Source organism: Urtica dioica, chromosome 8 (genome assembly GCF_054948205.1).
Source record: "Urtica dioica subsp. dioica isolate 48M chromosome 8, U.dioica_male_clone48M_v1_H2, whole genome shotgun sequence".
NCBI classification, from domain to species: domain Eukaryota; kingdom Viridiplantae; phylum Streptophyta; class Magnoliopsida; order Rosales; family Urticaceae; genus Urtica; species Urtica dioica.
The window spans coordinates 33,133,788-33,205,086 of NC_142763.1; the positions used below are offsets into that span (position 1 = coordinate 33,133,788).

The 71,299-nt window shown below is 43.2% G+C and overlaps 3 protein-coding genes across 3 annotated transcripts; 2 read left to right on the top strand and 1 right to left on the bottom strand.

Moving 5' to 3' along the window:
• Positions 1-2,929: 2,929 nt before the first annotated feature.
• On the top strand, positions 2,930-3,680 carry LOC149389340 (uncharacterized). The gene is made up of 2 exons (XM_089624427.1): positions 2,930-3,538; positions 3,646-3,680. The coding sequence occupies exons 1-2, from the start codon at positions 2,974-2,976 to the stop codon at positions 3,678-3,680; spliced, it is 600 nt and encodes a 199-aa protein (XP_089480553.1). The 5' UTR covers positions 2,930-2,973.
• Positions 3,681-22,467: 18,787 nt separating this feature from the next.
• LOC149389341 (Thioesterase/thiol ester dehydrase-isomerase superfamily protein) lies at positions 22,468-25,194 on the top strand. The gene is made up of 5 exons (XM_089624332.1): positions 22,468-23,000; positions 23,448-23,625; positions 23,725-24,200; positions 24,311-24,439; positions 24,789-25,194. Exons 1-5 carry the CDS (start codon positions 22,656-22,658, stop codon positions 24,933-24,935), a joined length of 1,275 nt encoding a protein of 424 aa, XP_089480458.1. The 5' UTR covers positions 22,468-22,655; the 3' UTR covers positions 24,936-25,194.
• A 3,373-nt stretch (positions 25,195-28,567) lies between these two features.
• Positions 28,568-33,447, bottom strand: LOC149389342 (uncharacterized). Its single transcript, XM_089621937.1, has 4 exons — positions 31,029-33,447; positions 30,715-30,914; positions 30,158-30,402; positions 28,568-29,596 (listed from the first exon to the last, which is right to left on the bottom strand). The coding sequence occupies exons 1-4, from the start codon at positions 33,206-33,208 to the stop codon at positions 28,844-28,846; spliced, it is 3,378 nt and encodes a 1,125-aa protein (XP_089478063.1). The 5' UTR covers positions 33,209-33,447; the 3' UTR covers positions 28,568-28,843.
• Between the last annotated feature and the right edge of the window lie 37,852 nt (positions 33,448-71,299).

The following is a 71,299-nucleotide window of genomic DNA, read 5'->3' on the forward strand; positions in this document are numbered from 1 at the left end:
TATAATTTACGAATGCTAGAGGTCACTTTCCAATACATTGTTCTTTATATTTTCTGAATGTTTTTTCTTTCAAGAAAGCACACATACAATCTTAATGTGGGATTAAATTGCAAGAAAAATAAAGGATTTGGAAGAAAGTGGCAAAAAAAAGTTTGAGCAAGTTATACACATGATGTTTTCGATGATGATAAACCTTTAAAAGAGGTTCCGACAAGTTTGAAAGCCATTTGTTCCCAAGCCTTTTTGTGGGAGCCACAAACCATGTGCGTGCCTCTATTCATGTGTCTTCTCTCTCTACCTCAAACACAACTCAACTCCAAAAAAAAAAAAAAAAAAAAACTCACTCTCAGTCCGAAACATCACGAGGAAGAAGAACAACCATAAACCCATTTTATTTTTATATCATTAGTCTATCTAATTGAAATCTCCCAGACTCTCTGTCTCTCTCAATCGTTCTTCTCCATTTTTCTTTCTTTTTCCATTATTTCATATCTGGATTTTTTTATTAAAGAAAATCGAATCTCGCCGGAAATCGACGATTTTCGACGGCGTCCTCACGTTCTTCAACTGCGCTATGTTCTTTAGAGTTTGGTCGTCGTTTTACAGAACGAAATGCCGTTCCCTCGAATTTTGAACGGATTTTAACGACAAAACGAAAAATTGTCTTCGTCGGCCGCTGAGCTGCTGGCCGCGACAACGCCGCCGATTTTCGCCGACTTTTGTCGGCGTTTAGAACTGTGGAATATACTACTAGCAATTCTTTCAAAATTTCCAAAAATTTTGGGCGGTTAGATTTACCACTCTAATTTTAATTTTGGTTAAAAAAAATAACACACTTAGATGTTTTTTGTTTCTCAAACCCAAACAACTTTTTCCTTATTTACTCTCTCGTCTCTCATTCACGTGTCTCTCTTGCTCGATGTTGCTGGACCACCATCGCCCTCCTCTCTAACATACCTCCGATGCAGCGTCTCTTCCATTCTCCATCGTAAGATCTCTCTCTCTCTCTCTCTCTCTCTCTCTCTCTCTCTATATATATATATATATATATATATATATATATATCTCTGTTAGGCTAATGTTGGGTTTTGTCTTCAAGCTATAAGAATATTTCCATTTTTAGTTTGATATCAATGGAAATAATCTCTCCATTAATATGGTCCATATACAAACGGTTTTCGACCAAATATAACGCACAATTAAGAGCCGAAATTAAGCAAATTGATTACGTTCATTATAACGTAATATTTCTCATTGATGGTTATGAGAATGTATTATAAACGATTTTGAGGTCCCTAGGCTCACCCATTCAATTCAGAAACTAACACCATCTAAGAGAGAGAGTAAGAGCCTAGAAGAACCGCAAAATTCTCGCCGGAATCGGAGTCCCGAGCTCGCCGGAAAAACACAACAATGGCCGGAGGTAAACGCTTGATCCATTTCGCTTCCGCTTTAGGGTTCATGTTTCTAATCATATATGTTCGGATTAGAGACTATTAAATCTTACATTTGGTATCAGAGTATCCATACCTTTGCCTTGTTGTTAATGGTATTGTGGTTATTTCTTTTTTTCCGGGGTTTTCATGTTACACGTTGTTTTGAAAAACTAATACGTCCAATCTTTTTAAAATGGTTTTTCTATCAATTATGGGCTTTAAAATCTTGAAAACCATGGAGAAATGATGGAGAAACAATCGGATTTTTTAAACGGGTTCGCGGGTCAGATTTTGTTTTGATGGGTGAAGAAGACGACAGCAAACGACAAGTCGTTTCTGTTTTATATATTTTTTTTTTGTCGTTTTTCATACATGCTGTCGTTTAATTGCTGCTGTATACCTGGGCTGATAAAATCTTTAATGGGCCTGATATTAATTTTCTTTTTGGGCTTTTATGCATTTTTTTTAAAACCTGCATTCAGCCTATTACCTTTTGGGACCTACATTTTTTGTTATGTGTAACTGTGTATATATGGAATCGTGCATGTGCAATACATGCTATTACACTGAATTACATTCAGCCTATTACGCCAAATTTGTCATAACGTGTAATCGTGTACATGTGCAATGTTTCTACCTTCTACTTGCTATTACAAGATTCCCTTTGTATGTATCTATTTATTTTTATTTATTAAGAATAAGCTTTATTGTCATATTATATAGAAAATAAAATAAATTGATACATGTTATTAATTTATTTGCATTATTTAGAATATGTATGCATATATTTAGTTTTAAAATTATATTGTGTTAGAATAATTAAGAAGTTATATGACGGTTTATTATTATTGTTTTGTAATATGCATATAACATTTAGCAATGACTAGCACAATATTATTTATTTTAGTCTTTATTTTATTGTTTGTGATTTATATGGTCTTAATTAATTAAAGAATAGCCACAACATCTTTAATTAATTTAGATTGTATATTTAGAATTAATATCACATAAAACAATAATTGTGGTTAATCATATGCTATATTATGGAATCTACCCACAGGAATTTTGTAATATTTGTATGATTAATTAGGATAAAATATCAAATTATATTTCCTAATTAACCCACAGGTATTAGGAAAAGGAACATAGTTTGATAGTTTTATCATAATTATGTGAATCTAACTGAATTAGAACTTTAGCCCACATGCAAGTTTTATGTCTTTAGATTCATTAAAACATGTTTTGCATTGGTAAATCATGATATAGTTATTTTCTTCAAAACATATTTTAATAAGCATGTTTAATTTCTGTAAATTGCAGCTAGTCAAACTGTAGGTTACTCTGATGTTAAATGTGATTTCCTGAACTCAAAGGGGACAATTTTAAGGTCTGGAAAGAGAGAGTTCTCCTTCAACTAGGATGGATGGATATTGACTATGCCATAAGGAAGCCTGAACCTCCCTCAATTACTGAGGAGAGTACCCCAGATCAGGTTGATCTTTATGAAAAGTTGGAGCGATCTAATCGCCTCTGCGTTATGTTCATAAAGACCAAAGTATCTGCTGGGATTAGGGGTTCAATTGAGCAATATGACAAAGTTCGTCTCTTAATGAAAGCAATAGACGATCAATTTGTCACTTCAGATAAGGCTTTGACAAGTACTCTTATCATGCAGTTCTCATCCATGAAGCTCACTGGAGTAGGAGGTATGCGTGATTATATCATGCGCATGAGGGATATTGCGGCTCAGTTAAAGACATTGGAAGTTGAAATGTCTGAAACCTTTCTGGTTCACTTCATTCTGTGCACTCTGCCCCAGCAATATGGCCCATTTAAGATTTCTTATAACACACATAAAGATAAATGGTCAATTAATGAACTTATGACCATGTGTGTTCAAGAAGAACATAGGCTGGCTATGGAAGAGGGTGAGAAAGTGAATCTAACTTTCACTGAAAGGAAGAAGAAAGATCGTGCCAAAGACAAAGGCAAGATCCCTGTCAAACCAGACATAAAGAAAGAGTCAAAGTGTTTCTTTTGCAAGAAGAAAGGACACGTGAAGAAAGAATGCTCTAAGTTCAAAAATTGGCTTGACAAGAAAGGTATTCAACTTTCGTTTGTATGTTATGAATCAAATCTAACTGATGTTGGTCATAATACTTGGTGGATTGACTCTGGTTCATCAATCCATGTTTCAAATACCTTGCAGGGTATGCAAAACCTACGGAAGCCAGTGGGAAGTGAGCACTACGTCCTTTCAGGAGGCAGGATGAGCTCGCATGTAGAGGTTGTCGGTTCTTGCGATTTGGTGTTAAGTAGTGGCTTTATTTTGCGTTTAGGAAAGACCGTTTATGTTCCTAATTTTTCAAGGAATTTAATTTCAGTTTCAAGACTTGTACCTTTTGGTTTTGACTTTAACTTTTCGGATAATGGCTTTACATTATTAAATAAATCCGAAATTGTTGGTTATGGTACACTGTCTGGTGGTCTTTATTCAATTACATTGCAAAATGATGTTGCTAATAACTCTTTAAACGTTACTGCTGGGTTGAAGCGTTGTATTATGAATGAAAATTCTTCTCTATTGTGGCACCGGAGATTGGGACATATCTCCATTTTGAGAATTAAAAGGTTAGTGAATGAGGGAGTACTTAGTGCTCTTGATTTTATCGACTTTGAGACCTGTGTGGATTGCATTAAGGGAAAGCAAACCAACAAGTCTAAAAAGGGTGCAAAGAGAAGTGCTGAATTGTTAGAAATCATACATACAGACATTTGTTGTCCTGACATGGATGCAAGTAGTCCAAAATACTTTATCACTTTCATAGATGATTTCTCACGATATATGTATCTCTATTTACTTCGTTCTAAGGATGAAGTTTTAGACGCCTTTAAAGTTTTCAAGGCTGAAGTAGAGAAACAATGTGGTAAACAAATTAAGATTGTGAGATCAGATAGAGGTGGTGAGTATTATGGTAGATATACAGAGAATGGACAAGCACCTGGGCCATTTGCGAAGTTTCTTCAAGAACATGGGATTGTTGCCCAGTACACTATGCCTGGTACTCCGGACCAGAATGGTGTTTCAGAAAGAAGAAACCAAACTTTAATGGACATGGTGAGAAGTACGAGGAATAAAATAAAACTTCCTCAATTCATGTGGACTGAAGCACTAAAAAACGGCTGTGTATATATTAAACCGAGTTCCAACCAAGGCTGTTTTAAAAACGCCATTTGAGTTATTCAAAGGTTGGAAACCCAGTTTGCGACATATACGCGTTTGGGGATGCCCATCTGAAGTGAGAATTTATAATCCACAAGAAAAGAAACTAGACCCTAAGACTATAAGTGGGTATTTCATTGGATATGCCGAGAAGTCTAAAGGTTATAGATTCTACTGTCCATCTCACAATACTAGGATTGTGGAATCAAGAAACGCAAAATTTCTTGAGAATGACTTGATTAGTGGGAGTGACCAATTGCATGACTCAGTATCTGCAATGGATCACAATGAAGCTCAACCTTCTAATTCAAGTGATAGATTGATTATCGTACATACTCCTCAAGGTCAATCGTGTGTACGACAACCAGCTATTGAAGTTCCACAAGCTAATAATGATGATCCTTTAGATCAAGTTGCTGATCAAGATCATGTTGAACAACCTATTGAACAACAAGATCATCAAGAGAATGGTGAAGCAATATTAAGAAGATCTACTAGAGTTAGAAGATCAGCAATCCCTAGTGATTATGAAGTATATCTACAAGAGACGGACTGCAACATTGGAGCCGAGAATGATCCTGAAACGTTTTCACAAGCTGTAAGTTCTAAAGAATCTAACTTATGGCACAAAGCTATGATTGAGGAGATGAACTCTATGGCAATTAATCAAGTATGGGATCTCGTCGAGTTGCCTGATGATTTAAAAACCATTGGATGCAAATGGGTCTTTAAAACAAAGAAAGACTCACAAGGCAACATCGAGAGACATAAGGCAAGACTTGTAGCGAAAGGGTTCACTCAAAGAGAAGGAATCGATTACATGGAGACCTTTTCTCCTGTATTAAAGAAAGATTCTCTTCGCACGATTATGGAATTAGTAGCTCACTTTGATTTTGAGCTACATCAAATGGATGTGAAAACAGCCTTCCTTAACGGAGACCTAGAGGAAGAGGTTTACCTGAAACAACCTGAAGGATTCTCCTCTAGTGATCGTGAGCATTTAGTCTGCAAGCTTAATAAATCCATTTACGGTTTGAAACAAGCCTCCCGCCAATGGCATTTAAAGTTTCATGATCTCATCACTTCATTTGGCTTTGAAGAGAACGTCATGGATCAATGTATATACCAAAAGGTTAGTGGGAGTAAGATATGTTTTCTTGTTTCATATGTGGATGATATTCTGCTAGCGACTAATGATAATGGAATGCTGTATGAGGTGAAACAATTTCTTTCAAAGAACTTTGATATGAAAGATATGGGTGATGCATCTTATGTTATTGGCATTAAGATCCATAGAGAAAGATCACGAGGCATTTTGGGTTTGTCTCAAGAGACCTATATCAACAAAGTTCTTGAGAGATTTTAGGATGAAAGATTGTTCACCAAGTGTAGCACCCATTGTGAAGGGTGATAAATTCAGTTTGGACCAATATCCGAAAAATGACCTTGAGAGGGAACAAATGGAGAATATTCCATACGCTTCCGCTGCAGGAAGCCTTATGTATGCTCAGGTTTGTACCAGACCTGACATTGCATATGTTGTTGGAGTATTGGGTAGATATCAGAGTAACCCAGGTCTTGACCATTGGAAAACTGCAAAGAAGGTTATGAGATACCTTCAAGGAACAAAGGATTACATGCTTATGTTCAGACGGACCGATGAATTGGAAGTGGTTGGCTACTCTGACGCTGACTACGCTGGCTGCATTGATTCAAGAAAATCCACTTCTGGATATATTTTTATGCTAGCTGGCGGAGCCGTGTCTTGGAGAAGCACAAAGCAGACATTGACTGCTACTTCCACTATGGAAGCTGAGTTCGTATCGTGTTTTGAAGCTACATCGCATGGTGTTTGGTTGAAGAGTTTCATATCTGGGCTTAGAGTTGTAGACTCTATTTCTAGGCCACTAAAGCTGTACTGTGACAATTCTGCTGCTGTCTTCATGGCTAAGAATAACAAAATTGGAAGTCGAAGCAAGCATATCGACATCAAATATCTAGCCATAAGAGAACGTGTTAAAGATGATAAAGTGGTCATCCAACACATTAGCACCGAGTTGATGATTGCCGATCCTTTGACTAAAGGCATGCCGCCAAAGAAATTTAAGGATCATGTGGAAAGCATGGGACTTGGTTCCATGATGTAATTTTTCATTGTACGCTACATTTCTTCTTAAGAAACTCATATTAAGTTTGATTTTTCTCATATAGTTGTGCACATTCATTATATTTATTGAGAAATATCGTTTAAGTGGACCTGGAATAAACATATGGTTTATTCACTAAAGAATTAAAAAGGCTATTGAATTGAGAAACTTAATGTATCGTAATACATGGAAGATAATAATCGCTCATAGAGAACCTATCGCCATGATTCATATATTGTGTTTCTTTAATGTGAGTTCTTCGTTATATGGACCAAGTGGGAGAATATAAGAATATTTCCATTTTTAGTTTGATATCAATGGAAATAATCTCTCCATTAATATGGTCCATATACAAACGGTTTTCGACCAAATATAACGCACAATTAAGAGCCGAAATTAAACAAATTGATTACATTCATTATAACGTAATATTTCTCATTGATGGTTATGAGAATGTATTATAAACGATTTTGAGGTCCCTAGGCTCACCCATTCAATTCAGAAACTAACACCATCTAAGAGAGAGAGTAAGAGCCTAGAAGAACCACAAAATTCTCGCCGAAATCGGAGTCCCGAGCTCGCCGGAAAAACACAACAATGGCCGGAGGTAAACGCTTGATCCATTTCGCTTCCGCTTTAGGGTTCATGTTTCTAATCATATATGTTCGGGTTAGAGACTATTAAATCTTACATCTTGAGCAATGTTGATAAAAGAATTTGAAACGAAACTACATAGATTTTGATGTTACACAATATGAGTAACATTTTTTTTTCTTCATTTACTCGTGTATATAGCTTCATGGGAGTATTGTGAATGACCTCCCTGTCACTAGTTGGACTAGGAAGACTAAAAAAAGGGGAAAGGAGAGAGGCTAGTCCCAACTTCAAAACGTGGACGAGGAGTAAGGTCTTTAGTCACATTGATTTACAAATCAATCTTAAGTTTTGCAAACCATACATGTACTATTGTTATTAGGTGCTTTTTGTATATTAATCTATTATAAACGTGTTTTGCTTTATATTTATTTAAATATATATTTTTATTAAAAAATTGTATCCACATAAATTTTCTACAGAAATAAGATGTAGTCTATATTATTAAAATATAATTTCATAAATATAAACTACTATTTCTAATTGTAGTCTTAATTTACATGATACTATCACACTTCTGAAAACCAATGTAGTGTTACAGTGTGACTACAATATATATGTATTCATATAGTATATATTAATTAAACAACAAAAAACTACTTTGTAGCACTGTAGTTTTTATACATTAGATTTGTATATACTACATGTAAATATTGTAGTAATATAGTTTAACTATGATTTTATAAGTTAAAAAAAACTACCAAAAAAAAAAAACTTAAGTTAAATATTAAGTGAAAAAACCCCAGTGCGATAGATGTCAGAAAGAAAACCGCAGTCGTAGTTTAAAAACTACAGCCAAATGCTATTGTTGATAAATGCTTTTAACGCATTTCACCGCTTCACCGGAAATTTCCTCTGCCCCTATCGTACTCCAGCTTGGTAGTTTGGTGTGTGAATAGGAATTTGTGATTGAAAAAGGAGAGCTCTAGCCACATTTAACAAGTGCTGATGCTTTCTCTCCACAACAGAATTCTGTCGTGGAGTTTCAACACAATAAAATTGGTGAATAATGTCATGCTTTGATAAATAATCTGCAAAAATTAACGCATGTGTATTGTCAGACCTAAACTTTTTGTTAGTAATGGAAAATTGGTTAGAAACATGCATATGCACATAAGCGAGGTATTATAGAATGAACATCTGATTTCTGTTTCATGAGAAAAATTCAACAGAATCTAGAACTATCATCAACAAGAGTCAATAAGAACCTATGTCCTAGATGAGAAGGAACTCTATATGGTCCCCGAATGTCATAGTGGACAAGATCAAAATATGAAACATAATAATTGTTTGCTGAAATGAAAGGTAAATGATGTTGCTTAGCAAGAGGGCAATTACAGCAAGATACTTTATCTCAAGGTTTCAAATGCCGTTTTCGATGTCGTTTCGAGTCTCATGATTTATGGAAAATCGACATGCCGACGGAAAACCGAACAGAAAAAATATGGAAAAAGGCAACTTATTTTCCGTTTTTAAATGCCGTTTTCCATGGATAACCGACGTGCCGATGAAAAACCGAACGGAAATAATGTTGCATAATATATTTTAAAAAAATATACATATATAAATACATATATCTACAATTTTTAAATTTGTAAAAAATATATATAATTGTTAATGTACGAATCATATTTATAATAACATTTGATAAAATAGAAAATATATATCTCTACGTATAATTTACGAATGCTAGTGGTCACTTTCCAATACATTGTTCTCTATATTTTCTTTATGTTTTTTCTTTCAAGAAAGCACACACAAAGCTTAATGTGGGATTAGATTGCAAGAAAAATAAAGGATTGAGAGGAAAGTTGCAAAGAAAATTTTGAGCAAGTTATACACATTGACATGATGTTTTCGATGATGATAAACTTCTGACAAGTTTCAAAGCCATTTGTTCCCAAGCTTTTGTGTGGGAGCCACAACCCATGTGCATGACTCTATTTATGTGCCTTCTCCTCTACCTCAAAGGTTCAAACACAATTCACCTAAAAAAAAAAACAAAAACTCACTCTGAAACATCACGAGAAAGAAGAACAATCACAAACACATTTTATTTTTATATCATTAGTCTCTCTAATTGAAATCTCCTAGACTCTCTGTCTCTCTCTCTCCATCGTTCTTCTCTTCCATTTTTCTTTCTTTTTCCATTTTTTCAGATCTGGATTTTTTTATTAAAGAAAATCGAAGCTCGCCGAAAATCGACGATTTTCGTCGGCGTCCTCACGTTCTTCAACTGCAGCGTGTTCTTCATAGCTCGAGCATCGTTTTACAGAACGACATGCCGTTCCCTCGAATTTTGAACGACTTTTAACGACAAAACGAAAAATATTGTCTTCGTCGGCTGCTGAGCTCCCGGCAGTGCCGTGCTTTATCTATATCGTTGATGCCATATATGTGCTGAGACTTTATTCATATGAACAACTAAGTTGATGAAGTTATTCTTGGACAAGATGTAGAGGTCATCGCTGCTCCTACCCTTGTCAATCGTCTTCAAAAGTTTATTATCCTGCATCATGAATGAATCATTTGAGAAATACACAGTTACATTAGAATCTTTAGTCAATGCTTTTATAGATGTCATATTAAACTTGAAACAAGGCGCATAAAGAACATTATGTAGAACAAGATCATTGCTTAGTCTAATATTTCCTATAAATCCAACATGAATAATAGTTCAATTAGGAAGAGTAACGGTGGAATTTTGTAAGGATCTTAGTTATGAGAAAATGTATTTCTTTGCGCAAATGTGTTTGGAAGCACCAAAATCCAGAATCCAAAAATTACAAACAAAATTCGAAGTTTGAGTTGAGTTTACCAAACCATATAAACATGTTTGGAATGAAGTCATGTTGACTTCATCATATGTGCCAAAATTCATCACGTTGGAGGATGAAAGTTGGCTTGACAAGTGATTGATGAGCTGGTATATCTGTTCAGTAGAGAGCTTTGGAGAAGACACACTTGATGTAGAATTCTCGAATCCAATTAGTGCATGATCCCTCCACAGTATTGACTTGATTCTTGGACTTGAATTTGTATCCCGAAGGATATCCATGGATTTTGTAGCACTTATCCACTTTGTGCCATAACATCTTGCAGTGAGTGCACATAGGTCTTTCTTTGCTTTTGAACTTCTTTTGATCTTTGCGAGACGTCATAGCAAGGGAATTGGACTGATCGTTGCAAACTAGAGAGTCCATTCCAGTTAATCTTTGAGTTTCTTCCTGTGAAAAAAAGGGCATAGACCTTATTGATCGGAGGAATAGTCTCAATGAGCATAACGTACTCTCTAACCCCTGAGAAACTGCATAACGTACTCTGACTCGGCCAACTCACTTAATTTTACCTTTCCTCCACAAGTGCAGGTGCAAATACATTCAGGTTGAAAATGCACAAATATTAGTGAATTGACTTAAATATTGTGAAGTACAGGCCAATAGAATTATGATCTTGTGAAAGATTGATGAATTCACGCCTCAACTAGAAGATTTTCGGACCGTTGCTTTGTTAAAAGCGATTTTTCAGATCATTCCTTACGAATCTCTGTCAATGAAGCTTCAGTTTCTGTCATTGACGTAGAGAATCAGAAAGCTTGAAATCGAGAAAGAGAGAAGAAGATGATCAAGGAATCTTAGAAAGCGCGGAATCACTCTGATACATTATTGAAGTTGAGAACTCGATGAAGAAGAAGTGAAATTGAAGATAGTTTCAGAGAAAAGAATGAAAAATGGATTGTATTGAACTTAAGATATTCAAATCCTTTTAAACATTGCTGAGATGTCAAATCAGCTACAAGACAAAAAACGAGTTGTCAAAATGACAATTCGTAACTTAGCCTTTAAACAACGTGAAAAAAAAAAACGACACCCTAAGTAACAACACTTGGGCTACAAGCTATTGCATAAAACTGTATAAAAAAAACAACTCTAAACCTACCGAATCTAAGCTCCAAGAGAAGAAGGTAACTCGCTCTAATCCTTCTAAGATTGACCGGACTTTAATATCTATAAGGTGTATTGACGAATGACTATGAGGCTCAGTGTAGTAGCCTGATAAGAGCACAATGCTATATCGGAAAAACTCTCAACATCAAATAGGGGCCTTATATGTCCAACTACCTAACAAAATAGGAGGCTCATGTTGTCAATGGTGCCCACAAGAAGAGTTGCAGTCTCTATTTATGTACATTTGATGTAATATAGTCTCACGAAGACTCTTGCTTGTAACCGGTGAATTATTAATAAAAGTTGAAACGTTCATTCATTCTTCCTTGTCTGTTTGAAGCTTTATGATAAACTATAGTCTTTAGTCATTAAACAAACCTAACAACATATGAAGAGACAAATGTAGATTTGCATGAACAAACTCTTCATGGTTTGCTTAAAACTCCATATTCACAATCTAAGGATCAAAGGACTATTGATCCCAGTACGATTGTTATGAGAATCTATGATGTCTGGTTATGGGACATTGAGAGTTGGAGACTCTATAGTTCTTCTAGGTATCTTCTGAAGCTCAAGCTTTACGAGTAGGATTAGTTAAACTAGAAGCTAAGTCAAAACAAGAACTAGACAAGTTTTACGAAAATTATCTAAAAGGTATTTTTGTCCTTTTGGACATATGATGAAATGAATGTCAATAAATAAGTTTTTTGACATTTTTATATGATGACAACAAATTGTTGCACAGGGCCATGATAAGTGAATTGGGCCTTGAGAATTAATTTAATTTCATAGAATTTTACTTGAAAATTCTTAATGGGCTTTTCTTATGTTGTCATGAACAAATGAAGAAAAATCTAGAAGACACTTCTAGAAGATGTTGCACGCCCAAACCCAAGAGAAAGAGAGAGTTTATTTTGTGCATTGATGTATAAAGATACTTGCAAAAAAAAATAGAGGAAACAAATTTCCTCTAGAAGGAAATCCATTTGGGCGGCCAAGGCTAAGGGAGAAGCAAAAGAGGAAACAAATCCAATGCCTTCTAGAAGGGCTTGGATGTGTGGAATAGGGAAGGAAGAGCAAATATTTTGCTCATGAATATGTGATATTCTATAGAAGAGGAAACTAACTTATTGAAGGTAATCTTTCCCCTATAAATAGAGGCATCATTCTCATTGTTTTCTCATCCCACATAAGTTAGAGATTGAGAGCTTCTCTCTCTAGACATTGTGGCCGCCCGTCTCCCTCTCTCTCTCTCTCTAGCTCTTTTCGTTTTTGTCTTGGCACCTAGGTCCACATTTGACCTAGTATTTATTTTAGCTCTTCGACTCTAAGACTTGTTCTTGAGTCGTCATGTTTAAAAGTGCCCACACACTTATTCTTTCTTACCTCGAGTGATTTATGTGATAGAAACTTTCGTGGTTACTCGAGTTCCTGAAGAACGAAGAAAGACGAGCTTAGTGGGGAGACGAGCGATTCAACCTTTCCAAAAGCTTCTCAACGATCAAGCTTCGATAAAGGTTAGTAAACGTGTAATGCTCTTAGATAGTTTTAATTTAAATATAAACATGTGTTTCCTCTTTGTCTAGGTTAGTAAAAACGTCTTACTTGTTTAAAAAGAAATTTTTTATTTTCCGCCGCTTGTTTGAAGCGTTAAATCTTTTCTTAACCCTAGATCCATTCCAACAGCTCACAACCTATACAAGGAAGAAAATAGAGTTACTGAAACTCGTTATCTAACTGCCTAACATGACAAGGCAAGGTGACGCCACACCACCATCACGTCGGCGCCCTACTCATTCTTATGAAGAACGACTCTCCAAAAACAAGATGAAACTCATAGCGACCTCTTTTTTGGAATTCATTCACACATTAAGCGCAATTCATGGGTTATAATGTGGCCAAAGACTATCTATCATAATAGTGCTTTAATCAAATAATAGATAGATTTTTAAAGGGATTTGGATAAGAATATTAGTTGTTTGGAAGATTTTTACCAAATATCAATAAAAATTATAATCATGACAAAATTACTAGGGATTATTTCTGAACTGTGACATCTTCGGCACTTTTGGACAAAAATCCAATGTCAAAATTAATCCAAAAGTATGAATTCCTTATAGTTTTTTTGTACAAAACTACCTTCAATGAAATATCATTTTTTTTCTTTTATATTTCGCATGTCTAGTTTATTTACACGATCATCAATAATCTACATGATTTATTGACATTGTCGACAGTACGATTTTTTTTTTTTTGGAAACCTGGAAAATCTGACGAAAAAAAAATTATTCAAACAAACCAACCGAAAATCAACAACTACAATCCGAAATCAATCTCTTTTCGAGCCTCTTTTCATTTACCAGCGATGATTTAGATTTATTTGTCATGGCGAAATCAATCTACATGTAAAATTTGTTGAACTTAGAAGAAATGGGATACGGGGGTTTCTTGCAAAAAATGATGACCCAGTCAAAGAAAGACTAAGTATATTTGCACATTGCACTTGCGTTGATTTTTTCGGTTGATATTATAATTGTCGAGAAAGTATTTTTAACTTGGATGTTGTAAAAAATCGTTCACTTAATCGAATGAGAGATTAAGTGATGAAAGAAAACTTAATTGTGTACAAACTTGGATACTGTAAAGAATCATTCACTTAATCGAATGAATGATCCCATGATGAAAGAAAAATTAATTATGCACATCTAAAATGACATTAATTTTTAAAACTGATAATCATATAACTATACAACAATTTCAAAGCATTTTAAAACATGAAACCTTGATTGTCAAAGGACGCTTGGACCTCCGGTCTAGGCCCTTTTATTGGAGAGCCTGGTCAGGCCGTGTTTGGGGATTAAGACCGTAGCCTCAACCGAGGGCCAAGCCCGAGCTCATGCCCGGACTTAAAAGGGCGAAAATCGGGCCTAAAAAATAGTAAACCTTAGATAAAAGCAATTTTTAATATAAAAACTTGATTTATAAGTGTGGAAACATATTTTTACAGAAAAAAAAAAAATAGTTTTTAACTTTTTATTCATAAAAATGTATTTCATCTGGAAGATACATAAAGAGGTCGACTTCAAATCGGGTCAAGATTGAGCATGGATCAGGCTTGAAGATCTATATCTCGGGCTCTTCGGATAGTCTAATTTATTCCGATTTTTTTTAAAGTGGGTCGAGCCGATTCAAAATCCCTAAGGAAGAAGATCAGACCGGATGACCCATAAACAACATAACCCAATTGACACCACTGGATATGGGTACGAAGTCCGAACTCCGAGCAGCCATTTCATTGGAAACTGTATCAAATAAGGCGCGAGCGGCAAGCCAAAGGATGATCTCTGTAAAACGGTTGTTTAATTTTTAATTTATTTTGAATAACTAAATAAAAAAGAGAATAAATCCCATTTTTGCCCCCTTGGAATCGTACCTCGATTACATTTCACCCCCTGGACTCGGAAATGTTGCAGAACTCAACTCAGAACTTAGACACATGTTACAACTAGCCACTTCCGTCAGTATTTGGACGTTAAATTATAACGTTTTGATGATATGGCATGATTTTAAAGGCTTTATTGATGGAATTATGATTTTACCCCTGACTTAGTTTATTTGAAGTGAAAAAGAAATTGAAAACTAAAATCTAAATGAAATAAGCTAGAATAATAAATAGAAGAAAGAACTTAAATCGAAAATCCCAAATCAAAACTCAATCGCGATTTGGTCTGAACCCTAGATTGCGAAAAAAAAACCTTCTTCTCGAAACAAAACCGAAATCCAATCTGCTGTTCGTCAATGGCGTCGTCTTCCACGAGTAATTACTCTGACGGAGTCGACGATGGCCATTCCGATGACAAGCAGAGGCCGCGGTGTCGATGCAAGAATGCGTGTGTTCTGCGGACGGCCCGGAAAGATGATCATCCTGGTCGGCGTTTTTATGGGTGTTCAAAATACAAGGTAATTGGTATTTTTCCTATTCTCGTCTTCGTTGTTGTTTTGGGTTACTGATTTCGTGCCCTTGTTTTTATAGCAGAGTCCCGATGATAGAGGTTGTGGTATATTGATTTGGGTTGATCCTGAGATGTGTAAAAGGTCAGTTCAAATAATTCCTGGTTTACTTAAAAGGATTAACAATCTTGAAGCTGCTTTGAAACAAGTTGAAGTGTCAAAGAATTATGGTTATGACGGAGACGAAGACGAGCTGAATAGACTGAGGGAGTAGATAACTACAGAAGCACAAAAGATCAAGTTTTATATGGTTCTCGTCATGCTTGCTCTTGTTTATGTCATCTGTTTCAAATAAGTATATGTTTTGAATTGATTGTGGTTGTTTATTAAGTCTGTTAAGTGAGACTGATGTAATTGTCAAGTTATGTTGTAATGTTTTGGGGATTATGATAGTTGAAGTTTGGTCTAAAGTTTGTAATTGGTATTTTGTAATGTAAATTGGTATTTTGTAATGGAATGTGGTAGTTTCTAGCTTGGTCTGAAGTTTGGTTTTAGTTTGGCATTGACAAAAAATCTGATACCTTAGTAATGAATAAAAAGCCATAAAAATTGTCAAAGCCACAAATCTGATACATTGCCAATAAAAAGCCATAACAACTTGTCAATAAAAGCCACAAATCTGATACATTGTCAATACAAAAAGAACCAGTTTTGATACACATAATTCATAGATTTTCCATTGAGTTTTGTTAACTTGTCACCCAAAAAAAGTACTCAGTGTTGTGAACTTCTCACAAAAAAAAAAAAAAAAAACCAGTACATGATAAAAAAAAAAGCATTTCATTGCCTTTACATCCAATCTCCAAATAAAGTTCTTGGTAGAAGGCCGAAACGCCTGGTTGGGGCCCGGTTCATTCGAGGACTTCGCTGCAATAAGAAAGGTTATGAGTAATGACCACATACAAATAACAGAATTGGGTTTAAGGGTTGTTGAGTTTACCCTTATCGGTGCTTGTTGTGCCGGTCGTTGAGTTGATTGGCTCGTACTAACTGCTTGTTGTGTGGGTTGTGGAGTTGATTGGCTTGATCTTCCACCACGTCCACGTCCCCTTCCACGGCCACGTCCTCTTCCACATCCTTCATCTTGAGCATCTCTAGCTTGACCACTACTACAAATACTGTTTTCAGGTGCGGCAGACATTCGGGTGCGACTTTTCGCACCCAAAAGTCGCACCAAATAAGGCTTTCAGGTGCGACTTGTCGCACCCATAACTCAAACAACTCGCCGAAAATTTTCGCTGATTTTTTTGACTTTGGGTGCGACTTTTCGCACCCAAAAGTCTCTCAGAACTATTGGGTGCGACTATGTCACACCCATAGGCTGAAAATATTTTTAGTGGCCAACTTTCCCCCGCTTTTGGTAAAAATATCATTGGGTGCGAAAATTCGCACCCAAAAATACTGACACGGGTTATTGGGTGCGACAAAGTCCCACCCAAAGGTCCCAAATTTTTCAGCGGCCAAATTTTCCCCCTCTTTTACAAATATCATTGGGTGCGACTTTGTCGCACCTAAAAGGAAGTCGCACCCAAATTCAAAGGGTTATATAAATTAAAGTTTTGCTCGGTTTTCATTCTACTCGAGCCAAAACCTTAAGCTTCTCTCTCTCCAATTTCTCTCCTAAAAATTCTCCGACCACCACCACACTCCGAGCTCCGTCGCCGCCGCCACTCCGACCTTCGTCGGCTAGGTAATCCCTCTCACTCTTAGATTTTATCCTCACTTTGTCTCTCCCCATTCTCTCTAACACATACTCTCTCTCTCTCTCTCTCTCAGCCTCCGACCAGCCCTCCGACCAACCCCTCCGCGCGCATCTGCCCCTCCGACCAGCGCCTCCGTTGCAGCCCCCCCGTCCAGACCCTCCGACAGCCCCTCCAACCAGCACCGAGCCGGTGCCTCCGCTGCAGCCCCTCCGACGACCAGCCATTCCGCAACCAGCACCGAGCCTCCGCTGCAGCCCGTCCAACCAGCCCCTCCGCTGCTGCCTCTCCGACCAGCTCCTCCGACCTGTCCCGAGCCTCCGACCAGCCCCTCCGCTTCATTAGGTATTTTTCATAATTTGATTAGTATTTTGATTAGTAGTTTAGTTTGATTAGTAGTTTAGTTTATAATTAGTTAGTTAGTTTGTAATTGATTTGTAATGAATTAGTTAATTAGTTGTAATTAATTTATTAAATGAAATTTGTTCTAATTAGTTTTAGGTTTTTTAGTTTAATACTTACATGCTTAGGTTGTTTAGTTTTGATTAGTTTAGGTTCATTGAAATTGTCAAATTGAAATTGTAATTAGTTTAATAATATGTTTAAGTTGTTTAGTTTTAATTTGTTTAGGTTAATTGAAATTGTCAAATTGAAATTGTAATTAGTTTAATAATATGTTTAAGTTGTTTAGTTTTGATTAGTTTAGGTTAATTAATTGAAATTGTCAAATTGAAATTGTCAAATTGAAATTGTAATTAGTTTAATAATATGTTTAAGTTGTTTAGTTTTGATTAGTTTAGGTTAATTGAAATTGTCAAATTGAAATTGTAATTAGTTTAATAATATGTTTAGATTGTTTAGTTTTTATTAGTTTAGGTTAATCAAAAGTCGCACCTAAAAAAGTCGCACCTAAAAGTCATGACCATGGGGTGCGACTTTTCGCACCCAGGACCTTTAGGTGCGAACTTTTGGGTGCGGAAAAGTCGCACCTAAAGGTATCATTTGGTGCGACTTTTGACTTTTAGGTGCGAAAAAAGTCGCACCCAATGATGTTTTTTGCACTAGTGACGTTGTTCTTGTCTCTGCAATATCAAGAAATGTAACCACATTTATAGACATTGCAGTGATTTTCTAAAGCAAGAAATCTGCCAATAAAGTTAACAAAATGTGTACAACCTTACCAAATTTTCTTGTTGTCTTCTAAAGCATGTAGTGAGGTTGTGGCCATACTTTTCACAACCAGAACATTTGACTGTGACATGTTTCCAGGTCATTCTAGTCCCACGTGGTGGCACAATCTCATCGTGCTCGAGTCTTCTTAGTTTTTTTGGCCTTCCTGGTCCTACTCTGTTGGGAGGCATTCCCATAGGTGTCTTTCCTGTGTCGGGCCACTGCTCCATGAGTTTAATTCCACAGATTTTGTGCTTGTAGATATTCATGTACGTTGACTTCTTGTAGCATTCACTAATGTAGTTCTCTGGTTGCTCGTCCCTTTGCCAAATGCACTGAATCACATGAGCACAAGGAAGACCTGACAAATTCAGGGATTAATAACACGAATAATATCAGTGCAATGAATACAAGTTCAAGGTCATGACAATTACCTGATAACTGAAAGCGACCACAAGAGCATGTCTTCAGTGCCAAGTCAACTCTATACATGTGACCATACAGATTTGTAACTTGATACAATGAGTCCCCACACCATTCTGCAATGTTTTCACCACTCAAGGACTTGTTCTTCTCTATGATTTTGAAGATTCTAGGTCCTATGTCCCCATGCCATTTCTCTACAGCGAGGCGTTGTTTGGTCATCCTCTTCATTAAATACATCCTAATCCTCTCTAGCATAGACAATATGGGTCTCTGTCTAGCTAGTAAAATAGCCATGTTACCATTGAAACACTCACAGAGGTTGTTAAGGAGTATATCACATCTTGGAGTAGTTCTGAAGTTGGCTCTTGCCCAATGCACTGGATTCTTCTCACACAACCAGTTGTAGGCTTCCTCATCCTCATCCCTGATTAAGTTCATCTCTTGGTGAAACTTCTCTTCAGAATACTGCTTGGCTGCGGCCATGACCTTGTGTTTCAAGAACTGTCCCTTAAACACCTAACCAAATTTTACAAACAAACAAGAAACTGTTAACTTCTTATGCAAGCTACTGAAATCATATTTGAAAATTCAAAATAGAAAGTGTTTGAAGTTACTTTACCCGAGTAAAATTGTTTTGCAAGTGACGAGCACAATGCCTATGCTCAGCTTGCACAGAACCCTCCTCCCACATACCATTGAGTGCCTCTATCAAACCCTTATGTTTGTTTGTTATGAAAGTCCAATGGTATCCATTGTAGATGTTGATATCATCTCTCAAATAATTTAGAAACCATGCCCAAGACTCTTTACACTCTGACTCCACAACAACAAAGGCAACATGGAACATGCCATTGTTAGGATCAATTCCTATGGCTGTGAGAAGTTGCCCAGTTTGGTGTCCCTTTATGTGGCAACCATCCAACCCAATCACTGCCCTACAGCCAGCTTTGAATCCTGCCTTACAACCACCATAGCAAATGTAAACTCTCTTAAATATTGGATTACCTTCCTCATCTGCCTCTGTTAAGAACTCGATTGTTGTTCCTGGATTGGTCTTCTTCAACTCGGCTTCATAGTCCCACAACCTGACATATTGGTATGCATAAGAGCCTTCAATGATTTCCAAGGCTTTTTTCTTAGTCCTCCAAGCCTTAGTCCTCGAACAATCAAGTATCAAGTCCTTCTGGATTTTATTCATGAACTTGATAGATGACCAGCTCTCATTGTCCTTGAACTCCTCCAAGTACTTGTTGGACATCCAAGAAGCAGTACAAAATATGTTCTTGTTTGTTCGAGCACATGTATGCTCTGCTACATAGGTCATGATCTGGAATGTTGTGGTATCTTTCCTTTCATACGCATAACACACCCACTTGCATGACTTGTCCTTGCAAACTGCTCGAACTCGGTTTCGATCATTCACTTTGAACTTCAACTCTTTGCCTGGCTTGATAGAATACCCCCTTATGGCATTTTTGAAGACTGCCCCACTTGAAAATACCATGCCCAACTTAAACTTGGGGTCTGCCATGTTAGTGTCTTCACGGAATTCTTGAAACTTGGGGAGAATTCTCCTGGACAATTTAGTAGGCTTAGGCTCAGGCTCATCTGCACTAGACGACTCCTCTTCCAGCACAATGTTTTCCTCCTCGTTATAGTCACTGTCCTCGTCAGAACCGGCTTCATCATCAGTAAGAGGTAGCTTTCCTTTGCCCTTTAATCCTAGACCACGGTCCACAGCAACGCCATTGACTTCAACTTCATCTTCATTGTTCTCAAACCCACTGTCTTGCTCAAGGTCATCTAGATGGTCTTGACACTCCTCAAACTCTTGATTACGGCCCAAGTCATGTGCTTGACTCTGGTCAACTCATGTGCTTCACTCTGGCCCAAGTCATCAGCTTGACTCTGGCCCAAGTCATCTGCTTGACTCTGGCCCAAGTCATCTGCTTCATTCTGGCCCAAGTCATCTGCTTGACTCTGGCCCAAGTCATCTGCTTCATTCTGGCCCAAGTCATCTGCTTGTTCTGGCCCAAGTCATCTTGTTCACTCCCTGCTTTAGGCTGGCCTAAATCCACTTCAGTCTGGCCCAACTCATCTTCATTTTGGCCCAACTCAGTTTGAGTCTGAGTCAATTCTAGTTCAGGGTAAGTCAGGTCTTCATTATGAATAGGGTCTTCAGGTTGAGTCAGACTCAATTCAGGTTGAGCTTCAGTCAGGTCTTCGATAAGAACTTCAACGTCTCCATCATGCTCAGGGTCTTCAACTTGACTCTGTGCCTCATCCACGACTTGACTCTGTCCAGGCTCTCCCTCTTCAACTTCTTCAGGCTCTTCCATTTCAAAGTCTTGAACTTGTTCTTCCTTTTCATCTTTAAACTCTTCAACTGCAGGCACTGGGGGCAATAGTCCAGGCTCTTCTACAACATATGCATCGTGTATGGGGTGATCAAGATAAAATTAAATTCTTCAGACTCCTCATACAGCTTTGACATTGCTATAAACAGGATCAGATCACATTCCAGGTTAAAGAACTCCCCATAAAGTTCCAGATAGTACATGGGAATCGCTGAGTATCCAAGATTTTTCTCTACAATCTTGTCTAACTCCAACAACGACAGTCTGTCCACGTCTACGTGGTCTACGTAGTCAATCCGACCACCAACGTAGGTCAAACGCTCATTCACCACTTCCACTCTACCCCAATGGTGAACTTTGAACGTGAACATACCAGACCCTTTAATTGAAACAATAATCAAACAATTTTTTAATTAAAATCAGCCAAAGTAGTATTAAAATACAACTACTAAACAAATTTAAAAGGACAAAAAACCAATAACAGACAACAACCACCACTGGTTCCCCCATTATTTTGTATTTAAAGCTTCTAACATTCAAAACTAAGGAAACAACAAAACAATTGTGGTCCCTACTCAGATTCTTTACGAAATCGAAACAATAACTCCAACCAAAACCAGACAATGTGGTCCCTACACTTTTCAAACCCTAAAAACAGATCCAAACATACATTAAAAGGGTTTCTCACCATATACTGGTCTATTATTGACCGACGCGCTCTCTGATGAATTTGTCTCTCGACCAGCTCTTCTTTTCGTCGGAGACTTAGGTTTTTTTTCTCCGAGCCTGAGATTTTTTCTTCGAGTACACCGTCGGAGACTTCGCTGGCACGGTTTTTTTCTTTTTCTGTGCCGGAGACTTCATTTTGAAACCTCCTCCAGTGCTGCTAGGGTTCGATTTCGCCGGAGATTTGGATGTCGAAGGTTTCACCATTTTCGCGATGATAGAACAAACCATCCTAGATTTGTGTGTACGCAGGATTTGTTCTTTCATTTTTTAAAAGTATTTATATTTTTTAAACAATTTTAGAAACAATTGTAATATTTAATATTTATTCCAATAATTAATATATATATATGATAATATTTAAACATTAAAAGTATTCATTATATGTAAAAATATGCTTATACCATTTCAGAACAGTACACGTGTTAAACATGTGATCACTTAACGTCCAAATAGTGACGAACGTGGTTAGTTGTAACACGTGTCTAAGTTTTGAGTTGAGTTCTGTAACTTTTTCGAGTTAAGTGGGTGAAATATAGAGTCATAGGGCAAAAATGAGATTTATTAATACGATGATATCATTGATAACGCAATAGGCAATAAATAAATAATATCCAAAAAAAGTCTCCAAAATGCAAGGAGACCAAAGCCACACACTCAAACTCAGCCAATGCAAGCTAGGGAAAAAGTCCCGGAATTATGGAAACACGAGCTTGAGCGCTCATTAATATTATAAAATATTAAACTTACTTCCAAATCAAGAAGGAAAAAAAAAGAACCTTATTTTCTCTCTCCAAATCTCCATTTTCGGTCCATCCAACTACCTTACGAGTTACGACCTAACTCTGCTCCGATACCATGGATCCGAGCTCACCTCCAACCACCACCATGATCTCCGTGGGCTCGTCGCCGGTGTCAAAAAGGCCGATCAGCCTGTGGCCGGGAATGTACCAATCGCCGGTGACCGACGCGCTATGGGAGGCGCGTTCGAAGATCTTCGAGCGTCTCCTCGACCCGCCCAAGGACGCGCCGCCGCAGAGCGAGCTTCTCACAAAGTCTCCGGCCGAGAGCCGGACCACCATTCACTATAGATTCTCCGCCGACTACATCTTGAGGGAACAATACAGAGACCCGTGGAACGAGATCAGGATTGGAAAATTGCTCGAAGACCTCGATGCGCTCGCCGGTACTATCTCCGTCAAGGTAACCAGAGAAGCCCTAGCTCTGCAATTCAATTTGTTAGGGCTTTTATGGTTCTGTTTTCTAGTTATAAGTCTTCTTTGAATTTTGTTTTAGATTTTCATTTCCGTTCCAAGTTCGTAACTATTTTGGGGTTTCTTCATACTCTACAGTAATTTAGAATTGATAGCTGATTCAAATTATTCACAATACACAATTCGGTTTTTTTTTTTTTTTTCCTCTGTTTGTTTCTTGATAATATTATTTTAGCTTATTACTTATTTTTCCTGGCTGTTCGAAAAGTAAAAGAACTGATGATGGATTCAGCTCTGTAGTCGATAAGGTTATTATATAAGAATCTTTGAAATTGATATGAAGTGGGGTCAATTATTTGTGTTAGCTATCTTTCACTATTTGAAACTGTTAGCTGATCATGAAAGAATCTGATGATTTACTTATGCTTTGGATCAGCACTGCTCCGATGAAGACTTCACAACACGGCCACTACTTCTGGTCACCGCTTCTGTCGACAAGATTGCCCTTAAGAAGCCCATTAGCGTCGACATTGATCTGAAATTAGTTGGTTCTGTTATATGGGTCGGTCGGTCTTCGATCGAGATTCAGCTAGAAGTCATTCAGTCTTCGGAAGGTACTTTCCCAGTCGTACATTCAGAAAAAAAATTATTCAACGACAGAAATGTTGGTTGCTAGGTTTATGTTTAGTTATTTAGTTGTCCTGTTTTTGCAGAAAGCTCGGATGCTTCAGATGAGGAAGTGGCTCTGACAGCGAATTTCATATTTGTGGCCCGTGACTCGAAAACCGGTAAAGCTGCCCCGGTTAACCGGCTCTCACCAGTCACCAAAGAAGAGAAGTCGCTATACGAGGAAGCGAAAGCACGGAGTATTACGAGGAAAATGAAGAGCGGAGACGCGTATAGGAGAGAGCTCGAGAACGGGGAAGCAAATAGACTCCAGGCACTACTAGCCGAAGGACGGATATTCTGCCACATGCCAGCTTTAGCTGACCGAAACAGCATTCTTTTGAGCGACACTCGACTCGAAAACGCTCTCATCTGCCAACCCCAGCAGAGGAACATTCACGGTCGGATCTTCGGAGGGTTCTTGATGCACCGAGCATTTGAACTCGCTTTCTCTACAGCTTACGCTTTCGCAGGCCTTATGCCGTTCTTTCTCGAAGTCGATCACGTTGATTTCTTGAGACCCGTAAGCGATTTTCAAAAATATCCGTGTTTTATTATGATGCAAGCAAGATTGAGTTGGTATGAATATTTACATGTGTGTGTTGTTTTGTCTATATGTTTATTTATGAACAGGTGGATGTTGGAGATTTTCTGCGACTGAGATCCTGTGTTTTGTACACGGAAATTGATAACCCTGATAAACCTCTTATTAACGTTGAAGTCGTTGCTCATGTCACTAGGCCTGAGCTCAGGTCCAGTGAGGTAATCCATTTACAGTTGACTAATTATTCCATGTAACACTACACATTGGATTTTGAAACTAGGAGTTTGAATTTGCCTTGTTCTGCGACGAAGATTTTTTGTTAGTCTAGAGGATCTCCAACGAAGAATGCTCTTCTTTATATTAAAAATTAACTGGTTAATTCTACTTTTATATTATGCCTTTGTTAATTGAAATTAAATTTGAGATTTAGAACTTTTAGAATATATATTTCATAGTGTATGCTGAATGTGAACTTGTAAGCCTACATGAGAGATGCTTTTAGCCTATATAATTTTTGGCTATTTTGTTCGAATTCCAGTTTTGTGATTGATCAACTATGTTTTACAGGTTTCAAATACATTCTATTTCACTTTTACTGTTCGACCGGAGGCAAAGACTAACAAGAACGGGTTTCGAATCCGCAATGTGGTACCGGCAACAGAGGAAGAAGCTCGTCGCATACTCGAGCGCATGGACGCCGAAATCGGCAGATAGAGAGATACCACAGAGGCAATTATTATCGAATCCGCGAAGTGGAACTAGCAATATTGCTATCATTGTTCAAAATAAGTGTAATTTGTAATGGAAAGAAAGAAGATGAACAGTTTATTGGATAGATAAGGGTGAGTGATAAATTGACCCATATTATTGATACAGATGAGTAATATGATGTCAAGAACTACCACCAAACTTGAACTTTATTGTTAAATTTAAATTATATAAGCACTACTGAATGTCATGTTATTATTTACAATCTTTTTTGTCATGCAATTTTTTTTTTTAATTTATGTGTTATTATTATATATCATATTAAAATGATTTTGTATACCACATATTCTAATTAGAATTATATAAAAAGTTGTATGAATATGAAATTTATTTTAAATAAAATTTTATACTTATCAAGAATTTATAATAATTTTGGGTTTGTATTTAAATTAATATTATAAATACTAACTGTATTATAGAATTTTGTGAATAATTAAACAATATTTAGAGTTGTGCTATCCAATTCTTCTATAATAGATTTGGATTAAAAATAATCCAGATGTATTTGTTAAATCTAAATAAAAGGGCAGTGTAAAAATCTTGTCATTTTCAAACTTGAAATTGCAAACTAGCGCTATTGTTTAGATAATTATTGTTTATTAGTCACATGTCATTATTTCTTATCGAATAAAGACTTACTTAACCCTCCACGCAATTCAGGCCGAGTGACTAAAATTTGTATTGAATTAAAAAGAAAAATAAAATAGTTGTAACAAATATTGTGATTAACAAGGCAAACATTAAGGCTATACACGTAACTAATTCAAAATTTGAAAAGTAAACCAAAACATTAAAGCCATTCGACACACAAAATATGCAGGAAAAAAAAAAGTCTTAAATCTTAAACATTGAATTGACGATTATTAAATAGCGCTAAGATGCTTAAAACAATACATTATTTTGAATTCAAAATTTCCCAAAAAGAGAGAAACATAGTAAAAATGATACGACATTAATTTTTATAAGATTTTCGTAATTATTTCCTATCATTTCGTATAATAACTGAAGACTAATAATAGTTAATAGTTGTTAATATCAGTTAATATTTGGCAATGTTAGTTATTACTTTTTAATATTAGTTATTAATAGATGTGTTTGATAAGCATCCGCTCTAGAAGTCCGATCCGCCAAGAGATCTCCGACGAGACGCCGACCTGAACACAGTGGCGATGAGGAGTGTCCTCTAGAGCGGGAAGATTTCTTCAATATATTCTACAATTCCATTGCCGATCTAGAATGATGTTGAAGATTTGAGATGCAAAATCAGAGGAGACTCAATTTCCATTTAAAAAAAAAAAGGAGATCTCATACATGATTTTTTAGAAAGAAAAAAAAAATGTTTGAGATCACCAAAATCATCATCTTCATAAATAAAAACAGCGTTGCAACTGATTCCTAAAAAAAAGGAAACAAATTAAATAAATATCTAATTCTCTAATTATTTTAACTCCCAAACGTTTATTTCACAAAAAAACAAACGTAACATGTAAACGAAAACCAATTAATTAAACAAAGGTTAAAAAGGATATTTCAACCTACCTAAAAATCAAAGCCACGTCAGCACAATGGCTAGATACCTAAAAAAATTTGAAACGTTGGCCACAATAAAATTCACAAGTTTAAACAAGTTTATTAGTTCTTTTCAAATCTCTATAAATTAAGTTGAAGATGGCCTAAAAACAAAAATCTTTCATTACTCACGAAATAAAATATACCATATACTACAATTTTACAAACTTTAGAGTTTAGACGCTTGTTCTCTTCCCAATATTTCAATTTTTCCACCTAAAATTTGTCTAATTTTCCCTCAATAACTTCAGGAAAAAAAATTAAAAAATTGCTGTAACTTTTCCATTCTACTTATAAAATCTGTTAGGGCATATCCAACTCTAGCACTAATTTTGATGTTGAAATACCACTATTTTTGTGTATTTTTAGCGTCATTTTTTTTTAACTCCAACTATAACACTAAATTTCAAACTAAAAATACTATTCTCCATTATTATATTATTAAAACCAAATAACCTCTTTAATAAATATTTCAACAAATAATTATAATTCTTATATTTTTAATTAATTTAATAAAATTATTTCTTACATGTAATATTAAACAAAAATTAAAATGTACTAAATTTATAAATAATAAAATTCTGAAATAAATATCATATTAATTAAAAAACACCTTACATTTAATGATTCTAAACAAAATACATACATTTTGTTATTTTTTTAGTTTTACGTTGATTTGGGTGTTTGATTTTAAATTTGTAATCTATGTTTAAGTTTTTTTTAAAATTTTAATTGAACTTTGTATTCATGTGCTTTTATAATTAATTTATAAGATTTTGTGTTTAAAAAACATTATATGATTAAATACATACATTTTGTTATATTAACATTTGTTAGTTAACGTAGGGTTCAGCCTCATAACATAATTTGACATTGGGTCGTCAAAGCCCAATAGTCATTGAAGCCTCTCTCTCTCTCTCTCTCTCTCTCTCTCTCTCTCTCTCTCGTTGTATTAATTATCAGTCGAGCTCGACCAGTGTAATTGAGATCGAATATTTAATAAAGATCATTATTTTCCGTTCAATTTTCATATATTTTATTATATATATTATATTCCTTTCTTATACGAAGTTTTTATGAGATCCGCAAATAAATTAAATCGAATAAAACACATAATATCTATATTGTTTTCTTCATGATGGTTGATGCTCGGAATATTAAAAGTTAATATATAAATAATATTTTTTTTTTTTTTAAAAGAGTTATAACGTGTGATATATTATCACACCAAATATATTGAGATACTGTATCACACAGTATATTTGTTGTTTAATATAGCGTTTGGTTGGAAGAAACGAATACGTTATATTAGGTCTTGCACAATTCTTCCTGCATTTGCTTTAAAAACTGAAATTTCCATCCCTCAATTTCAAGCAACAGTTACATCTCTATAGCAAAACTCCAAACCAAGAATATAAAAAATATGACATGTAGATGAAGATACCGTGAACAGAATGTATTGATGAAATCGAGAGGTTCTGACAAATACATATAGGTATGCACAAAGATAATGTCGTTTTAGTTACCCAATATCAACAAAAGTTAATGTTGTTCTAACACCTAGCCAAGTTGAAATGTTGTACCAAGTTCATATTCTATGGTTAACTAGTCGACTACTCCTCTCTAAGATGCGTGTCATTTCATTTCAGATGGGAATTTTTTTATTTATCGAAATGGAAAACATTTTGCAATAAAAGCGAGAACATATTTTCAACCAATATAAATTTGTTCCGAATTTGTATTTTACACAAATGTCAGACGACTGATAAGAATGCGCAAAGAGAGTACACCGTCAATTAAGAAAAGGATCCTTAAAGAAAAATTTCCAAAATTTCGTCGGTTTTCAAGGAGCATTCGATTCAAAGCATATATATCGTGATGTGTTCTAATGTTATTGATTTTTTTAAAAAAAATTCGTAATGTTATTGATGGAACAAGTTAAATAGCTTAGCATAGAAATGAGCTCAGCATTAGTTATCTAATGGAGGAAAAACAGTTAAAACGTCGTCTTCCAAAGAAACAAAATGTTATTCTGTTCTGTGTACTATTATCTATAAAAACGATATAAAAAATCTTTTACATTGACATTTGTACAAGTACAAGATTAGGGAAGGAAGGGTAAACAAAACGGGCGATATATATTATATGTATATATAACAACATTGGACAGGCGAGGCATAACATAGCATGGCCTCAGATTTTCCGACAATTTCACGGCCAGGGACGAAGAGAAGAAAATTCCGAACCTTAGAAGCGAGCTAAATAAAAAATTCCAAGCTCCGAGTCTAAGAGCCTTCTTCTTCGTCGGATGAGCTGTACGGCTTCTTGGGCGCGGGCAACACTTGGGCCAGCATCGGGTTGACCGGAACCGGGAATCTATGAGCCGAGCTGACCATGGTCCTCTCGTTGATCATCCCGACCTCTTTGCAAACCCGGTCGAGAACCGAGAGGAAATCCCTGACCACCATGAATATCCGAAAAGGGTGAGCCTCTTCCTTGGCCGAGTTCCCGTGGAAGTACTCGGTGATCTCTTTCACGAGAGACAACGCGACGCTCTCCTGCGCTTGGATGCGGAGAATCTCCCCCTCGGCGGCCCTCGCGAACCCCTCCACGGTCTCGGAGAACCGCTCTTCCCCGACCCTCGCCACGGCCTCCCTGATGGCCCCGATCCCCCGCGAGAGCTTGGCCACGTCGCCGGAGAGCACGTCGGAGTCCATGGCCGCCGCCTTCTTCACGCTGCCGAGCTCCGAGGAGAGGGCGGAGACGACCTCGAGGCCCACGCGGCGGAGCTTGGCGTCGTCCTCGGCGGGGCCCGCGAACCGGGCCCCCTCCGTTCGGATTATTTCTTGGACCACGAAGTGGAGGAGCGTGGTCTTGCCGTCGGCGCCCTTGACGTCGGCGAGCTTGAGGAGCGTGTCGAGCTTGAAGGCGTGGGCGTCGCCTCGGTTGGTCCCCACGTTCATGCGGTTCCCCGTCTTCAGCACCGCCTCCAACAGCTTCATGAACATCCTGCTGCTTCTCAACTCCTCGCACCCGTTCTGTTCAAAAAAAAAAAAAAAAAAAGAATCCGAATTAAGAGGGGGGTCCATATTTCTGTATTGATAGATGAACTGTCTGTGGACCTGCAAGTTTCACAGATAATTTGGGGAACGAAAAGATTCGACAGTTGTTATTGGGATTGAGCCAAATATCCAACTTTAGGCTCAAGAGGGAAAATAAGAATAGATACAAACAAGGGCCCTCTTAATTTGTTCTGGTTATTTGAAATTCATAAAAAATAAGCGGAAAAAAAGAGGGGAAATTGAGAAAATATACACAAACGCGGGCCCGTATGAAGAAACTTGATAAATACCATATCCGCTTGTTAGTCAAATATTTTCCCTCGTATTTTATTTTAACTTCTATATTCCCTTCTTTTGAACACAAGGAAAAATATGAGAGATTGCGCTTTTCTTTTCCTCCTATTTCCGGGTTCCAAATAGAGCCAAACGTTAATTCAACTTCAAGGAGTTTAAAACAAGGGTCCATTCCTAAAATCTCATGTGATGAACTCAATGTACCTCGTTTCATATATAATTTGAGGATCATTCGTTTTTTACCTCTAGTGTTTCAAATGATTTTTTGAGATAATCGACCTCGGAGTCGAAGTTAGAAATATAGAGCATTGCTTCGACCCTTTTGAAGGCGAACGGCACGTCGAGCACTGCCTTGAGAAACCTCTCAGCGGGGCCAAGCTTGACCGGCGAATCGTCTTTGTACTCCATCAACTTGCGTTCCTCCTCTTTCGTCGGACTCATCTTCAACAAGCTTTCCAGGACTTCATTTCCGAGCACATCCGCGTTACCTGTGCGTTCGAATTGATTAACACTTTAGTTGTGTTTCTCTGAGTTAGACCTTCTTTAGGTAATGACAGTTAATCAGGAATTACAGTTCCCTAGCTAAAGGCTTTTTTTTGGTAAAATGAGCATTCAAAGTGAGATTCCTACTTTTTACTATAAAGAACTCGTAATAAACACAGCAAAGAAGTACCAAAAATAAATATAACTAACAAGCCTGGATCAGGAACATTTAGGGTTTTGAATACATTATATAGCATAAAAAGTAAAGACTTTAAAAAACCTAGCTGTAAAGAAGAGTACATAATTACGGATTATACCTTCCAAAAGAGCTTCACAGACTTCCTCAATGGTGACATTGAGTGCCCTCAAAGCAATAGCGATGTTCTGTGACTTTTTGGGGTCAAGAACTCTATTCTCCGAATTCGGCCAAGGAACACCCGACCGTGGAGTTGTTTCCTTTGGCTTTGAGTTCGGAGTCTTCACAACAAACAATGTCTCGATCATCTCTTCATTCAATCTGAAACCAACCCAAAAATCCACACAATCAGAAAAAGATTATGAACCAAACAAGGAAAAAGATTATGAACCAAACAAGGAAAAAGATATGAGAGAAAGCAAGGGAAGGCTTTACTTGAATGAGCTTGTTCTCAGCTGATCCCAGACCATCTCGCGATCAGAGCTGGCTCTGACTTTGTCCCAATGCAAAGGCTTGAGCTTCGGCTTTGGAGTGTCCTCGACAGTCTCCAGCGAGGTCGAGCCAGGCAGCAGCGGCGGCGGCAACTCCACCGGAGAGATCGAGAGGTTCGCCGGAGTTTGGATCACGAAAGGCCTCGATGGCGGTGTCAGAGCCGGCGGTGTAGCGAGCCTCGGGGAATGAGAATCCTGTCGCTTGAGGAATTGAGTCGGAGGTGGCGGCAGAGGCGGCGGAGCCGGGACAGCGAGACTCGGCGGCTTTGGGTCTCTGACCGGAGAAGACTCTGGGCTCGGATCTGAATCGTCGGAGCAGGTTGATGCATCGGAATTGTTGTGGAAATCTCTCTCGTGTGAAGGGGGAGATGAGAGAGACTGCTTCTTCGGATCCAACTCGAACAGAATTCCCTCTGAAGCGTCTGAAATTCTCGGCAATTCGTCTTTGTTCTCGGCCAACTCTCTTTCCGGGGAATGGTTACGGCTTTTTGGGGACGAATCGCTGGACAAACTTGGAGATTTTTGGGTGAACGCGTCATGAACCCTAGCCGGCGACGATGAGGAAGAAGAGGAGAGAGATGGAGAAGGGGAGAGTCTTTTCCGATCAGAGTCCACCGACACTTGTGGAGGCGAATTTCTACTCTCCTCAGCGCCTCTCCCAGGCGAAGGAGATGGAGATGGAGAGAGCGATCTCCGGGAAGGACCGAGCTCGAGCGTCGACAAAACGGAGTCATTGGAAATGCTCGATGTCTCGTCCGAGTCCTTGTCGGAGTCTCTCCCCGGCGAAACAATCAGCCACTGCTCCGCTGAGGCTTCCGGAGCTCTCTCCGGAGACTCTCTGGTCGAAGACGGAGCAGAAAGAGTTGGCGAGCGAGAATGCTTGTGGAGCGACGAAGCCAGACTGTTCATGGCGGAAACGATCTCAGAAGCAGAGGAAGTCGAGGACGGCGATGGAGATGCTTTTCCACTCTCTGCGTTGACTGCTCTCTCCGGCGAAGAGGAAATCGGAGACGCTAATGGAGACCGAGCGCTCTGAATTTGTTCCGGAGAAGTTGCCGGCGATGACGTGGCGCAGTGATGCTGTGGCGGCTGTGGTGGCGGCGGAGGAGGAGCGGGAGGAGATATCTTCATTTCAGGTCTTGTAGAACTGAAAGTGAGCGGAGGAGAGTATATGATTGACTCCGAACGGTCGACCGACGTGGCCGGACTCGACGGCGGCGACGGAGATGAGCTCGAATCTTTCATTCTTTCAGCCACGGCGGCGAACGCTCGCCTCGAACCCGATCCGGTGCCGATGGAGCCTCTCGGCGAGTAAAACTCGTCTTCCTCGTCCGCCGTGGAAGTTACATCGGTCGCGTTTCCGCCGCCGACACCGTCATTGCCGCTCCTACGCGCGAGAAGCGGCGGCAGGGGATGGATTTCCGGCGACTCCATCTTCCTAGCGTGGCCGCGGGAAGAGTCCGGAACTTCCTCGATCCTCCTGGAATCGACGAGCGTGCCGAGGTACAGAAACTCCGAGCTAGCTCCGCCGGAGGAAGGGCCGGTCCGGAGCTTCTGCGCCGACCGGACGGCTGGCCTCTCGACGACGGCATTCCCACCGCCGACACTCGCGAAGAACCTGCTGCTGCTCTCCGATCTGAACGTCTTATCGTCGGAGAACTCGCTCCGTGAAGAGGCGCGGCGCTTGTAGTAGTAGAAGAACACCGCGACGGCGAGGACGGCGAGCGCGGACACCACGGCGGCGATGGAGAGCGCGACGAGCTTGTTGGAGCCGCGCTTCTCGGTCTCGGAGCGCGGGACGATGAGGGAGGAGATGTTCGCCGGGAAGGAGGCGAAGTTGGCCGGAGACGGCGGCGGCGGAGGCTGGGCGGCGACGGTGGGGAAGAAGGGAGAGTCGGTGGGCGCAGGCGGAGAGGGCGGTGACGTGGCGGAGAAGGGGAACTTGGGGTCGGGCCTGGACGGCGGCGAGGGAGGCTCCGACGGAGGGAGAGAAGAGTCCAACGGAGCGAATGGCTGGTGGAGGAGTCGCCTGGTTGGAAGGGAAGAAGAAAATATTGGTTCCTCAGCGGAAGGCCGTGAAAACGACAACGAGAAGAAGATGATAAAGGAGAAGAGAATGTGCATTTTCGCCGAGTGTTGTTAGTTGAAGGAATTAGAGTCTCCAGGTTGAAGAGACTGAGAGAGAGTGTATGTGATTTGGTAGGGACTGTTTCGGGGAAGAGAGAGAGAGTGGTGTGAAAAGGTTGAATCTCAAAATGTGTGACAGAGAACCAAGAAAGAAAGAGAGAGAAAGCCAAGGACTTTTTGCTTCATTTTTGCATCCAGCTAAGATTCTGCTGGTGCGACTTCACACACTAAACATTGAGTCGTTACAGTTACTGTGCGGTTAAAATAATATATATATATATATATATATATATATGTACATATTATCGTCACTACAAATAATTGTACACACAGAGTTGATCATTATTTTGTTTTTGATTGAAAAAGATATATATATATATATATATATATAATTATATATAGATAAAAAAAATTAAATTATAAAATTAACTTTCACTCATTTCTTTTTTTAACGGAACTTTCTCTTTTTTTGCTAACCAAATCTTTCACAGTACCCCTTTTTTTTTTTTTTTTTTTTTTTTTTTTTTTTACCAAATAGCCTAATTATACGTCAGTAAATGCCCCATTTCATTCACTTTTCAAAAAAAAAAAAAAAAATACTCCATTCATATTTTTCTATTGTTTATTGTATGATTGGAATCTCAAATATGGTGTGACGTAAGCGTAATGATTATTTAAGTTTCGACGTAATGATTTTTATTATATGTATCATGTATGGTGTGACGAGGGAATTATTATTTAATTAAAAAAAATCCTAATTTCTTTCTACATTAACTGTATTGAACACTTATGTCACATAATCTATGCGGTCTATAATATCTATTTTGCAAAGTCTGGTAATAAATTTGACTAACTTTGGCTCTTAAATTCTGCAAAAGAAAATTGTCAATTGCTAGTGTATGTTTTATGAACCTTCATTACGTATATTTTAACAATTAACTGCTCATAAGATTGGCTTTTTAGGCAGGTTAACGTATATATCTTCTGTTTAAATGAACTGTATAGTTTTATTTTTTGTTTTAAAAAATGTCCAATTTGTACGGTATGTTAGATTAAGATGATGAAATTATACACTAAAATAAATAATTGTGTTACAAATCTACTTTACATTGATTTTTCATTTATGTTGACTATGATATTTAAATTTACAAGTATTTGTTGTAACTAGCCAATCATCTATCTTCTTTTAAGGATATAGCTCAAGTTTCATTTTATAAGTGAAATAGTTCACCAGGCCGAAGTTAAGTAAACTAGTTAAACAATTAATTAAATTAATTTAATAGTTTATTTAATTTACTGAATAATTAGTTTAATTAATTTCGATCTGGTGAGTTATTTTCTTAATAAAATATATCTTGACCTATTTTTTAAAAGAATTGTGAATTATTGGGCTACTGGCCTAATTGCTCCATATATGTAAGGGTAATTTAGCAAAATAGCCAACTCAAACCTTAGAAATTGCTAAATACCCAAAGTTTTGTAAATATTAAGTAAATAGCCAGCAGTATTTAATTACCCGTCCAAGTTTACTAAAATGCCCAAATAATTTTCCCGTCCATTCGCCTTTTCCTAATTAATATTAAAAAAAATCCAAGGAAATCTTGATTTCCGAGGATTGAGGTAATTAAATCACATTCATAACCGCTCACCTCCATTATCTCTCAGTTAAGAAAAAAAAAGTTCAAAAAAAAAAACCTCTGGTCTCTACTCCGACAAAAACCTGTCCAACATCTCCGACGAATGATTTCGGAAGCAGCAAATATATCTGGTATGCAAATGTAGATGTTCTTGCTATTTTAACTAGTATTTACTAACATCCGACAAAGATTTACACAAAATGGAAAGATAAATCTGGGTTTTTGGGTTCGATTTTTGAAAAACATGGATTTTGTGTTAGTCATCTTCCTCTGGGATTAAGATTCATGTATTGTTAATAATTGTTAATATTCGTGTATAGCTTATTCATATTCCTAGATTTTTGCCTTAAACCCTAGAAAATTTCAGACGAGATTTGGGAGTTCGGGTTTTAAATAGCTTGATGTGTATATCTTGTTATGATGCATTCATATCAATAAATAGATGTATTGTTTAAGGTTTGGTATTGTGTTAGGGTGTTGTGAATGGCGTTGGAAAATTGACGATTTTGATGTGTGTGTGTGTATTTACATATATTAACTGCATAAGTCAACGACTTGTGTATATTTACTAGTGGACGAGTTATACATGGCTTGTGCTCTAATTAAAAGGAAAAATGTATGCATGTAGATATCAATGACTTAGGTGTGATGTTGATAAAAAGAAATATGATGTCTAGGTATTTTAGATGTTATTGTTTCTTTTTTAAAACGTGTATTTACTGCTGAAAATGTCAATTAAAAAGTTGTGACGGAGATATTTCCATGTATTTACTGCTGAATATGTCAAGTTATGAATTTGTTATATCTAATGAAATTGGAATATTAACACGTATTTACTGCAAACATGGTTAATAGGGCTCAACCACGATGGCAAGAACAAAAATAAATGCCGTAAAAATAAGACGCTCACAATAACGCCGTCTACTGAAAACAGTTTGTAAATCATTTTGATTACATTCTGTATTTACACAACCTGACAATGGATTATGGTTTCTAGCCATTGACGTTAAAAAAGCTTAATTGCGACATAACAGTGGCAATAAATATACGTAAATACAATAGTAATTTTATGTAAACTGGTGCGAAAATAGCCTAAAATTTCAACAACAACAAAAAAAGAATACACCACCTGATCATTCAGAGAAAACCCAGACATCTTTGTGGATCGGTGATATTTTCAGACGTTTGAATAATTTATGAGAGCTTGGCAATATAACGTCTATTAAGGAAGATCAAACTAAAAAGTAAAGAAATAATCAAAACAGTAAATAAGGAATAAAAATAAAATATATAAGAAAACAAAATAACAATGCACATCCACGTTAATTCAGTTGCTACATATAAGGAAATAATGAAATAACTAAATCGTTGTTCACACATAAATTCGGTCAGTTCAAATTTATAGTTCCGGAAAGCCTAAAAAATTCAAATTTCAAATATTTTCATAATTCAAAACTCTAAAAGGACATATTTTGGAATTGAAAAACATCTAATTGGGCCACGTCATCTGATTGACTATTTACTTAATATTTATAAAACATTGGTTATTTAACAAATCCCAACGTTTGAGTTGGCTATTTTGCTAAAAAAAAAATTGTATATTTAAACCACATTCATTCACGCTTTATAGCCTCATATGTAATTTACAATAATAATATAAAAAACAACCCCTAATCCCTAATTTAGAAGAAATCAAAATAGATTAATTGAACTCATACCTCTCAAATATGCAATTTTGATTCCTGAATTCCACGCTCAAATCATTGATTTCGATGACTTTTGAATGTCGATTTTTGTCCTTTTTTTGTTTGTATTCTCCACGATGTTTTAAATTTCACAGATCATCGTTTTCTTATTTTGTTTATTTTAAATAAACTACATATGTGGATATAATGCGCAAATGAAGAAAGGTAAAATGAGGTTCACAGATAAATATCATAATCAACATTATTGAAAAGTCAATAAAAAAAATATTTGTGGCATATCTATCTGTTTTAGGGTATAATTTCGTCATTTTAATTAAACAGAAAGTACAAACTCGACATTTTTAAAAACAAATGTTAAACTCGACATTCCACTCAAACACATGGTATATATGTGGCATTCCTCTTTCAAACTCTACTCTACCTTGATGACCGATACCAATATTTAATGAATAAAAAAATATCAATATTTAAGAGTGTGCTCGATCTAGGGTGGACTTTTTTTTACTAGCTGCAAAATATTACCTCCTCGAACAAGTCATTATTTCATGGTTAAAAAGTGATTCTAGACTCTTAGTCACCAAATAAAGAAAAAGAATGTGAATTAAGACAGCGTATTCAAATTTCCTCCGACGCATGATGTGACGTTCAAAATTAATATTATTGTTATGTATAAATTTGTAGAGAGAGAGAGAGAAAGAGAGAGAGAGAGAGTAGTTTTTCCTTCCTGGGGACCCTTGGAAAATGGGCTCATATTTATAGAGGAGTCATGATGTTGTTATTGGAGAAAAGAATCTAAATGAGCTTTGACAAGTGGATGGATTGATGGCCATGCTTGAGTGCAAGGACCAAGGTGGGTGGAGCTTCTTGCGAACATCAGGGTCGTGGTAGCCTCCGGGTGCTGGGGCCAAGGCTCTGCATACGTGTATGGGAGCCGAGGCACAATCCAGATGCTAGGACTTTGGCCTCGCGACAGGGCTTTGCCTGTGTGAAGCCATTATGAAGCGCTTATGTCACTGTTTAGGATGAGTTTTGAGTATTATGTAAAAAAAATGACGTTATAACATCAAGGCCCTAGTATTTTACGTGACGGTGTTGTGCGAGAAACTTAAGTGTTTTCCGATGGTTCGTGAATCATAACCCGATGAACTTGATCTTGGTGAAACTTATCTTCTCAAATTTTTATTTTTCGGTAATTTGTTTGCCGAGCATTTATCCTGTCAATAAGTATTTTAGCCATCGAAAAAAAAATTAAGTATTTAAGTGTATACAACCGAAAACAATCAGTATTTATGCTTCTATTTCCTTTTTTGTAGTATTAAATATTAAAATGCTAATCTGCTTGTTTTTTTTTTCATTAAAGAGTCTCAATTAAAGGATAAAATGCTACTAATGTGATAAATACAAAGAAAATATAATTTCATGAAGCATTAAATATAAGCCAACGAAACCAACTGAAAATGGTGTCGCCAAAGTACCATCGTGACTTAAGCGTAGGTATTAACCTACTTGGGATTTACCGAGACATCTATTTGTGGAAACGGAGACAAAGTCCTTAACCAATAATGACACCATGAATAATCACTCGAGCAAAAACAACCATAGATACCTCCAACCTAATGACCACTTCCTCAAACCGGTATCCACATATTAAGAGAAAGTTTGCGGTAGGAGCTTGAAATTTTGGGGCCGATAAACAACGCTAAATATTGTCTTCGGCCATTACGGGCCTGAATTCAAGAGGAACTTTGATGGAAAATAACACAACAATGAAAAGGAGATCCAGGTAAATGACTCAAACTCTAACAACTAAACAAGGAAATAAAAAGTTTGAGTCATTTACCTGGATCTCCTTTTCATTGTTGTGTTATTTTCCATCAAAGTTCCTCTTGAAAACTCTTAGAAAAAATGTCCGTACAAGTGAGGTTTTCTCTCCGTACTGTTGACTCTCTGTAAAACCTTTCCAAGAACAGGTTTTTACCGGCTACTCGGTGTGAATCTTTGTGATTTTTCCTCTTGTGCTACTCCGGAGGTTCCCCCGGTGGTAGGATAGCCATCTTCCCGTTTCTATGGAATCGAACACCATGGCAAAGGATGTGGGGATGACCGGGACCACGTCCTTCTGCGCTGCTGATTTTGGCTTGGATCCTGGTGGGCCGTCGGATGAAGGGAGTGGCGGCGAAAGCTTCGTACTGCTAGGGAAGATCCTCTCGGCAAAGAGTATGAGCCGGAACACTCTCTTGGCTGTCTTGAACAGAGTGTGGGATAAAGTAGAACACTGGACACTCTCGGAGCTAAAGCCCGGGATTTTCAAATTCCTGTTCAAAACCAGGAAGGATAGGGACGTTGTCCTCAATAGATGGCCCTGGACCGTTCGGGGAGCCCAACTCCTTCTCGAAAGCTGGCCGGAACACATCTCGTTGGAGGAGGTCCAGTTCAGCGGCTATCCCTTCTGGGTTCGATTGACGGGGTTACCGCCGGCAATGATCTCGGAGCAAACCTTAACACGTATTGCAGGTTTGTTCGGGAAGGCGATCGATTGCAAGACTGGGCGGGACGCCAGGTATGCAGCCTTTGCGAGATTCAGGGTGGAAGTACAGGTGACCAAACCTCTCCAGGCGGGGTTCTTCCTTGATAAGGGGAATCAGAAATCTGCTTGGATCCAAGCCAAGTATGAGAACATTGGTTCGTTCTGTTACCGGTGTGGTGTGCTTGGTCATGGGGTGGCAGAATGCGTGAAGGAAGATGACACGCTCATAGACAAAGAAGGCTTTGATGCGGTGCCAATGTTTGGGGAATGGATCAGCGCGAACTCAAAGACAGAGAACTGTTACTCGAATGGGGGGCGCGAGGTTACTAGGAAATTTTTGCCGACTGTAGGCGAGGGAGGTGGAGCTCACGCTCCGATCAAGGATCCAAGGGCAAGGGAGCATGTAGAAGTCAATGCCTCGGAGAATGTGCAGAGGGAATCGGGCTTCCCAACACCAGAGAAACCTGTCAAGGAGGCTCTGCTAGTATCTGAAAAGTTGACAGCTACGAAGCGACGGGGTCGTGCCTCTTCCGGCCATACCAGGCGAAGATTGGAGAAAGAGGGCTCTGAACTTGCCTCTTTTGACGTGGGGGGACAGGTCACGCTGCGTTCTAAGCAGAAGGAGGAAGATAAAGCATGTGGGCCCAGACTAAATGAAAAGCCCGTAGAAAATAGTCTGTTGTTGGGCCTCCCTTCCCAAAAGCCCAATTTATATCCTACTCAGATGAGACCGGAAGGAGAGCTTGGGCTGGGCTCTGCGACAGACCTGCTTAATGCCATGGTAGGGAAGGCCAAGCCCATTCCTGGGGAGCCAGTGCTTCACTCGATCAGTCCTGCGAGGCTGGTGCCAGACATCGGCGTCCAAGGAGAGCTAATCGGCGGTGGCGCTTGAGCGGGACCTCCGAGTCTGAAGGGAAGAGCTAAACGCCGCAGGGAGGAGTCCGATGGCGACCATGGTGGTGAAGGGCAGCGTACTTGTGTTTCGGGTCTTCCCTTGGTGGCGGTCGCTGCTGCCGGGACGGAAAGGTCGGAGCGCGAGGGGACCGGAACGCCAGAGGCAGGTTCAGGACGAGGCTCAAGTGGAGAGAAATGCTGTGATGTAACCCATTCGATATCGGCGGCTTGCCAGAGGCGGGCCGACCGGGCGCCATGAAAATCATAGCTTGGAACGTCCGAGGACTTTGCAATCCTCGGGCGATGGGCCGCTTACGAAGATTGATTCGTGAGCGGAGACCAGACCTCCTTTTTCTTTCGGAAACGAAATTAAAAGGAGCTCGGGTAGATAGATTGAAATGGAGGCTTGGTTTTACTAATGGCTTGGGTGTTCATGCAGTGGGGTTGAGCGGGGGCCTACACTTGTTGTGGAATGACAATATCGACGTGGCTATCCAGAGCTACAGCAAGGGCCACATCGATGCTAGGATATGTGATGATCAGGGGACTATGTCTAGATTCACCGGGTTCTACGGCGAAGCGAAAGAGGCAGCACGTCATCTCTCGTGGGAGCTCCTGAGGCGAATCCACAGCGGTGATGATAGTCCTTCGCTGTGTGCAGGTGACTTCAACGAGGTTTTGTTCGCTTTCGAGCATGTGAGCCGAACGAGACGACGCACTAGTGACATGGCGAAGTTTGGTGAGGTGCTGGAAGAGTGTGGGCTGGTGGACCTGAGCTTCAAAGGGGAGATGCTTACTTGGAACAATATGCAGAGCGGTGCCAACAATGTCCAATGTAGGCTTGACCGGGCGTGTGCGAACCCGACGTGGAAGAGGCTGTTCCCGACCGCCTTTGTGGAAGTCCTCGATTTTCGAGGGTCCGATCACAGGGCTCTTTTTGTGGGCACGGACGATATGGCCCCGGTGTCTTCAGGTGGTGGGATTTCTCAGAGACGATGGGCTTTTGAGCCGGGGTGGCTGACCGACGAGAACTGCGAACGAGTTATCAAGGGTGCCTGGCTGAATGAGACGGGGATGCGGAACGGGATGAGCTGCGTAGCGGGTCTCTCGGCCTGCAAAGAGGCCCTCAGAGCTTGGGTGCGCTCTTCTTTTGGCCATAGGGAAAGGCGTATCCGCGAACTCTCGGCAAGGCTCGAGCGGATTAACAAGGCCCCATTCTCCTCGACTACATAGAGAATCGAAGCGGGTGGGTCTAGAGTTGGAATCCCTCATTTTGGTTGAAGAACACTATTGGAAACAAAGGGCCCGGGCGGATTGGCTGAAAGGCGGGGACAAGAACTCGGCCTATTTTCACTCGAGAGATGTGCGGAGGAAGTCTCAAAACACCATCCGGGGGATCCTAAACGAGGCAGGTGAATGGGTTACGTTGGAGCGAGAGGTTCGAGCTGTTTTTGAGGAGTATTTCCGGGGTATCTTTGGGTCGAATGGGGCGACTGAGGAAGAGTTCGGCATGATTACTTGTGAGGACATGCGCACGCTCTCGGTGGCGCAGCGAGTTTTCTCGGAGGAGGCCTTTTCTGAAGACGAGGTAGACAAGGCCTTCTTCTCCATGGGACCACGGAAAGCTCCGGGCCCCGATGGTTTCCACGCCCTTTTTTTCCAAAAATTTTGGAAAATTGTTGGCCCGGAAGTGAGACGGGGGTGTTTGGACATTCTCAATGAGGGGGGGGGGGGGCAGCGCTAGAGCTTGGAATGCTATGAATATCGTCCTTCTCCCGAAGGTCAAGAATCCAACGAGAGTCAAAGACTTCCGCCCAATAAGTCTTTGCAATGTGACTCTCAAAATCGTGACAAAGGTGGTGGCAAACCGAATCAAGGAGGTCCTTCCGGCGATCATTTCGGAATCTCAAAGCGCTTTTGTCCCCGGTCGGCTCATTACGGATAATGCCGTGATAGCCTACGAGCTTCTCCACTCCATTCGGTCGCGTACAAAAGGAAAAAAGGGAGTTTTGGCCCTTAAGCTCGACATGAGCAAGGCGTACGTTCGTGTTGAGTGGGGATTTATTATCGCTATGTTGAAGAGGATGGGGTTCGAACCGAGATTTGTGAAGGTTGTGTACGACTATATCTCTTCCCCGGTTTTCTCAATCGTCATCAATGGGAAAAGTGGAGGAGCGGTTGTTCCAAATAGGGGCCTTAGGCAAGGGTGCCCATTATCCCCGTATTTGTTCCTCTTATGTGCGGAAGGGCTGTCCGCCCTCATACGCGGTCAAGAAAGACTCGGTCTTTTGAGAGGATTTGTGTGTAGGCCCGCAGCTCCTCCGGTGTCCCATCTCCTCTTTGCGGACGATAGCATCCTATTCTGCGAGGCGAGTGAAGCGAGTTGCCTTGCTATCCACTCTCTCTTGGAGGTCTATGAGAGAGGTTCGGGTCAAATGGTCAATACGGACAAGTCAGTGATGTGTTGCTCGCGGAATATCTCGGGGGATGTGGCGGCCACCCTCTCCACAATACTTCATATTCCTGTAGTGGAGGAGCTTGAGTGCTACCTCGGGCTGCTGACTCATGTGGGTAGGAACAAGACGGCGGTTTTCAGTTGCCTCTCTAGCCGGATCCACAAGCAGATGCGAGCGTGGAGAGCTAAACTTTTCTCGTCAGGTGGGCGTGAAGTTCTTGTGAAAGCAGTGGTGCAAGCAATCCCGACGTACATCATGAGTCTTTTCAAAATCCCGGTTTCCCTCATCAACGATCTTCACGGTATCATTGCTCGGTTCTGGTGGGGGGATCGGAGGACAAAAGGAAGATACATTCGAATCGCTGGGAGCTTTTAGCCAAGGCGAAAGCGGAGGGGGGGCTCGGCTTCAGAGACCTCGGTGATTTTAACCGGGCTCTTGTGGGTCGGCTTACTTGGCGAGTTATTCAGAACCCAGAGTGCTTAATGGCCAAGGTGCTCAAGGCAAAGTACTTTTCGTTTTCTTCGGTTCTCGATTTCAAGTGTATGGGTCATTTCTCCTACTTGTGCAAAAGTCTCTGTTGGGGGCGGGACCTGCTTCGGCGAGGGATCAGGTGGAAAATCGGTGAGGGAAACCTCAGAGCTTTTGCGGCTCCCTGGGTTCCACGGGCCGGGGCTTTCTCGGTGTTGTCGACGGAACCGGACGACGGATATCCGTGGCGTGTGGCGGATTTTTTTAGTGAAAGGAGATGGAACCGGGACCTTGTCACGGCCTTAATGTCTCCCTACGATGCCGAGGCAATTATGAAAATTCCCCTGAGTCATGAGGTCAGGAAAGACCGGTTGGTGTGGCACTTCGAGGAGGATGGGAACTACACGGTCAAGTCGGGCTATCGGCTTGCTAGGTCCGAGACGCGCGGGGGCCCGTCAGGCTCGGCTAGTTCGGAACCGCGATGGTGGAAGAAGTTGTGGGGGCTCCAAATCCCGCCTAAAGTCAAACACGTGGTCTGGCGTGCCTGGTTTGATGCACTTCCTTCTTTCGGGTCGCTCAGAGGGCGTGGAGTTGAGTGTCTGCCCTATTGCCAATTCTGCGGGGCACTTCCGGAAGACAATCTTCATGCGGTGTAGGGTTGCAAGCGGGCGCAAGCGGTGTGGCGTTGCTCGTTGCTGCAGCACTGGGCTTAGAAGACGGGGGCGATCCCTTTCAAAGAGCTCTGCCTTCGCGCGTTGGATGGTCTCGCTGAGGCAGATCTCGAGCTTTTCTGCGGGCTTGTCTGGGCGGCTTGGGCTGACAGGAATCTCAGGCTGTTTGAGCATTGTTTCAAGCCGCCGTGGGCGTGGGTTGATGAGGTCGCCTGCTGATTTGTGAGCTTCAAAGATTGCGCTAGAAGAACTGAGGTGCTTCAAGGGGTCAGATCAACGACATAGAAGACCTGGCTCGGGCCCGAGGCTGGCAGACTCAAACTCAATGTCGATGCCGCGTGGGGGGAGCGGACAGGACGCGGGGCGATGAGCTGTGTGGTGAGAGACCATCGGGGCGAGGTCGTCGGTGTTTCGGCTACGCTGATCGAAGGAGTAGATTCGGTGTTGACGGCTGAATGCAGAGCCATCCATTGCGGGCTCCAATTTCTTCAAGATAGGGGGTGGCGTGTCTCGTCGATGGAGTCCGACTGTCTACGGGCAACTCAACTTGTCAACAGCAAATCCCTCAACGGAGTCCAAGGGCCGATCATCGCAGATATCGGAGCTTTGGTGGAGTCGCAGGTTCTGTCGAAGAGATGCCAGTGGGTTTCCAGATCGTGCAACGAGGTAGCTAACGGCTTGGCAAAAGCTCGTCTTGATTTTCTGGTGTCAGATTTTATCTCCTGTAATTGCCCTGCGTGGCTGAGAACTGCTGTTCAAAGGGACTCTAGAGCCCTGTTTTCTGGTTAATGAAATCTCTTCTTTCCCTAAAAAAAAAAAAACAAGGAAATAAAAAGAAAATTGTAATCAACTAGGTCACATCAAACCTATTGTTTGTTGTTTTTATTATAACCAGCATTTTTTTTTAAAACAAATAGCCAAAATGATGAGTTGGTAATAAAATAAGCATGTTGAAATGTTTGATAAGTCATTTGACAAATATTGGTAGTTGGTTTTTTTTTTTGTAATTAAAGACACATTTGTTTTCGGATAGTTATTGGTGATTATAAGCAATTATTTGAATTATGATGCTTTTTTCAACATTCGGTAATTATCTCTCTCTCTCCCTCTCTCTCTCACTCTCTATATATATATATATTTAATACTTAGAAGTGCCGATGACATTTTACTGTTCACTTACTGTTCATAAGAAAAGCCAATCATAATCTTCCACGTCATTATTTTGTCCAATCAAAATGATTCACCTGGGCCCAACTCCCTGGCCCACACGCAGAAAATCCATGAAGCCTTAGCTCTAACACGCGCGTAATTCCTCTTCTGCGCGCGTGTGAGACGAGCTGACGAACTGAGACGAGCTGACGAACTAAGACTGAGACGAGCTGACGAACTAGGGTGAGCTCACCTGGAGGTCGTGCTCGCCTGAGGGGTCGAGCGTGACTGGAGGGCGAGCCTGGCTTGGAGGTCGAGCTCGCCCGGGGGGTCGAGCTCGCCCCCGGGGGTCGAGATTGCCCGGGGGTCGAGATCGCCTGGGGGTCGAGAGCCCGGGGGTCGAGCCTGGCTGGGGGTCGAGATTGCTTGAAGGTCGCTATCGCCCCTGTGAGTCGAGCTTGCCTGGAGGTCGAGCTCGCCTGGGGGTAGAGCTCCCAGGAGGTCGAGCTCGCCTGGAGGTTGAGCTCGCCTGGAGGGTCGAGATCGCCGGGGGGGTCGAGCTCCGTGGAGGTTGAGCTCGCCTGGAGGTCGGGTTTTCATGGAGGTCGAGCTCGCCTGGAGGTTGAGCTCGCCTGGAGGCCGAGCTTGCCTGGGGGGTCGAACTCCGAGGAGGTCGAGCCTTCATGGGAGGTCGAGCTCGACTGGAGGTTGAGCTCGCCTGGGGGGTCGAGCTTGCAACGTGTCTCGCTTGGTTTTTATGATTTGGCGGAGTATATTGGTCTCGAGCCTGCCGGGGGGGTCGAGCTCGCCCGGGGGGGTCGAGCTCGCCTGGAGGGTCGAGCTTGCCTGTCGAGCTCGCTTGGAGGTCGAGCTCGTCTGGAGGTTCCCTGCCTGGGAGGTCAAGCTCGCCTGGAAGGTCGAGCTCGCCTGGAAGGTCGAGCTCGCCTGTAGGGTCGAGCTCGCCTGGAGGGTCGAGCTCGCCTAGTGGTCGAGCTCGCCTGGAGGTCGAGCTCGCCTGGACGGGTTGAGCTCGCCTAGAGGGTCGAGATCACCGGGGGGGTCGAGCTTGTCTGGAGGTCGAGCTCGCCTGGAGGGGGGGTCGAGCTCGCCTGGAGGGTCGAGCTCGTCTGGAGGTTAACCCTGCCTGGGAGGTCGAGCTCGCCTAGCGGTCGAGCTCGCCTGGAGGTCGAGCTCCCCTGGAGGGGGGGTCGATCTTGGGTCGAGCCTGGCCTGGAAAGCGAGCCTGCATCAGTTCGAGCCTTCCTGGAGGTCGAGCTCGCCTGGAGGTCGAGCTCGCTTGGGGGGTGTCGAGCTCCTTGGAGGTTGAGCTCGCCTGGAGGTCGGGCCTTCATGGAGGTCGAGCTCGCCTGGAGGTTGAGCTCGCCTGGAGGCCGAGCTTGCCTAGGGGGTCGAACTCCCTGGAGGTCGAGCCTTCATGGGAGGTCGAGCTCACCTGGGGTAGAGCTCCCTGGAGGTCGAGCTCGCCCGGGGGGGTCGACCTTGCCTGGAGGGTCAAGCTCGCATGTCGAGCTCGCTTGGATGTCGAGCTTGTCTAGAGGTTAACCCTGCCTGGGAGGTCGAGCTCACCTAGAGGTCGAGCTCGCCTGGAGGGTCGAGATCGCCTGGAGGGCCGAGATCGGCGGGGGGTCGAGCTCGCCTGTCGAACTCGTCTGGAGGTTAACCTTGCCTGGAGGGTCGAGCTCGCCTGGAGGTCGAGCTCGCTTGGAGGTCGAGCTCGCCTAGAGGGTCGAGCTCGCCTGGAGGGTCAAGATCCCCTGGGGGGTCGAGCTCGCCTGTCGAGTTCGTCTGGAGGTTAACCATGCCTGGGAGGTCGAGCTCGTCTGGAGGTTAACCCTGCCTGGAGGTCGAGCTCGCCTGGGGGTCGAGCTCCTTGGAGGTTGAGCTCGCCTGGAGGTCGGGCCTTCATGGAGGTCGAGCTCGCCTGGAGGTTGAGCTCGCCTGGGGGGTCGAGCTTGCGACGTGTCTCGCTTGGATTTTATGATTTGGCGGAGTATATTGGTCTCGAGCCTGCCGGGGTGGTTGAGCTCCTTGGAGGTCGAGCTCGCCTGGAGGTTGAGCTCGCCTGGAGGGTCGAGATCGCCGGGGGGGGGGGGGTCGAGCTCCTTGGAGGTTGAGCTCTCCTGGAGATCGGGTTTTCATGGAGGTCGAGCTCGCTTGGAGGTTGAGCTCGCCTGGAGGCCGAGCTTGCCTGGGGGGTCGAACTCCGCGGAGATCGAGCCTTCATGGGAGGTCGAGCTCGCCTGGAGGTTGAGCTCGCCTGGGGGGTTGAGCTTGCGATGTGTCTCGCCTGGTTTTTATGATTTGGCGGAGTATATTGGTCTCGAGCCTACCGGGGGGGTCGAGCTCGCCTGGAGGGTCGAGCTCGCCTGGAGGTCGAGCTCGTCTGGAGGTTTCCTGCCTGGGAGGTCGAGCTCGCTTGGAGGGTCGAGCTCGCCTGGAGTGTCGAGCTCGCCTGGAGGGGTTGAGCTCACCTGGAGGGTCGAGATCGCGGGGGGGGTCAAGCTCGCCTGGAGGTCGAGCTCGCCTAGAGGGGGGGTCGACCGGGGGGGGGGGGGGTCGAGCTCGTCTGGAGGTTAACCCTGCCTGGGAGGTCGAGCTCGCCTAGCGGTCGAGCTCGCCTGGAGGTCGAGCTCGCCTGTAGGGGGGGTCGATCTCGAGTCGAGCCTGGCCTGGAAGGCGAGCCTGGCTGGAGTTCGAGCCTTCCTGGAGGTCGAGCTCGCCTGGGGGGGTCGAGCTCCTTGGAGCTTGAGCTCTCCTGGAGGTCGCGCCTTTATGGAGGTCGAGCTCGCCTGGAGGTTGAGCTCGCCTGGAGGCCGAGCTTGCCTGGGGGGTCGAACTCCATGGAGGTCTAGCCTTCATGGTAGGTCGAGCTCGCCTGGAGGTCGAGCTCGCCTGGGGTAGAGCTCCCTGGAAGTCGAGCTCGCCCGGGGGGGTCGAGCTTGCCTGGAGGGTCAAGCTCGCCTGGAGGGGGGGTCAACCGGGGGGGGTGGGGGGTCGAGCTCGCCTGTCGAGCTCGTCTGGAGGTTAACCCTGCCTGGGAGGTCGAGCTCGCCTAAAGGTCGAGCTCGCCTAGCGGTCGAGCTCGCTTGGAGAGGGGGTCGATCTCGAGTCGAGCCTGGCCTGGAAGGCGAGCCTAGCTGGAGTTCGAGCCTTCCTGGAGGTCGAGCTCGCCTGGAGGTCGAGCTCGCCTGGGGGGGTCGAGCTCCTTGGAGCTTGAGCTTGCCTGGAGGTCGGGCCTTCTAGGAGGTCGAGCTCGCCTGGAGGTTGAGCTCGCCTGGAGGCCGAGCTTGCCTGGGGGGTCGAACTCCATGGAGGTCGAGCCTTCATGTTAGGTCGAGCTCGCCTGGAGGTCGAGCTCGCCTGGGGAAGAGCTCCCTGGAGGTCGAGCTCGCCCGGGGGGGTCGAGCTTGCCTGGAGGGTCAAGCTCGCCTGTCGAGCTCGCCTGCAGGTCGAGCTCGTCTTGAGGTTAACCATGCCTGGGAGGTCGAGCTCGCCTGGAGGGTCGAGCTCGCCTGGAGGGTCGAGCTCGCCTGGAGGGTCGAGATCGCGTGGAGGGTCGAGCTCGCATTGGGAAGGTCGAGCTCGCCTGGAGGGCCGAGATCGGCGGGGGGTCGAGCTCGCCTGTCGAACTCGTCTGGAGGTTAACCATGCCAGGAGGGTCGAGCTCGCCTGGAGGGTCGAGCTCGCTTGGAGGGTCGAGATCGCCTGGGGGGTCGAGCTCGCCTGTCGAGTTCGTCTGAAGGTTAACCATGCCTGGGAGGTCGAGCTCGTCTGGAGGTTAACCATGCCTTGAGGTCAAGCTCGCCTGGGGGTCGAGCTCCTTGGAGGTTGAGCTCGCCTGGAGGTCGGGCCTTCATGGAGGTCGAGCTCGCCTGGAGGTTGAGCTCGCCTGGGGGGTCGAGCTTGCGACGTGTCTCGCTTGGATTTTATGATTTGGCGGAGTATATTGGTCTCGAGCCTGCCGGGGGGGTTGAGCTCGCCTGGAGGTCGGGCCTTAATGGAGGTCGAGCTCGCCTGGAGGTCGAGCTCGCTTGGAGGTTGAGCTCGCCTGGAGGCCGAGCTTGCCTGGGGGATCGAACTCCCCGGAGGTCGAGCCTTCATGGAGGTCGAGCTCGCCTGGAGGTCGAGCTCTCCTGGGTGGAGGTCGAGCTCGCCTGGAGGCCGAGCTTGCTTGGAGGGTCGAGATCGCCCTGGAGGTCGAGCTAGCCTGGAGGTTGAGCTCGCCTGGGGGTAGAGCTCCCTGGAGGTCGAGCTCGTCTGGGGGGTCGAACTTGCGACGTGTCTGACCTGGTTTTTATGATTTGACGGAGTATATTGGTCTCGAGCCTGCCGGGGGGGTCGAGCTCGCCTGGAGGTTGAGCTCACTTAGAGGTCGAGCTCGCCTGGAGGGTCGAGCTCGCCTGGAGGGTCGAGCTCGCCGGGGGGGTCGAACTCGCCTGTCGAACTCGTCTGGAGGTTAACCATGCCTGGGAGGTCGAGCAGGCCTGGAGGTTGAGCTCGCCTGGAGGTCGAGCTCGCCTAGAGGTCGAGCTGGCCTGGAGGGTCGAGATAGCCTGGGGGGTCTAGCTCGCTTGTCGAGCTCGTCTGGAGGTTAACCCTGCCTGGGAGGTCGAGCTCGTCTGGAGGTTAACCCTGCCTGGAGGTCGAGCTCGCCTGGGGGGTCGAGCTCCTAAGAGGTTGAGCTCGCCTGGAGGTCGGACCTTCATGGAGGTCGAGCTCGCCTGGAGGTAGAGCTCGCCTGGAGGTAGAGCTCGCCTGGGGGGGTCGATCTCGGGTCGAGCCTGGCTGGAGTTCGAGCCTTCCTGGAGGTCGAGCTCGCTTGGAGGTCGAGCTCACCTGGAGGGGTCGAGCTCCTTGGAGGTTGAGCTCGCCTGGAGGTCGGGCCTTCATGGAGGTCGAGCTCGCCTGGAGGTTGAGCTCGCTTGGAGGCCGAGCTTGCCTGGGGGGTCGAACTCTCTGGAGGTCGAGCCTTCATGGGAGGTCGAGCTCGCCTGGAGGTCGAGCTCGCCTGGGGGGTTGAGCTTGCGATGTGTCTCGCATGGTTTTTATGATTTGGCGGAGTATATTGGTCTCGAGCCTACCGGGGGGGTCAAGCTCGCCTGGAGGTCGAGCTCGTCTGGAGGTTTCCTGCCTGGGAGGTCGAGCTCGCTTGGAGGGTCGAGCTCGCCTGGAGGGTAGAGCTCGCCTGGAGGGGTTGAGCTCACCTGGAGGGTCGAGATCGCCGGGGGGGTCAAGCTCGCCTGGAGGTCGAGCTCGCCTAGAGGGGGGGTCGACCGGGGGGGGTCGAGCTCGCCTGTCGAGCTCGTCTGGAGGTTAACCCTGCCTGGGAGGTCGAGCTCGCCTAGCGGTCGAGCTCGCCTGGAGGTCGAGCTCGCCTAGAGGGGGGGTCGATCTCGAGTCGAGCCTGGCTTGGAAGGCGAGCCTGGCTGGAGTTCGAGCCTTCCTGGAGGTCGAGCTCGCCTGGGGGGGTCGAGCTCCTTAGAGCTTGAGCTCTCCTGGAGGTCGCGCCTTTATGGAGGTCGAGCTCGCCTGGAGGTTGAGCTCGCCTGGAGGCCGAGCTTGCCTGGGGGGTCGAACTCCATGGAGGTCTAGCCTTCATGGTAGGTCGAGCTCGCCTGGAGGTCGAGCTCGCCTGGGGTAGAGCTCCCTGGAGTTCGAGCTCGCCCGGGGGGGTCGAGCTTGCCTGGAGGGTCAAGCTCGCCTGGAGGTCGAGCTCGCCTGGAGGGGGGGTCGACCGGGGGGGGGGGGGGGTCGAGCTCGCCTGTCGAGCTCGTCTGGAGGGTAACCCTGCCTGGGACGTCGAGCTCGCCTAAAGGTCGAGCTCGCCTAGCGGTCGAGCTCGCCTGGAGAGGGGGTCGATCTCGAGTCGAGCCTGGCCTAGAAGGCGAGCCTGGCTGGAGGTCGAGCTCGCCTGGGGGGGTCGAGCTCCTTGGAGCTTGAGCTTGCCTGGAGGTCGGGCTTTCATGGAGGTCGAGCTCGCCTAGAGGTTGAGCTCGCCTGGAGGCCGAGCTTGCCTGGGGGGTCGAACTCCATGGAGGTCGAGCCTTCATGGTAGGTCGAGCTCGCCTGGAGGTCGAGCTCGCCTGGGGAAGAGCTTTCTGGAGGTCGAGCTCGCCCGGGGGGGTCGAGCTTGCCTGGAGGGTCAAGCTCGCCTGCAGGTCGAGCTCGTCTGGAGGTTAACCATGCCTGGGAGGTCGAGCCCACCTAGAGGTCGAGCTCGCTTGGAGGGTCGAGATCGCCTGGAGGGTCGAGTTCGCCTTGGGAAGGTCGAGCTCGCCTGGAGGGCCGAGATCGGCGGGGGTTCGAGCTCGCCTGTCGAACTCGTCTGGAGGTTAACCCTGCCTGGAGGGTCGAGCTCGGCTGGAGGTCGAGCTCGCCTGGAGGGTCGAGCTTGCCTGGAGGGTCGAGATCGCCTGGGGGTCGAGCTCGCCTGTCGAGTTCGTCTGAAGGTTAACCATGCCTGGGAGGTCGAGCTCGTCTGGAGGTTAACCCTGCCTGGAGGTCGAGCTCGCCTGGGGGTCGAGATCCTTGGAGGTTGATGCTCGCCTGGAGGTCGGGCCTTCATGGAGGTCGAGCTCGCCTGGAGGTTGAGCTCGCCTGGGGGGTCGAGCTTGCGACGTGTCTCGCTTGGATTTTATGATTTGGCGGAGTATATTGGTCTCGAGCCTGCCGGGGAGGTTGAGCTCGCCTGGAGGTCGGGCCTTAATGGAGGTCGAGCTCGCCTGGAGGTCGAGCTCGCCCGGAGGTCGAGCCTTCATGGAGGTCGAGCTCTCCTGGGTGGAGGTCGAGCTCGCCTGGAGGCCGAGCTTGCCTTGAGGGTCGAGATCGCCCTGGAGGTCGAGCTAGCCTGGAGGTTGAGCTCGCCTGGGGGTAGAGCTCCCTGGAGGTCGAGCTCGCCTGGGGGGTCGAACTTGCGACGTGTCTGACCTGGTTTTTATGATTTGACGGAGTATATTGGTCTCGAGCCTGCCGGGGGGGTCGAGCTCGCCTGGCGGTTGAGCTCATTTAGAGGTCGAGCTCGCCTGGAGGGTCGAGCTCGCCTGGAGGGTCGAGCTCGCCGGGGGGGTCGAACTCGCCTGTCGAACTCGTCTGGAGGTTAACCATGCCTGGGAGGTCGAGCAGGCCTGGAGGTCGAGCTCGCCTGGAGGTCGAGCTCGCCTAGAGGTCGAGCTGGCCTGGAGGGTCGAGATCGCCTGGGGGGTCTAGCTCGCTTGTCGAGCTCGTCTGGAGGTTAACCCTGCCTGGGAGGTCGAGCTCGTCTGGAGGTTAACCCTGCCTGGAGGTCGAGCTCGCCTGGGGGGTCGAGCTCCTAAGAGGTTGAGCTCGCCTGGGGGGGTCGATCTCGGGTCGAGCCTGGCTGGAGTTCGAGACTTCCTGGAGTTCGAGCTCGCTTGGAGGTCGAGCTCACCTGGAGGGGTCGAGCTCCTTGGAGGTTGAGCTCGCCTGGAGGTCGGGCCTTCATGGAGGTCGAGCTCGCCTGGAGGTTGAGCTCGCTTGGAGGCCGAGCTTGCCTGGGGGGTCGAACTCCCTGGAGGTCGAGCCTTCATGGGAGGTCGAGCTCGCCTGGAGGTCGAGCTCGCCTGGGGTAGAGCTCCCTGGAGGTCGAGCTCGCCCGGGGAGGTCGAGCTTGCCTGGAGGATCAAGCTCGCCTGGAGGTCGAGCTCGTCTGGAGGTTAACCCTGCCTGGGAGGTCGAGCTCACATAGAGGTCAAGCTCGCCTGGAGGGTCGAGCTCGCCTGGAGGGTCGAGATCGCCTGGAGGGTCGAGTTCGCCTGGGGGGTCGAGCTCGCCTGGAGGGCTGAGATCGCCGAGGGTCGAGCTCGTCTGGAGGTTAACCCTGCCTGGGAGGTCGAGCTCACCCAGAGGTCTAGCTCGCCTGGAGGTCGAGCTCGCCTAGAGGTCGAGTTCGACTGGGGGGCGAGCTCGCGTGGAGGGTCGAGCTCGCCTGGAGGGTCGAGATCGCGGGGGGGTCGAGCTCACCTGTCGAGCTCGTCTGGAGGTTAACCCTGCCTCGAGGTCGAGCTCGTCTGGGGGTCGAGTTCGCCTCGGGGGTCGAGCTCGCCTAGGGGGTCGAGTTCGCCTGGAGGTCGAGCTCGCCTGGGGGGTCGAGCTCCTAAGAGGTTGAGCTCGCCTGGGGGGGTCGATCTCGGGTCGAGCCTGGCTGGAGTTCGAGACTTCCTGGAGTTCGAGCTCGCTTGGAGGTCGAGCTCACCTGGAGGGGTCGAGCTCCTTGGAGGTTGAGCTCGCCTGGAGGTCGGGCCTTCATGGAGGTCGAGCTCGCCTGGAGGTTGAGCTCGCTTGGAGGCCGAGCTTGCCTGGGGGGTCGAACTCCCTGGAGGTCGAGCCTTCATGGGAGGTCGAGCTCGCCTGGAGGTCGAGCTCGCCTGGGGTAGAGCTCCCTGGAGGTCGAGCTCGCCCGGGGAGGTCGAGCTTGCCTGGAGGATCAAGCTCGCCTGGAGGTCGAGCTCGTCTGGAGGTTAACCCTGCCTGGGAGGTCGAGCTCACATAGAGGTCAAGCTCGCCTGGAGGGTCGAGCTCGCCTGGAGGGTCGAGATCGCCTGGAGGGTCGAGTTCGCCTGGGGGGTCGAGCTCGCCTGGAGGGCTGAGATCGCCGAGGGTCGAGCTCGTCTGGAGGTTAACCCTGCCTGGGAGGTCGAGCTCACCCAGAGGTCTAGCTCGCCTGGAGGTCGAGCTCGCCTAGAGGTCGAGTTCGACTGGGGGGCGAGCTCGCGTGGAGGGTCGAGCTCGCCTGGAGGGTCGAGATCGCGGGGGGGTCGAGCTCACCTGTCGAGCTCGTCTGGAGGTTAACCCTGCCTCGAGGTCGAGCTCGTCTGGGGGTCGAGTTCGCCTCGGGGGTCGAGCTCGCCTAGGGGGTCGAGTTCGCCTGGGGGTCGAGCTCACCTGTCGAGCTCGTCTGGAGGTTAACCCTGCCTGGAGGTCGAGCTCGCCTGGGGGTCGAGTTCGCCTTGGGGGTCGAGCTCGCCTGGGGATTCGAGTGCGCCTGGGAGGTCGAGCTCGCATGGGGGTCGATCTCGGGTCGAGCCTGGCCTGGAAGGCGAGCCTGGCTGGAGATCGAGCCTTCCTGGAGGTCGAGCTCGCCTGGGGGGTCGACTTCCTCGGAGGTTGAGCTTGCCTGGAGGTCGGGCCTTCATGGAAGTCGAGCTCGCCTGGAGGTTGAGCTCGCCTGGAGGCCGAGCTTGCCTGGGGGGTCGAACTCCCTGGAGGTCGAGCCTTCATAGAGGTCGAGCTCGCCTGGAGGTCGAGCTCGCCTGAGGGTAGAGATCCCTGGAGGTCGAGCTCGCCTGTAGGCCAAGCTCGCCGTGAGGGTCGAGATCGCCCTGGAGGTCGAGCTAGCCTGGAGGTTGAGCTCGCCTGGGGGTAGAGCTCCCTGGAGGTCGAGCTCGCCTGGGGGGTCGAGCTTGCGACGTGTCTGGCCTGGTTTTTATGATTTGGCGGAGTATATTGGTCTCGAGCCTGCCGGGGGGGTCGAGCTCGCCTGGAGGTCGAGCTCGCCCAGGGGGGTCGAGCTCGTCTGGAGGGTAACCCTGCCTGGGAGGTCGAGCTCGCCTAGAGGTCGAGCTCGCCTGGAGGGTCGAGCTCACCTGGAGGTCGAGCTGGCCTGGAGGTCGAGATCGCCTGGAGGGCGAGCTTGCCTGGGGGTCGATCTCGGGTCGAGCCTGGCCTGGAGGTTAACTATTTATACTTAGTTAAACACGTGCGTTAGCACGTGGTACAATCTAGTATGTATATATATCTCAAACGCATGATAAAAAAATTGTGTTGTTCCGACTTCAAGGGTTTAAAAACCAAAAGCTTCGGTTTCGAATTGTTCAGCTATGGCGGGCAAACCACGACGATGAGGGAACAAGATTCATGAACACCCAATGTCATGTCGTCGCCGTCAGTGAACGTGAAAGACCACTCGAGGGAGTTATGAACCACGTTCTAGGCGTGGCTCACGCTCTTAGGTTGGTTCGGTGGTGGTGCTTCATCATTGTCGTTGCGGATCTCACTATGTGAAATCTCTCATTTTCGCTCAATTCTTTACCGCAATAAATTTCTGTTAATTTATCTGAACTAAGTAATAAAAATATTTAAAAATAAATGGAAATATTTGGAATAGACCTGCGCATTTTGTATAGTGTTGCAAAATCTTTAACGCACAAACTCTTTTTAATTAATGCTGTTTCCAAAATTAATATGCAACAGAATAAATAATTGTGGGTAACAACTTCCTATTAATTTGGAAAGAAATCAACAACTTAATTGTGCTAGAAATCCAAATAGTTAGATTTTTTATTCCACGTCTAAATTCTGGTTATATCAATCAAAGAGTTATTAAATATCGGAACTGATTTATGAAGCGTCATTAATGCGTTTTTTAATATAATTTCCCAATTTAGTTTGAATAAATCAACTATATAGTTAAAGGATAAATTAGACATATAATTTGATTAATGTATGACGTATGGCTATGTTTTAAACATTTTCAAACGTTGGCTATTTTTAAATTTGATAGTTTTATTTTGGCTACTTGACTACCAAGCCCAAATAAAAAAAGGGTGAAGCGGCTATATAGCCAAATAGAACTTAAACTTAAGCAAACTAGCCAACTTAATTTAGGTTGGATTAAATTTAATCCCAGCGAACTATAAAGACAGAATGTAAGGTTTATGATGGCTGGATTAAAATTAATCGAGGCAGGATTAAATTTAATGACAATCTGGAAATCCAACAGATCTGAAGCAGAACCGAAACATCTCCTTCTTCGGCGACGCGATTCTTGCGTCCTCAACGCTCGCGATGTTCCCGATCGCTCCGACGGCGGCGGCGAAACCGGATCGCTGCGGGAGAAGACTCGACGGAGACGGCGTCACCGGAGGCGGCGATGACGGAGACGGCGAGGGCGGCGAGATCGCGGAGAGGAGTGCTGGTACAGCTTGGGCTTCACGGAGCGGAGGTAGTTCGCCTGGTTAGGGATTCCGAGTCCTCCGCCGTAGGCCTAGTGAGACTGGAACTCGGCGAGAGTCCGCTTTCCGATGAGAGTGGTGGCGTGGGGGCTCTGGCGAGCAACGTAGCGTGGTCCAGAAAGATGGCTATTTGAGAGATGGCTATTTTACCAAACAAATGAAACTATGGCTATTTTGCAAAAGCAATAGTTTGAGATTGACTAGTTCATACCATTTTTCCATAAAAAAACCATAACCTATAGCTAAAACGTCAAAACCATAAATTAAACTAAGAAAATCTTTGTCATACCTAAAGTAAAAGCACCGAAGTAGTAACTACTCAAGAAGACACAACCAGAGATATCCACTACAATATTTACATGATTTAGCTACGATAGTTGTTGTTGCTATAACCCAAAAAGGCACGGTAGACCTGAATTGGAACACGGGGAAGGCAAGAGCGGCGGCGGACTGGATGACAATTCAAACTATGTCATTGTGACAACTTCAACCAGGCGCGAAGCTAATAGGTGTCCAGGGTGAGCTATAGCCTCCATTTAAAAAAAATATTTTCATTTTTTACCAGTTTTTAATTTTTTTCCTAAAAAATTATAAATCAGCCCCCATGAATGGTTTTTTTTTTGCATATTAGCCTCCCCTAATTCATATTACTGGTTTCATCCCTGACTCCAACTATGTCATTGTGACTCGTGATCGTTGATGAAGGGATCGAACGAGAAGCCGTTCCCAGGGACCATAATCTCTATATCTATTCTTCAAATGACTGGAACCCCTAAGCTCCATCGGCATCGAGACTCTAACTGACTGTGAAGGGACTCTTAACTTCTCTCTTGCAGAACATCCTGCGAGGTGAAAAAAACTCACACTATAGACTATGGAGGCGAGAAGAAGGATAAGAGATGTTTACAATAGAGCATGAGAGGGGTGTCTCGCAAATTTCGCAAATATCACGCATATACCTCACAAGTTATGAAATAAAAAATTATTTCCTAAAAAAATACTTCAAATACTGTATATTTTTCTCATATATTGCAAAATTTTACTTTTAATAATTATTTATATATTTATAATATATATTACATTTATAGCATGCGGTATACTACAAAACTACGGTATACCCTACGCGGTTTATCAATAAAATTAAAAATGTGGTGCGGTTCAAGGTTTCAAATCCCTGGGGAACCGGTCCGGTTCCCCCCTTTTTTGAAGTCCCCGGCGCCGGAAGGTGCAAAACCGAAATAATCCGTGTTGGAATTGATCTAGCCTTCACGTGACAGTTCATAAACTGTCGGACTGCTTGTAGCCTTGTTTGACGCCTTTGCCCTCCAAACATCTCAAGGAGATTGTAGAGCATGTCAGCGGCAGTCTCGATGTCACGATGTTGCTCTTTCAGCATATTGTTCATAGATGCCAAGATATAGCACCTCACAATCTCATCGGATCGAAGCCTGGCCGCTAAGGCGTCATTGTCCGCTTGAGTTGAATCATCATTCGTCAGAGGAGGACACGGGGTGGTGAGTACCCATTTGTGCTTGTTAACGGTAGGTATTATGTCGAGGTTACGTTTCGAATCTACGTAGTTTTCGTTTTCGAGTTTGATCGAGGAAAGAAAGATAGAGAGATGGTTGAGAGACATATTGCCTATATAAGTTGAAACAAGTTTATGATTAGTCTTTGGTTTAGGATTTAAGTTTTATTAAGACTTTTATAAAATCCAAAGGTGTTATAAACCAATCGATAATTTACTCCCTCAAGAGAAGGCCGCAAAAAATCTCCTTTTATAAGTAAATGACACATCATTAATGCTAAGCCAAGATGTCAATACATCTATTTTGACTAGCCACCTTGTAAATTGGTTTGATCACTCACATCCTTTCGCAGAGCCTCAAGGGAGGATTACTAGGGATTGAGCCTAAGTGTGTAACCAACCACTTAGTCCAAAAGATCAGCTTTGAAAAACAATCCCCCAAGGGGAGGCCTTGTCATCATTGCATCACTCTCGGACGTAGCTCATTGAGCAATGATCGAGGCAATAACGCCTTGGAGTACTCACATTTAAGTGAGAGTCGCAAGAGCGGCTCTTAGTCCCACGTTATTGCATCTTTCATTAGTGCTGGGATCGTGGGTTACAAACAACGAATATAACCCTCCCACTTAGTTTTTGGAGTTGGTTCATCGACTCTTATAAGTTCGGAAACAAATTTCCTAGTTAGAGAGCGACAGAGCGGACAACTAGAAGGGAATCCTAGATCGACATGTTCAGAGTAGTATTAGTGCATAAAGGCACAAGGTACATACTCGATCTTTTCCTATTTTCTATTTCGGGAAAGTGCGTGAGGGAAGTGTGAACTTCAACTCACTCGAACACTTGAAAGTTTGAGATTACACATCTTTTTATTTTTCGGCTTGTCTACAAGGAGACCTCCCACTCAAATTTTCAAGAGCATATAGATTTTGAACATATGTGATATAGATATAGTTTTGAAAACATTTTGAAAATTTATTTGATTTGGATGACAAAATATTTTTCAAGTTTGAAAGTGAAAACGGTTTTTTCAAAATTCAAACTAGTTTTGTAAAAATTCAATTTCAATTAAACTTTCAAAAATCAAAACATTTTAATCTTACACATCATGTTTATAATCATATGAAAAACATTTTTGCTCAAGAAAATTTTCTCATTAGAGTTCTATAACTCATGGTAGTGGGGTTTGAAAATCCGGATTTCTAAAAAACTGGAGTTTCAGACAGCCGCGCACCTCGGAGTAAAATCGCCATATCTGGCGGCTCCGATGTCCTTTTGAGCCGAAACCGGTGGCATTGGACAGAGGACAGACAGAGCTTTAACTTGATTCAAGAATAATTAAATTTAGATTTCTGAGCAGAGAGTTATTCCACTTTTAATGCGGGTTTACTCCAGCTCGAAGAAAAAGAAATAATTAAAGCTTGGTCCTTTTTAGGTGCGAAAAAGAATCGAGTGTAACGGAACGTTTTAAGATGTTGTTTAAAGCTTTTATTTGCGTTTTATTAGCAGGGTAATAACATAGAATAAAAGAAATAACAACATGCATAAAACGATTCAAGTAAATAAACGAAACTAGCAAGACAATATAACTAGTCACAAAATTTTACTCGAAATTTCTCAAACCTTTAAAACACGTTTTTCAATATAAAAAATTAAAAACTTTTAGAACTGATTCTAATGTGTTTTAAAAACATCCCAAACTCATAGAAAATCAACATGCTTTTTAATTTAAAGACATGAGCAATAAATTAAAAAAAACTAAGATAACAATTCTAACTTGTCACAAAATTTGTAAACTTTCGAAAACGATTTTCAAGCTCATAATTTTAAAAACATGTACATGCATATCTTTGACCATAGCTCTGATACCATTTGTTGGAATTGATCTAGGGTTTAAGAAAAAGATTAAACGCTTCGGGAAGCGGCGGAATTTTAAAAAATTTCTTTTCAAGTAAAAACAGTTTTTACTAACCTAGACAAAGAAGCAAGTACATGTAATTAAAAACAATATGAGCTAAGAGTTTTCTAACCTTTCTTGAAGCTTGAACTTTGAAGAAGCTTTTGGAAAGTTCGCAACGCTCGTCTCCCCTCGCAGCACGTCTCTCTTTCTTTCTTCGGCACCTCGAGCAACCACGAAAGTTTCTATCACTAAATCACTCGAAAAGAAGGAATCAGTGAGTGGGCACTTTTAAACACTACGACTTAAGAACGAGTCTCGAAGTCGCAGAGCTAAACACTAGGTCGAGTGAGGACCTAGGTGCCAAGACAAGAAAAAATCGAAAATAAACTAGAGAGAGGGAGAGAGGATTTTCGGCCACAATGTCTAGAGAGAGAGTCTCTCAATCTCTAACTTGTATGAATCAATGGAATGAGAAGAATGAGGCTCCTATTTATAGGAGAGGTCTTACCTTCAATAAGGTAGTTTCCTCTTCTATAGAATATCACATATTCATGAGCAAAATAACCCTTATTTCTTATTCCATTTGGGCGCCCAAGGCAGCCTTCTAGAAGGCTAGGATTTGTTTCCTTTTTTGTTCCTTGGCTTGCCTATTACTCTCTTGGCCGAAATACCTTGTGCATCCTTATGCAAATTTGTTTCCTCTTTTTCTTTTGGCAAGTATCTAAATACATTTATGCACAAAATAATTTCCCTTTCTCTTTGGGTAGTGGGCGCCTATTATGTCTAGAAAAAGGCTTCTAGAATTTTCTTCACTTGTTCATGACAACATAAGAAAAGGCACATTTAGAATTTTCAATAAAATTCTTATGAAATGAAATTAATTCACAAGGCCCAATGATCAAGTCATGGCCGAGTGACATTAAGTCATCAAATGAACTTGTCAAAAAAATTTATTGACATTCATTTCATCCTTTGTCTCAAAAGACAAAAATACCCTTTTAACTATTTTCGTTCTTGTTTTGACTTAGCTTCCAGTTTAACTATTCCTATCGATGTGATTCATGACAGTGACCTCATGGACCCAAATGAACAAAGCTTGAGCTAAACACTTGGACTCAAAAGTTCACAAACCTTTTCCAAGTTTAGCTTAATGCCAACTGACTCCACTAAAGAGCTGACACTGAAAATCTCTCGGTTCAAATGAATTTATTTTCTACTCAAGAATTCGACCTAATTATGATGAGCGGATCCACTGAATATTATCTATGTTTACCCTTCATGAATGTCATCAGCTAGTCGGGATTTACTAAATTATCATTTTACCCTTCTAGCTGTTATTTCCTCAACTCCTTTGTCGCTTGTGAATAAGTTAGAAACAATGTATTGACGAGGAGCTAACAAGTCACATTGTTTCATCCAAAAGAGTCAGGACTCAATTTGGACACTGGCCAGTTCATTTATTCACACTCCAAGGAACAAAGCATGAGGTGATATACATTGCATTTCAGCAATCTTGTACATGAATTCCATATCTATGAGAACTTCACAAAGTTACTCATGACATTCTCACAACTTAGTACTTCACCAATAGGCCTTGTTCGAAATCACATAGTGAGTCTGAACTCTGACTTTCTCAAATGAGAATACGTAAGGTGTGTAATGGCATGTCTCATTTCAGGATTAAGGTAAGCATGATGCAATTCATACGTAGTGACTTCGAGACATAAGAGGTTAAATGGTTTGTTCTTATCTTGTCTCTAGAAGTGCACTGGTCAATTCAGTACCTTCGGAAGATACCTAGAAGAACTATAGAGTCCCCAACTCTCAATGCCTCATAACCAGACATCATAGATTCTTCTAACAATCATACTGAGGTCAATAGTCCTTTGACCCTAAGATTGCGAATATATCGTTTTAAGCAAACTACGAAGAGTTTGTTCATGCAAATCTACATTTGTCTCTTCGTAAGTTGTTAAGTTTGTTTATGGACTAAAAGACTAAGGTTTTATCATAAAGCTTCAAACAAAGAAAGAATGAATGAACGTTTCAACTTTATTAATGAATGAATAGGCAATTACAAGCAAGAGTCTTCGTAAGACTATATGACATCAAATGTACATAAATAGACACTACTACTCTTCTTGTGGGCACCATTGACAACAATCCGGTGATTCCGGGGGAACCGGACAGGGAACCAGTCAGGAACCCGGTTCACACTTCCTGGTCCGGTTCAATGTAAAAAAAAAAAAAAAACCCGGGAAACCTGCAAAAAAATCAAAACTGAGACGAGATTAGGGCTCGTGAATTCCGCAGCGACCCAGACCATTTTTCTAGCAATCTCGCCTGGATCCGCCGTGCCGCTTGCTTCCCGACGTGACGAAGGCAAAAAAGCTCCAGATCCCGCCGTTTGTGACATATCCCGGTGAGTTTCCCGACGTGATAATATTTTTTTGATGATTTTGAGTTAAATTTTTGAAATTTCTTGATAATTCTTGAAGATTAAGTATAATATGGTAGTTGTGAACATGAATGTAATGTTGATTTTGAGTTTGTGTTCTTGTTTTCTATTTTTTTTTAATTAATCCGAATTATTTTTAATTTTTTGATTAGTTAGTGGTGATTATGGTTATGTTGAACTTGTTTATTGATTTATTCTGAAATTCTTATGACTTGTTTTCAATTTTAGACATTGTGTTCATGTTTTCTAATTTTTTGTAATTAATCCGCATTTCGAGACGCTCGAGGGGACTTCTCACAAAGAAGTGCTATTTCGGCACGAGGCACCCTTTGTGCAAGTAAGCTCTTTGTAAAGTGTATAGTTGCATACATTAACTATGTCATGAAATGGTATGAAATGACATTATATGATTTATGTCACATGATTACAGGTGAGTAGTGGAAGTGTTACGGAAATTGGACCCCGACTTTACAGACGTTGGCCATTCGAATTTTATTACAAACTTCATCCGCGTCTGCTTGTGAGAGGAATTGGAGTACATTTGCCCTCGTCCACACAAAACAAAGGAACCTTCTAGCGTACAACATACTCGAGAAGCTTGTTTTCTGCTAATACAACATGAAGTTGCAGCTCCGAGAAATAACTCGGATTCAAGACAACAACCTCACGCCGATGCATCCTTTGGATATCATCGAACGAGCTTTCGAAAAGTCGAAGAATGACAATGAGGGAAACGACGAAATGCTCTGTTGGATTGACGAAGTTCACATGGACGACGTCGACCAGAACCTGGATCCGACAGTAGCTGAAGGGGCTCGAGAGCATGGAGTTGATCCGGAGCGAGTGCTGAACGAGGACGTCCAACCTCAGCGCGGATCTGGAGATAATTTAGATTCAGATTGAGGAGGTTTAAGTCGTAGATCAAGCGGATGAGCTGGAGGTGAAGGTGGATCAGAGGGGAGGTGGTGGACGTGTTGTCAATGGTGCCCACAAGAAGAGTTGTAGTCTTTATATTGTACATTTGATGTAATAAAGTCTCATGAAGACTCTTGCTTGTAATTGCTTATTCATTAATAAAAATTTGAAACGTTCATTCATTCTTCCTTGTCTGTTTGAAGCTTTATTGATGAGGACATGCCCCAAAAGGAGCCGTAAGCAAAATACCAAGTGCCGGAAGGACCCGTGACGAGAGCTCGAGCGAGGAGATTCAAGGAGGAGCTTAACAATCTGATCATCAAGCTCCAAGTTGAAGAAGGGGACAAGCTCGCAAAGGAGAGAATTCAAGGAAGCCAAGAAACACTAATGAAGAACGTTATTTGGGCTGAATTGAATTAGTCGGACTATTCCTATTTTTATATTTTCAGTTTATGTTATTTGGGCCAAGACATGTTATTTAAAAGCCCGTATGTGTTTGTATTGGGCTGGTCCTTTGTTTTATGTTTATTAGTGCTTAAATAAGGCTAAATGGGCTTATTAGGTTATGGGGCCAATGGAGCTGCGAATTTGCCTTTGTAAACTCTATAAATTAAGCCTTTAGGCTGAATGGAAGACACACAATCTGATTTCGAGTTAAACACTTTTCTGTGAGGATTTTCATTCTCTCTTTGGTTCGTTTAGAACTATTCGAGTCTCTTACAAAGCGGTGCGTGTAGGAGTTCGAAAACCGACTCATCAGGCGGCCATTCGCATCCGTCCGTGGCGTCATTCGATCCACCTTCGTTCTTAAATTGTAGACGATCCGTCGCTGTGCTATTGGGGTATCGGGTCTCGGAGCTTAGTCGGCCGAGGTTCGTATCAAGTGGTATCAGAGCTAGTCTCTACATTTAGGTCTGCTTATCCTTTGTTTCGTTTTCTTTGTTTTCTCCGTTCATCTTTGTGTTGTGTTCATTCCGTACGTAATTGTTGTGTTGAGTCTGTGTTTGTTATCTTCGTGTTAGGTCTGTGTTATTTGTGGGTTAGGTCTGTGTTCTTGAGCGTAAAAAAAAAAGGAAAAGATCCGAACAGAAAAAAAAAAAGAGAAAATAGAATCCGTGGAGTTCAATTCTTATTCGGTGGAGATCAATTTTATTTAGTTTCCCGATTTTTTGCACTTAATTTCGGGAGTATCTTTATTTCCTAGCTTCCCAGATTTCGGTTGTCAATTTAATCTCAGATTGCTTTTATCCCCATTATTTCCAGAATCCTTTCCTTATCCCTTACCGTTTTTATTTTATCTTCTTTTATCATTCACATTTAATTCTTATTAGCAATTATCTCCCGGATATCCAAAAAAAAAGGAAAGAAAAGGGATCCGAAAAAAAAGAAAGTATTTTTGACCTCAAGAAATTTTATTTTGCTGATAGATTCCTTGTGTGTTTTGGAGCATTTTAAGGTACCCTACATTCTATCGAAAAAAAAATTCGCCCATTTGTCAACATTTTGGGCTGATTGTCGCACCTTGGGAGAATTGTTTTTGGGACTCTTTTAAGACCCCTGGTCATAACTTTCTTTGGTGTCGTCTTTCTTGTTTGTGTCGTTTGGGTGTCGTTTGTGTCGTTTTGGTGTATCGGTTTCGAATTTCCTTTCATCACCTTCTGGTCTCTGAGTAGTTCGGTACGAGCCTATAGAGAGTTTGAGTGAGAGGTAAAAGGCAGAGAGAATAACTATCGCCATTATCAAACACGAGCGCTGAGTGATAATTTTTTTGAGTGTAAACACGTGAGGGAGAGTTTTGTGAGGTTTCTTTTGTTACTAACAATATCTTGCAGCAACCATGTCTAACAACAGCGACGAAGATGAGGGAATTCCAGACCGGAGGCTGATGATGCAAGCCATGTTAGGAGAGATGAGAAGGATGATGAGGGAAGAGTTGGAGCCACTACGAGAACGTGTTGAGAGAGTGGAGGAAGGCCAACAAGCTCCCAACAGAGGAAGACGAAGACAGCCTAGGGAGGAGACAGAAGATGAGATGGATAATGATTTCGAAGATGAGGATTATAGAAGAGGAGGACGAAACGAAAGAATGTTCGAAAGAAGACAAGGAGGAAGGGACAGAGAAGACGGAGGAATTGGTGGCATCAAGCAGAAGATTCTAACATTCCAAGGGAAAAGTGACCCGGACGCCTACTTTGAATGGGAGACGGAAGCCCAGTTTGTGTTCAATTGCTACAACTACACCGAACGCAAGAAGGTAATACTTGCTGCCGCTGAATTCACTGATTATGCTATTGTTTGGTGGGATCAGCTGGTGACGAATATGCAACGGGCTGGAGAGGAGCCGATAGAGACTTGGGATGAGATGAGGGCCATCATGAGGAAGAGATTCGTGCCTCGCCACTATTACCGAGAGCTCTATCAGAAGCTTCAGCGCCTACGACAAGGCACTCGCAGTGTTGAGGAGTACTACCGGGAAATTGAGGTTGCCATGATCCGAGCAAACATAGAGGAAGATCACGAGTCTACCATGGCCAGATTTATCAACGGGCTGAACCCTGACATAGCGGACAAAGTGGAGTTGCAGCATTATGTCGAGATTGAGGATTTGGTTCACTTGGCCATCAAGATTGAGAAGCAGCTCAAGACGAGGGGTAGCTTGCGGGGAGGTCGATTTCCAGAACAACTTGCATGGAAGAAGACCTTCAACCGAGACGAGAAGAGCAGTTTCAAACCACGAGGAGACGTAGCCAAGCCAAGCACGTCCACGGCCCCAACCACATCTAGTTCTGGTCCCAGTGCTCAAAAGAAACCGGAGACGACATTTCAGAGAAATCGTGATATCAAGTGCTTCAAGTGCCAGGGAGTTGGTCACTTCGCAAATCAATGCCCGAATAAGAGGAGCATGACGATTCTTCCGACCGGAGAGATGGTTACCGACGATGAATAGGATGATCAAGGTTGTACCGGAGAAGAGTCAGACGAGGAAATTGAGGCACCAGCAGAGCTCGTGTTGGTCTCTCGACGAACTATGAACGCATAAGTTGTACGAGATGATGAGGAACAGCATGAAAACATCTTTCACACCAGGTGCCATATTGGTGATAAGGTGTTCAGTGTTATCGTCGATGGAGGGAGTTGTACGAACATAGCCAGCGTTGCTGTAGTGAAGAAGCTTGGACTTCCAACGACAAATCACCCTCGTCCTTACAAGCTTCAGTGGTTTAATGATGGTGAACAGGTACGTGTCTACAAACAAGTCCTTATCAGTTTCCGGATTGGCAGCTATGAGGACTCGCTGCTCTGTGACGTGGCACCAATGGACGCGGGGCATATACTTTTGGGGCGGCCGTGGCAATTCGATCAGAGAGTGACTCATGACGGCTACACCAACAAGTACTCCCTCAGGCACAAGAATCGTACCATCACCCTCGCACCCCTTACTCCAAAGCAAATTCATGAAGATCAACTGAGGATGCAACAAGAAAGGGAAAGGTTTAGGGCACTAGAGAAGGGAAAGAAACCAAGGGATGAGGTAAAAACAGAGAGGAAAAAAGAGAGAGCCCCAGAGAGAAAACCCGAGAGAGAAGTGGGGAGTGAAAGAAAAGATGGGGTCATGAAAAACAAAATCGGTGAGAGAAAACAAAACAACTTCTTTGCGGGACAGAGTGATGTGAGGAAAGCCTTCTTTGCCAAACAGCCGATAATTTTACTTGTGTACAAGGAGGCTGCCTTATTCTCTAACCAACATGGCGAGGTCCTACCTACGACCATTGTTTCTCTTTTGCAGGAGTTCAAGGACGTTGTTGTTCGAGACATGCCAACAGGACTACCACCGATTCGAGGGATTGAGCACCAGATTGACCTTGTACCCGAGGCCTCGCTTCTAAACAGACCGGCCTACCGAACCAACCCTGAGGAAATGAAGGAGTTGCAACGACAAGTCGAGGAGCTTTTGTCAAAGGGTTACATTAGAGAGAGCATGAGCCCGTGCGCCGTACCAGTTCTACTAGTTCCAAAGAATGATGGGTCCCAGAGGATGTGCGTGGATTGCCGAGCCATCAACAACATCACGGTCAGGTATCGATTTCCCATTCCTAGATTGGATGATATCCTAGACGAATTACATGGTGCGTGTGTTTTCTCTAAAATTGATTTAAAGAGTGGGTACCACCAAATTAGAATGAAAGAGGGGGATGAATGGAAAACCGCTTTTAAAACTAAACTTGGGTTGTATGAATGGTTAGTGATGCCTTTTGGTTTGACTAATGCACCTAGCGCATTTATGCGACTTATGAATCATGTTTTGCGTTCGTTCATTGGTAAATTTGTGGTGGTATACTTTGACGATATTTTGATTTATAGCAAGACCCTGGATGATCATGTCTTACACTTGCGTGAGGTTTTTATTATACTCAAACGTGAACAGTTATTTGCTAACCTTGACAATTGCACCTTTTGCACCGATCACGTTGTTTTCTTGGGTTTTGTTGTAAGTTCTAAAGGAGTGCAGGTAGATGAGGAAAAGGTGAAAGCTATTCAAGAATGACAAGTGCACCTTTTGCACCGATCAAGTACGGAGTTTTCATGGCTTAGCGAGCTTTTATAGGCACTTTGTCAGAGATTGTAGCACGATCGCTGCCCCGCTCACGGAGGTGATGAAGAAACATGTGGCGTTCGCATGGGGGCAAGCACAAGAGGAGGCGTTCACCGCAATCAAAGGAAAATTAGTCAACCCTCCTTGTCTCGCATTACCTAACTTCGATAAACCATTCGAGGTTGAGTGTGATGCATCCGGCGTGGGAATCGGAGCAGTTCTCATGCAAGATCGACGGCCGATTGCGTATTTTAGCGAAAAATTGAGTGGGGCCACCCTTAATTACCCCACTTACGACAATGAGATGTACGCATTGATTCGAGCTTTAGAGACTTGGCAGCACTACCTTTTGCCAAGAGAGTTCGTGGTCCACACCGACCATGAGTCACTGAAGTACTTGAAGGGACAACAAAATCTCAACAAACGGCATGCGCAATGGATGGAGTTCATCGAGCCGTTTCCATATGTCATCAAGTACAAACAAGGTAAGGAGAATGTGGTAGCCGATGCCCTTTCTCGAAGGTATGTTTTACTTTCCACTTTAGATGCTAAACTGCTAGGTTTTGAACATATCAAAGAGTTGTATCCAGAAGACCGAGAGTTTAGTGAGATATTTACGAAGTGTGAGAAGATGGCGTCGGGAGATTACTTTAGGCATGATGGATTTTTGTTCAGGCTTGGTAGACTTTGTGTGCCTAGTTGTTCTCTTCGGGAGTTGTTAGTTAGGGAAGCTCATGGTGGGGGCCTTATGGGACATTTTGGGATAACAAAAACTCTAGGAGTGATCCAAGAGCACTTTTATTGGCCTCGCATGAAGCGTGATGTTGAGAGGATCTGTGGTAATTGTGTCACATGTAGGAAAGCTAAGTCGAAAGTTCAATCACACGGTATGTATACACCTTTGCCTATTCCTAGCTCACATTGGGTAGATATATCTATGGATTTTGTGTTAGGCTTGCCTAGGACTAAGCGAGGTCGTGATTCTGTTTTTGTAGTGGTTGATAGGTTTTCAAAGATGGCACATTTTATCCCATGTCACAAAACCGATGATGCTTCTAATGTTGCTGATCTATTCTTTCGAGAGATTGTTAGGTTGCATGGCATGCCTAGGACAATTGTCTCGGATAGGGATACCAAGTTCTTAAGTTACTTTTGGAAGACCTTATGGGCTAAGTTGGGTACTAGGTTGTTGTTTTCGACTACTTGTCACCCCCAAACTGATGGTCAGACCGAATTAGTTAATAGGACCTTGTCGACTTTGTTGAGGGCAATAATTAAGAAGAATATCAAAACTTGGGAAGATTGTTTACCACATGTTGAGTTTGCTTATAACCGCGCTATTCATTCATCTACTAAGTTCTCACCCTTTGAGATTGTCTATGGTTTTAATCCACTAACGTCGTTGGATTTATCTCCTATTCCTATGTCTGAGCATGTGAATTTAGATGGTGAACAGAAAGCAAAGCTTGTTAAGCAACTTCACGAGAGGGCACGACTCAACATTGAGCGAAGAACGGAGCAGTATGCACAACAAGCCAACAAGGGCCGCAAGAGAGTGATTTTCGAACCCGGTGATTGGGTCTGGCTACATATGCGCAAGGAGCGTTTTCCGGAGCAACGCAAGTCCAAACTACAGCCGTGTGGCGATGGACCATTCCAAGTTATTCACAGGATCAACGATAATGCCTACAAATTGGATCTTCCAGGTGAGTATAATGTTAGTGCTACATTCAATGTGACTGACTTATCTCCTTTTGATGCAGATCATGATTTGAGGGCAAATCCTTTTCAAGACGAGGGGAATGATGAGGACATGCCCCAAAAGGAGCCACAAGCAAAATACCAAGTGCCGGAAGGACCCGTGACGAGAGCTCGAACGAGGAGATTCAAGGAGGAGCTTAACAATCTGATCATCAAGCTCCAAGATGAAGAAGGGGACAAGCTCGCAAAGGAGAGAATTCAAGGAAGCCAAGAAACACCAATGAAGAACGTTATTTGGGCTGAATTGAATTAGTCGGACTATTCCTATTTTTATATTTTCAGTTTATGTTATTTGGGCCAAGACATGCTATTTAAAAGCCCGTATGTGTTTGTATTGGGCTGGTCCTTTGTTTTATGTTTATTAGTGCTTAAATAAGGCTAAATGGGCTTATTAGGTTATGGGGCCCATGGAGCTGCGAATTTGCCTTTGTAAACTCTATAAATTAAGCCTTTAGGCTGAATGGAAGACACACAATCTGATTTCGAGTTAAACACTTTTCTATGAGGATTTTCATTCTCTCTTTGGTTCGTTTAGAACTATTCGAGTCTCTTACAAAGCGGTGCGTGTAGGAGTTCGAAAACCGACTCATCAGGCGGCCATTCGCATCCGTCTGTGGCGTCATTCGATCCACCTTCGTTCCTAAATTGTAGACGATCCGTCGCTGTGCTATTGGGGTATCGGGTCTCGGAGCTTAGTCGGCCGAGGTTCGTATCATTTATGATAAAACATTAGTCTTTAGTCCATAAACAAACTAAACAACTTACGAAGAGACAAATGTAGATTTGCATGAACAAACTCTTCGTAGTTTGCTTAAAACGATATATTCGCAATCTAAGGGTCAAAGGACTATTGACCTCAGTATGATTGTTAGGAGAATCTATGATGTCTGGTTATGGGGCATTGAGAGTTGGAGACTCTATAGTTCTTCTAGGTTCCGAAGGTACTGAATTGACCAGTGCACTTCTAGAGACAAGATAAGAACAAACCATTTAACCTCTTATGTCTCGAAGTCACTACGTATGAATTGCATCATGCTTACCTTAATCCTGAAATGAGACATGCCATTACACACCTTACGTATTCTCATTTGAGAAAGTCAGAGTTCGGACTCACTATGTGATTTCGAACAAGGCCTATTGGTGAAGTACTAAGTTGTGAGAATGTCATGAGTAACTTTGTGAAGTTCTCATAGATATGGAATTCATGTACAAGATTGTTGAAATGCAATGTATATCACCTCATGCTTTGTTCCTTGGAGTGTGAATAAATGAACTGGCCAATGTCCAAATTGAGTCCTGACTCTTTTGGATGAAACAATGTGACTTGTTAGCTCCTCGTCAATACATTGTTTCTAACTTATTCACAAGCGACAAAGGAGTTGAGGAAATAACAGCTAGAAGGGTAAAATGATAATTTTGTAAATCCCGACTAGCTGATGATATTCATGAAGGGTAAACACTAATAATATTCTGTGAATCCACTCATTACAATTAGGTTGAATTCTTGAGTAGAAAATAAATTCATTTGAACCGAGAGATTTTCAGTGTCAACTCTTTAGTGGAGTCAGTTGATATTAAGCTAAACTTGGAAAAGTTTTGTGAACTTTTGAGTCCAAGTGTTTATCTCAAGCTTTGTTCATTTGGATCCATGAGGTCACTATCACGAATCACATCGAGTAGGAATAGTTAAACTAGGAAGCTAAGTCAAAACAAGAACGAAAATTGTCAAAATGGTATTTTTGTCTTTTGAGACATAGGATGAAATGAATGTCAATAATTTTTTTGACAAGGTCATTTAATGACATGTTTCACTCGGCCAATATTAGTCTTATTGGGCCTTGTGGATTAATTTCATTTCATAAGAATTTTATTGAAAATTCTTAATGGGCATTTTTCATGTTGTCATGAACAAATGGAAAAGCTTCTAGAAGGCCTTTCTGGATTGAAATAGGCGCCCAACATACCCAAAGAAAGAGAGAATATTTTGTGCATAAATGTATGAAGATACTTGCCAAAAGAAAAAGAGGAAACAAATTTCCCCTAAGAGGAAACCAAGGTGGGCGCCCAAATGGGTCAAGGGAGAAGCAAATAAAAGAGGAAACAAATCCAATGACTTGCTTGGCAAGTCTTGGCCGCCCAAATGAAGGAGAAGAAAAGGAAATTGGCTCATGAATATGTGACATTCTATAGAAGATGAAACTACCTTATTGAAGGTGAGACCTCTCATATAAATAGGAGCCTTATTCTTCACATTTCATTCATCCAAAGTTTTAGAGATTGAGAGCTTCTCTCTCTAGACTTGGCCGCCCCTCTCCTCTCTCTCTCTCTCTATTCAATTTCGTTTTTATTGTTTTGGAACCTAGGTCCTCATTTGACCTAGTGTTTAGCTCTGCGACTTCAAGACTCGTTCTTAAGTCGTAGTGTTTAAAAGTGCCC

Bases quoted from the DNA above. Each gene is read 5' to 3' on its own strand.
- LOC149389340 (XM_089624427.1), top strand. From the start codon at position 2,974: ATGTTCATAAAGACCAAAGTATCTGCTGGGATTAGGGGTTCAATTGAG. The intron at 3,539-3,645 runs GTATTCAACTTT...AATACCTTGCAG, and splicing joins AAATTGGCTTGACAAGAAAG to GGTATGCAAAACCTACGGAA.
- LOC149389341 (XM_089624332.1), top strand. From the start codon at position 22,656: ATGGATCCGAGCTCACCTCCAACCACCACCATGATCTCCGTGGGCTCG. The intron at 23,001-23,447 runs GTAACCAGAGAA...GCTTTGGATCAG, and splicing joins CCGGTACTATCTCCGTCAAG to CACTGCTCCGATGAAGACTT. The intron at 24,201-24,310 runs GTAAGCGATTTT...ATTTATGAACAG, and splicing joins ACGTTGATTTCTTGAGACCC to GTGGATGTTGGAGATTTTCT.
- LOC149389342 (XM_089621937.1), bottom strand. From the start codon at position 33,208: ATGCACATTCTCTTCTCCTTTATCATCTTCTTCTCGTTGTCGTTTTCA. The intron at 30,915-31,028 runs GTAAAGCCTTCC...GGTTGGTTTCAG, and splicing joins CTGAGAACAAGCTCATTCAA to ATTGAATGAAGAGATGATCG. The intron at 30,403-30,714 runs GTATAATCCGTA...TCGAACGCACAG, and splicing joins CTGTGAAGCTCTTTTGGAAG to GTAACGCGGATGTGCTCGGA.